At 38.0% G+C, this 72,089-nt stretch overlaps 2 long non-coding RNA genes across 3 annotated transcripts; one reads left to right on the plus strand and one right to left on the minus strand.

The window, feature by feature from the left end:
* Window positions 1-25,900: 25,900 nt before the first annotated feature.
* LOC144375412 (uncharacterized) lies at window positions 25,901-54,777 on the minus strand. The gene is made up of 3 exons (XR_013435235.1): window positions 54,682-54,777; window positions 27,365-27,500; window positions 25,901-26,209 (listed from the first exon to the last, which is right to left on the minus strand). It is a non-coding gene; the product is annotated as an uncharacterized LOC144375412 (long non-coding RNA).
* Window positions 27,276-48,290, plus strand: LOC144375411 (uncharacterized). 2 transcript variants are annotated; one of them, XR_013435234.1, is made up of 4 exons: window positions 27,276-27,350; window positions 27,663-28,812; window positions 35,937-36,097; window positions 46,805-48,290. It is a non-coding gene; the product is annotated as an uncharacterized LOC144375411 (long non-coding RNA). The 2 variants fall into 2 exon arrangements; XR_013435233.1 differs by lacking the exon at window positions 35,937-36,097.
* Window positions 54,778-72,089: the final 17,312 nt, after the last annotated feature.

The raw sequence follows: 72,089 nt of genomic DNA on the forward strand, positions 1-72,089 counted from the left end.
ATTCCCCTTTGTAATTTATTAAACTTGTATTGTCCCCCTGTCCCACCCGATGTTAGTATCCACATATCAGAGAGAACATTCAACCACTGTTTTATGGGGGTTGGCTTATTTTGGTTAGCGTCATAGCCTCTAGATCCATCCATTTTTTCAGCAAATGTCATAAAGTCATTCTTTCTTGCTCCTGAGTATATTTCCATTGTGTATATATACCACATTTTTTTAATTCATTCATCTCTTTTGGGCACCTAGGTTGGTTCCATAGCTTAGATACTGAGAATAAAGCTGCTATAAGCATTGATGTGGCTGCATTGTTGTAGTATGCTGCTCTTAAGTCCTTTGGGTATATACAAGGTGTAAGATAACTGGGTTAAATGATGGTTCCACTCCAAATTTTCTGAGGACTCTCCATACTGTTTTCCAGAGTGGTTGCACCAGTTTACACACCCACAGCAATGCATGAGTGTACCCTTTTCCCCACATACTCTACAACATTTATTTATTCTTATATTCCTAATTATTGCCATTATGACAGGAGTAAGATGGAATCTGAGTGTAGTTTTAACTTGAATTTAGCTAGAGATGTTGGACAATTTTTCATGTATTTGTTGACAATTTGTATTTCTTCTTCTGTGAAGTTCCTGCTCACTTACTTTGCCTATTTACTAATTAGGTTATTTGTTTTGTGGTGGTAAGATTTTTGAGTTCTTTATATATCCTGGAGATTAATCCTCTGTCTGAGGTGCAGATGGCTCTCTCTTCATACTCTTGATCGTTTCCCTTGTTGTGAAGAAGATTTTTAGTTTGATACTATCACATTTTTTGATTCTTGATTTTACTTCTTGTGCTGTAGGAGTCTTGTTGAGAAAGTTAGTTCCTAAGCTGAAATGATGGAGTGTTTGGCCTGTCTCTTCTTCGAGTAGATAAAGGTTTTCTGATATAATAACTAGATCGTTGATCCACTTTGAGTTGATTTTTGTGTTAGGTGAGAGATAGGGGTTAAATTTCATTCTGCTACATATGAATTTTCTCAGCACCAATTGTTGAAGAGGCTATCTTCTGCTTTTGGTGCCTTTGGCCAGTATGAGATAACTGTATTTATGTGGGTTTGTCTCTGTGTCTTCTATTCTGTTCCACTGGTTTTCATGTCTGTTTGCTGTTCTTGTTACTATGGCTCTGTAGTATAATTTAAGGTCTGGTATTGTGATGCCTCCTGCTTTGCTTTTCTCATTAAGGATTGCTTTGGCTATTCTAGGCCTCTTATTTTTCCAAATGAATTTCATGGTTGCTTTTTCTATTTCTATGAAGAACATCATTGGACTTTTGGAATTGCATTAAATCTGTATAGCACTTTTGATAGTATAGCCATTTTGACAATATTTATTCTGCTTATTCAAGAACATGGGAGATATTTCCATCTTCTAAGGTCTTCTTCAATATCTTTGTTTACTATTCTGTATTTTTCATTATAGAGGTCTTTCACCTCTTTTATTAGGTTGATTCCCAGATATTTTATTTATTTATTTATTTATTTTGAAGCTTATTGTGAATCAGTTTTCCTAATTTATCTTTCAGCTGATTCATCATTGGTGTATAGGAACACAATTGATTTATGGGTGTTAATTTTATATCCTGCTATTTTGCTGAATTTGTTTATGATTTCTAATAGTTTTCTGGTGGAGTTTCTTTGGGTCTTCTAAATATAGGATCTTGTCATATGTAAATAGGGTGAGTTGAAGCTCTTCTTTTCCTATTCATATCCCTTTCTTTCTTTTGCCTAATTGCTCTGGCTGGAGTTTCAAGGACTCTGTTGAATAGAAGTGGTGAAAGAGGGCATCCCATTCTTCTTGCAATTTTTAAAGGATGCTTTCAGTTTTTTTCCATTTAAAATGTTATTGGCCTTGAGTTTAGCATATATAGCTTTTACAATGTTGAGGTATGTTTCTAGTATCCCTAGTTTTTCTAGTGTTTTGAACATGAATGGATGCTGTATTTTGTCAAATGCTTTTTCTGCATCTATTGAGATAATCATGGGATTCTTGTCTTTAAGTCTATTGATGTGGTGAATTACATTTATTGATTTCTGTATGTCGAACCAAACTTGTATCTGTGGAATGAAACCGACTTGAATATGGTGCACTATCTTTTTAATATGTTTTTATATGCAGTTTGCCAATATTTTTATTAAGAATTTTGCATCTGTGTTTATTAGAGAAATTGGCCTGAAGTTTTCTTTTCTTGATGTGTCTTTATCTGGTTTGGGAATCAGGGTGAGACTAGCTCCATAGAATGAGTTTAGAATGGTTCCTTCCTTTTATATTTCATAGAATAATTTGAGGATTAGTGTTAGTTCTTCTTTGAGGTCTGGTAGAACTCAGCTGAGAACCCATCCAGTCCTGGCTTTTCTTTGTTGGTAGGCTTTTGATGGCATCTTCAATTTCATTCTTGAAATCAATCTGTCCAATTGATCTGGTTCAATTGGGGTAGCTCATATTTCTCTAGAAATTTGTTGGGGTCTTCAAAATTTTCTATTTTATTGGAGTAAAAGTTTTCAAAAATAGTTTCTGATTATCCTCTTTCAAGGGTGTCCATAGTGATATTTCCTTTGTTATCACAAATTTTAGTAATTTGAGTTTTTTCCCTTTTTATCTTGGTTAGATGGCTAAGGGTTTATCAATTTTATTGTTTCTTTCAAAGAATCATCTTTTATTTCATTGATTTTGTTTGATTTTTTTTGTTTCAACTTCATTGATTTCGGCTCTGATTTTAATTATTTCCTGTTTTCTGCTGCTTTTAGTGGTGAATTGTTCTTCTTTTTCCAGGGCCTTGAGATGTAAATGTTTCCTTTTAGAACTGCCTTCACAGTGTCCCAGAGATTTTGATATGTTGTGTCACTAGTCTCATTTACCTCTAAGTATTTTTTAAATTTCATCCCTGATTTCTTCTACTATCCATTGGTCATTCAGTACTGTGTTATTTAGTCTTCAGGTGTTAGAGTAGCTCCTATTTTTTTTATATTGTTGATTTCTAATTTTATTCCATTATGATCTGATAGAATGCAAAGTTTTATTTCTATTTTTTTTTTTTTTTGCATTCACTAAGTGATGCTTTGTGGCTTAAGACGTGGTCTATTTTAGAAAATGATCCATGTGCTATCATTGTGTGTTCAGTCATTGATGAATGAAATATTCTATATATGTCTGTTTAGTCTAAGTTATTAATTGTATTTCTTAGTTCTATTGATTCTTTGTTAAGTTTTTGTTTGGTGGATCTATCCAATGATGAGAGAGCATGTTAAGTTCATCCAGGGTTATTGTGTTGTGTTCTATTTGATTCTTGAAATTGAGAAGGGTTTGTTTGATGTATGTAGGTGCTCCATGGTTTGGGGCATAATTACAATTTTTATATCTTTTTGATATATAATTCCCTTAAGCAGTATGAAATGATCATCTTTGTCTCTTTGGATTAACTTTGATTTGAAGTTCACTTTATCTGATATGAGGGTAGAAACCCCTGCTTGCTTATGAGATCCATGTGAATGATATGATTTTTCCCATCCTTTTATCTTCAGTCTATGGATGTCTTTGCCTGTGAGGTGCATATCTTAGAGACAACTAATTGTTGGGTCATGTTTTTTAATCCAATTTGCCAGTCTGTGTCTTTTGATTGATGGGTTTAGACCATTTACATTCAACGTTATTATTGAGAAATGATTTTATACCCTGTTATTTTGATTTATTTCTGGTTTTAAATTTTAATTAGTTTCTCTTTTCATTAACAACATTTTTTTCTTGTGTAGTTTCTCCCTTTGCTGGTTTCCATTTTTATTTTTCATTCCTTCTTAATGAAATACTTATTTGAGTATGTTTTGTAGTGCAGACTTTCTAGTTGTGAATTTATTTAACTTTTGTTTACCTTGGGAGGTTTTTATTTCATCATCAAATATGAAGCCTAATTTTGCCAGTTACAGTATTCTTGATTGGCATTCATTTTCTTTCAGGGGTTGGTATATATCATTCCAAGACCTCCTAACTTTGAGGATCTGGGTTGAGAAATTAAATGAGATCCAGATTCATATTCCTCTAATTGTGACCTGTCATTTCTCTGGTAGCCTTTAAATTGTTACCCTTATTCTCTATGTAAGGGATTTTCATAATGATTTGCCTTGGTATAGGTCTGTTGTAATTTTGTATATTTGGAGTTCTGTAAGCCTCCTATATTTAAATTTCCATTTCATTCTTTTTTTTTTAGGAGAAAATTTTCACAAATCGTATATTTGATAAGGCCAGATACACTGAGTACGTAAAGACCTCTGCCTATTCCAGTTACCTCATATAGGTGGAATCATACAATCTGTTCTTTTGTGTCTGACTTCTTTCACTAAACACAATGTTTTCAATTTCATTCTTAAGGCTTGGGAAATTTTCTGATATTATTTCATTGAAAAGATTGTGCATTCCTTTGGTTTGTGTCTCCAAGTGTTCATCTATCCTGATAAATCTTAAATGTGGTCTTTTCATGTTATCCCATATTCTTGAAAGTTCTGTTCATGTTCTCTTAACATATTTTTCCATGGTCAACTTTATTTTTCAGATTATGTATTTTGTCTTCATTGCCTGAAACTCTTTCAATTGATTTAGTTTGCTAGTGATGCTTTACATTGAGGTTTTAAGTTGGTTTATTGATTCCTTCATTTTGAAAATTTTTGATTGATTTTTCTTCAAGATTTCTATCTCCTTTGAAGTGATCTTTTACTTCTTGGATATTCTCTCTGATTTCATTCCTTTCATCTTTTAACTTGCAGATAATTTTATGAACTTTCTAAAAAATTCCTTCTCTGACATTTCCTCCACTGTGATATCATTGGATTCTGTTAACAAAGGTATTTTGATTTGTTTGGAATGGTTTTTTCCCCTTGCCTTTTCATGTTGTTCATATGTCTACCTATTTATCAGTAAAAATCTGAGGTGGCAGAGCTTGTACTCTGTGAACTTACAGTGTTCCTAAAGATTTCTATTACCTCATGTGTTAGGGGAGACAAACAATAAAAACCAATGCAATCAATGTTCTTCATTAAATGAAATACTTATTTATTATCTTGGCACCTACAATGTTAATTGCCATTATAAACAGAAGTGGTACATCAGTCAATTGCCAACAGTAGATATGTTTACAAAAGAGTTTGCTATTTCAAAAAGGTAAAGAGGGAGAATGCAGAAAGACATAAGATGTAATAATTGAGAGGGAGGGTGAGAGAGAGTAGCAGTAAAGAGTTAAAGGAAGAGTGAAAGAACAATAGAATTTGGCAATTGGCAACAGAAAAGAGAGGAAGATAATCAAGAGAAATAGAAAAACAATACAAAACAAACAAAAAACCAATATAAAACACAACCAAGGTATACTAATCAAAAACCCTATTCCTCAAAAGACCGAGTCAAGAAAATAACTACCTTCAAGAAATGCTTTAAATAAGACAAGTGATAAAAATATGTGTATATTCAATATGTGAATATACAAATATATGAATATTCCAGGGACCATCTAGCATACAAAATTAAAAAAGAATGTTCTGAGTTGGCCATGGTGGCACATGCCTGTAATTCCAGCGATGGGAATTTGAGGCAGGAGGATTGTGATTTCGAAGCCAGCCTCAGCCACTTAGTGAGGTCCTCAGAAACTTAGCAAGACTCTGTCTCTAATTAAAATACAAAAAATAAAAAAGATTCTTAATGGAAGATTAAGATGCAATGGTGGAAAATTTGTCTTTAATATTATATGTTGGTTGTCAGTTCCCAACTGTCCTACAGTTTTTTCTTGGGGTATGTATTGTGTGCAACAGTGGTAGTTGGGGGGCTGTCAGTTCCTTCCTTTTGTGGAGCTCATCACTGTTGCCTGTTCTCAGCTTCTCTTCTCAGCAATATGAGGTAGGGTGGCTTGGAGGGTGTTGTCTACTCCTTTTACTGTGAGGGGTTACTGCAGAGTTCTGTGAAAGGGGTTCCCAAGGGTGAAGCTCCTAGAGACGGGGTATGGGTCTGCTAGAATTCCAGGTGCTTTGTGGAGTGATGTTTGGTGAAGCTTTTAAATCAGCACACCTCCAGAGCCTGGCTGACTCCAGTCCACAATGAGTGTCTTGAATCCCCCGAGTGGGTTCTGCTTGAGAGGAGCCAGTCCTTTGCCCCACTCTGCCTCCCACTGCTCCCATATCTTGGCCACCTGGGCTTTGGGCCCAGCCCCAAAGTGAACATTCAACCCCCTCCTCACACACACCCATGTGATCAAGTCCCTGGTTGTCCCAGGCAGTCCTGAGATCTGCAAGACTCAAAGTGTGAGAAACACCCAGGATCTCTCATGTATGAGTGTCTCAAGTGCCCCTGGGGACAACACTCTCCATGTCAGAATTTCACCTGGTTTTCTAGTCACATTCTGGCCCACATCAGGACAGGTTTTTAGACCCAGCTGAAATTACACAGGTCTGGGCACTTGGGGTTGGACCCACACCTGCCAGCACCTGTAGCACAGTGGAAAAAGATGGTAGCTGACCCTACTCTCCGCAGGTCACTCTAAGACTGGCAGCATCCCTCTCATAGGAAAGCAAAGTGCAGCTCACCCACTGGATCAGCTTGACAATGTTGCTATCCTTTCTTCTTCAAGACATACCTTGGTGCCACCTGAAATGCAGGCTTAGTCTGTCCCTCCAACCTGCTTGCAGTGGATATGCATTGGTAGCCACCAGTGATGGTGATTTTTTTTTAAATTTTATTTATTTTTAAAAAATTTATTCTATTAAACCTTTGTATCCTGCTGAGGGCCATTACCAAGTAGGAATGACACATCGAAATTTCCTTGCCAAGTGTCCCCATACTGCTTAGAGGACATTCAATGGGACATTGCATGCATGCTTTAATAAGGTGACCTTGCTCAAGGACCAAGGCAGATCCAGGTTTAGAGCTGATCAGGTTTGAGGAAGTAACCGGCTCCTTGAGTTTAAGGCATTGCCAGTTTAAGACAATGGGTTTTAGGGAAGTTGGAGGTTGAAGATTATTGCTGGGATTAGGGTGTTCCTGCTGCTTGTTCCCGTTGAGTTCTCGTGAGATTAAAATGGGATTTGGAGATAGCCTCGTGGAGTTGGTGAATTGTGTGGGGAGACGGCAGAACGCGATTGCCCCTGGACCTGTGTGGAGGAGGTGTGAGAGCGGGAATAAAGAATTGCTGTTTGAACCTACAAAGGTGTGTGGTGGCTCGTGATTCTGGTGCCAAGCCGAGACATTGGCATTTGGCAGTATCCCTAGGCTGTTCTGAGAGTCCAGTATTAAATCCCAGTAGAATTTCCTTTCTTTCTCTCTTTTTTTAAACTGACCTTAAAGAGAAACTGTTTGTCCTCTTTCCTGGTTTGAGGCCATGGAGCAGTTTGGAAAGTAACTTCTCTACTCCATTATCTTGACTCCTCAGCCTCCATATTGTTTTCATTGGATATCCTTGCTTTGGGGGTTTGCTTTCCATTTGAAAGCTCAATCTGTCTCATCATAAGACCAGAAAGCACAAAAATTAAGTGAAGTTTTATAGTAACGGTCATTATATTATTTTCATTAATGAATAATATGTAGGCATATATAATCCATAAACTGAAATGACCTTATATCCTAGGTTAAATGCAAATATTTCTGCTGGCTGGGCTAGATCCCTCTTCTGGGAAAAAATCTTGCCTTAAATTGTCTGCAACCTGAGGTTCTGGGGTGCAATTTCCAAACCTCAAAGGATAAAACCAAACAACAAAAAAAATTTCAACTAAGAACCTGTCATTCTGGCCTCATCCATTCCTGGACTGTTTATCACCTCACTGTCCTAATCATGTGGGATTAGGTGCCCCAACTTCCTTAATAAGACTCCTTTGGCATAAGAATTAAAATCAAGAATCAATAAATGGGATGGACTCACACTAAAAAGTTTTTCTCAGCAAAACAAACAATCCGTGAGGTGAATAGCGAGCCTACATCTTTGGGAGCAAATCTTTACCCCTCCCACATCAGATAGAGCACTAAACTCTAGGGTATATAAAGAACTCAAAAAGCTAAGCTCAAAAAAACCAAATAACCCAATCAATAAATGGGCCAAGGAGCTGAACAGACACTTTTCAGGAGATGATATACAATCAGTCAACAAATATATGAAAAAATGTTCATCATCACTAGGAATTAGAGAAATGCAAATCAAAACCACTCTAAGATTTTACCTCACTCCAGTCAGAATGGCAGCTATTAGGCATACAGACAACAATAAATTTTGGCGAGGATGTGGGGAAAAAGGCACACTCATACACCGCTGGTGGGACTGCAAATTGGTGCAGCCAACATGGAAAACAGTTTGGAGATTTCTTGGAAAATTGGGAATGGAACGACCATTTGATCCAACTATTCCTCTTCTTGGTCTAAACCCAAATGACTTAAAAATAGCATATACAGGGACACAGCCACATCAATGTTTATAGCAGCACAATTCTCAATAGCTAAACTGTGGAATCAACCTAGATGCCCTTCAACAGATGAATGGATAAAAAAAATGTCCCATATATATGCAATGGAATTTTACTCAGCAATAAAAGAGTAAATGGTTTTCTAGTCACATTCTGGCCCATATCAGGACAGGTTTTTAGACCCAGCTGAAATTACACAGGTCTGGGCACTTGGGGTTGGACCCACACCTGCCAGCAGCTGTGGCACAGTGGAAAAACATGGCAGCTGATTCTACTCTCTGCAGGTCACTCTAAGACCAGCAGCATCTGGATAAAATCATGGCATTTTCAGGTAAATGCATGGAGTTAGAGAAGACAATGCTAAATGAAGTTAGCCAATCACAAAAACCAAATGCCAAAAGTTTTCTCTGATATAAGGAGGCTGATTCATAGTGGGATAGGGAGGGGGAGCATGGGAGGAATAGATGAACTCTAGATAGGGCAGAGGGGTGGGAGAGGAAGGGAAGGGGTTTGGCGTTAGAAATGATGATGGAATGTGTACTTCATACAAAGTATATGTATGAAGACACAAATTGGTGTGAATATACTTTGTATACAACCAGAGATATGAAAAATTGTGCTCTATATGTGTAATAAGAATTGCAATACATTCTGCTGTCATATATAAATAAAAAATTAATTAAAAAAGGAAACCTCCATACTGCTTTCCATAGTGTCTATACTAATTTACATTCCCTCAAACAGTGTATAAAACTTCCTTGTTCTCCACATTCTCACCAGCATTTTGTTGTTGTTGTTGTTGTTAATAGTCATTCTAACTGGGGTGACATGGAATCTTATTGTTATTTTAATCATCATTTCCCTGATGGCTAGATATTGAGCATTTTTCATATGTTTATTGGCCAGTTGCATTTTAGTCTTTTGAGAAGAGTCTATTATGATTATTTGCTTATTTTAAAAATAGTTTACCTGTTTTTTGGTTTGGTTGTTAAGTTTTTTGAGTTCTTTATATATTGTGAATATTAATCCCCTATTAGATGATTATCTGGCAATGATTTTCTCCCATTTTGTATGTTTTCATTCCATTGATTGTTTCCTCTTTGTTGTGTTCTAATTTGATGTAATCCTTTTTGTAAATTCTTGTTTTTGTCTCTTGTGCTTTTGGAGTTCTATTGAGGAAACTGTTGGGTGTACCAATATCTTCCAACATTTCCCAAGTGTTCTCCTCTTGTTGTTTCATAGTTGCAAGTCTTATATTAAGATCTTTGATGCATTTTGAGTTGATTTTTGTTCAGGGTAAGAGACTGGGATTGATTTTCAAACTTCTACTTGTGATATACAGTTTTCCAAGTATCATTTGTTGAAGAGGCTATCTTTTTGCCAATATATATTTTTGGTAGCTTCGTGGAGAAACTATTGGCTGGAGATGTATGGATTTATTTCTGTGTCCTCTATTATGTTCCATTGGTATACATGACTGTTTCTATGCCAATGCCACGCTATTGCTGTTACCATGACTTTGTAGTATGCCTTGAAATCAGGTACAGTGATGCCTCAACTGTTGTATGGCTCAAGATTGCTTTGACTATTTAGGATCTTTTGTGCTCCCATACTAATTTTTTCCTAGTTCTAGGCAGAACATTATTGGTATTTTGGAGAGGTTTGCAATGAATTTGTAGTTTGCATTGGCCAGTATTGCCTATTTAATAATATTTATTCTTCTTTAGTGCTTCTATATCTTTAATATTTATTCTGTGAACATGGGTGGTCTTTTCATCTTTTAGTATCCTCTTCAATTTCTTTCTTCAATGGTTTGTAATTTTTATTATAGAAGTCTTTCATATTTCTCATTGGGTTTTTCCCTAATTGTGTGTGTGGATGAGAGAGAGAGAGAGAGAGAGAGAGAGAGAGAGAGAGAGAGAGAGAGAGAGAGAGATTGATATTGATTGATTTTGTGAATGTGTTTGCTTTCTAATTTCTTTCTCAGTGACTTCATTATTGGTGTATAGGAAAGCAACTTGTTTTATATGTTGTTTTTGTTTCCTGATACTTTATGAATTTGTTTTTCAGCTCTAAGAGTATTTTGGTAGATTTTTTAGGGCTTTCCATGTATAAAATCATATATTATGCAAACAGGAATAGTTTGAATTCCTCCTTTCCTATTTATAAGTCTTTTTCCTCACTTTTTTCTTTTTAGGGCTGAGGACCAAACCCAGGGCCTTGAGTATGCTTGGCAATTGCTCTGCCACTCAGCCAAATCTCCAACCTCTCTATTTGTATGTCTTTTCTTTCTCAAAGCTAATTTCTCTGCTAAACTTTCTAGTTTTCTATTGAATAAAAGCTGTGAGAATGTATACCCTTGTTTCGTTCCTGATCTTATAGGAAATGTTTTCATGTTTCCCCCATTCAGTATGATGTTGGCTGTGGGTTTGTCATATATATAGCGTTTATTACATTGAGGTATGATCCTTCTGTATCTAACTTACTCAGACCTTTTATCATGGAGGGATATTGAATTTTATTAAAAGCTTTTCTTTGGTCATCTACTGAGATGACAATGTGACTTTTAGATTATTCATTTGAGATCTCTCTTCTTTTTTGGTGTGGGTACTCAAGGCTATAAACTTATTTCTTACAACTGCCTTTGGTGTATCTCAGGCTGTGTTTCTATGTATCTGAGGTTTTCTAAAGAACTAACGGCTAAGAGAATTTTGCTTTAATTCTGCCAGTGGTTATTAAATTTATCTTTGGAGGAAGATAGCATTTTGATTTCAAGGGTAAAAGGATGATGGACTTTTGGATTATGCAAAGGAAAGGTAGGATATTTTGGAATAGAGAGACCCTGGTCTAAGATTTCTCAACTTAGGATCCATAGAACCCTATGATTCAATATGGCATCACTAAGAATTTAAGAGGTGATTTAAAAATTCAAACATCTATTTTTGAAATTTGCACACTAGAAGATAGGCAGTAATCAAACAGGCCCATTTGCAATTTTAAGTGTTTTAACCCTATATGACAAGGTGTGGTAGTACTGAGTTCATTTGGTTCAATCCAGTTTTGGGATTTATGCAACATATGAGAGGTAATTGGTAACTGAAGAGTACTATATTGTAGGGAGAGGAGAATGTTACACTTATCACAAGAGGGCTTCACTCTCTAATTATATCTTTCAAAATCCCCTTACACACTGCATGCTGTCTTAAAGGGATCAAACAAGCTATACTAGTGTAATAAAATATTTGGAGGAAATTTAAATTTTCATTTTAAAGACTGAGCTGCTTCTTACCTTCCCCTCCCTGTTTTGCTGTTATGAATGTTACAAAAATGTAGATCGCAAAGGCTAAAAGTGAATTGTAGACTTGATAATGAGTTTTTGGTGATTTCTTATTTTATTACAACCTTATGCCTTGTACTTAATTAGTTTTTACTATTTTACAAATACTTCTGATGATTCAATATGGTAGTTTATGAAGATAAGAGATGGAAAAGGGAGATTGTCGGTCTGGGGATAAGCATGATAAGGTTAATAATGAAGAATTGTAATTTTTCTGAGTTATTTTATTGTACCGTTAGAATATAAGATATAGAAAAAGTCCACCTCTGTGATGAAAGGCACTTATCAAGAGGTTTGCAGGGACTGCTTATCTAAATTGCTCTATTCCATTGAGAATCATACATGTGGGGGGGACAATAAACCTTTTCTGTAAAGAGCCATATATAGGCTGTGCAGGTCACTTAAGGCCTCTGAAACTTATTTGTTTTTGATTGTTCACAATTCCAAAATTATAAAAACCAATTTTAGTTCTGAGGGCTATCCAAACAAAAGTCTCCTGAGGGATTTGCCTTGTGGGCTGTAGTTTGCCAACTCCTGCTATGACAAATGACTTATTAATATGGCGATGCTTCCAATAAAAATGGGACAAACAAAACAACAAAAGCTTAAATATAAGTCACAACCATCCCAGAAGAAAAGGTGCTGTTGTTTTTAAACAGCTAATTCTCAAAACAAGCAGTAAAACTTAAAACAACAACAACAACAACAACATAACAAAAAACACATTCAATGAAAAGAACCAGGAAGAAAAGTCAGTGGTAGCAGAACTTATTGCCAAATGGAAAAAGTCATGCAGTTGAGAAGAGTCTAACAATGGGATCATATAAAATTGTTGAGAGCAAAATGCAGGGGAAAAAAAGGGAGTATAGGAAATTAAAAAGTTTCCACTCCCTCAAACAGTGTGACAAGTTGAAGTATTGATGGCATGGCATATGATCTTGAAAGGTTTTGTGAAATAAACTGAAAAACCACAGCTTTATTATTTAGAACAACATGTCCACAGATTTTACCAATAAATGCCATGAGCCATTTGCAAGATTTGCTTCTAATTGTGAAATTCAAGAGAACAAAGAATTGCTCATAAGGCAAATAGACCCAGACTAACTAATGTTTAGCCTTCCTATCTATAAACAAAAAGGTGTGTCTTGCAGAATCATATCAGCTTCCATTACTGGGAGCGCCTTGTCCATGGCTGCTTCTGAGAGCTTGTGCAGTTTATGAGGAAAAGTTGCTCATGTTGTCACAATACATTGCCTTCTTCACAGAAAGGCACTATCGTCACTCTTGGAGATGAAATGAAAGAAAGTTTTGGATAATGCTATGAAATGAATATAATATATAAAGACCAAGTGAGAATATTTTTAAATCTGTGGAAAAATGTGGACAAAGACTATGCAAATATCCTGCTGCCCATAGAAAATTTTGTGCCTTAGCTGAGAAAGAGATTTTATTAGAGTATTTCATCCAGAAGTACTTTCAAGATAACACGGGCCAGATTTTGCTAAGTCCTTTGTTGCTGAACAATGGCTGCAGACAGTAGCCTTCTTGGAGACCACTTTCATCATGGGAATTATGGAACAAGACTGTGCAAGGTCCTGGAGGAAATGTTTTGACTGTAAGTGACAAGAATCACACATTTAAAAGACAACTGAGAAGGAATTCTGATTCAGGTGATGATGGAATAAGACCTCCTAGAAAATTCTTCATCTGTAAATAAGAATAAAAACTGGACATAAAGCAAAAAGCAACTCCCCAAATAGAGGTAGACAGACCGTGTGACTTTTTAACATGTGGCAGTATGAGGTGGCATTAGTAGAAAAACCACTGACTTTGGATAATAATGATCATCACATTCAACCATTGTACATGTATGAAGACACGAATTGGTGTGAATATACTATGTATACAACCAGAGATATGAAAAATTGTGCTCTATATATGTAATAAGAATTGTAATGCATTCTGCTGTTATATGTAAATAAAAAAATTATGAGGGCTAGGGATGTGGCTCAAGCGGTAATGCACTCGCCTGGCATGCGTGGGGCACTGGGTTCGATTCTCAGCACCACATAAAATAAAAAAATAAAGATGCTGTGTCCACCGAAAACTGCAAACTAAATATTTAAAAATTCTCTCTCTCTCTTTAAAAAAATTATGAGTAAAAGAAGAAAAAGTTAATTTATGAGTGCATATGATGTAAAGAGCGGTGGGAAATTGTAGTACCAGTACTTACCATGTTAATAGAAATACAGTAATGTCCAGTAAGGTATAATTAAAACCTTGATCATAATCTAAATCAAATCTGTTGAAATCTAATATTTTCAGTAAAATACTTGTTGGGTTAAAAAAGAAAAAAGACAAACCACTGTCTTTTTGGTACAGGAATCCACAGCTGATGGAGAGAGCAGGAGAATCTTCAAAGGGAAATTGGGCATATCCAGATGTTTCCTACTAATTTCCTACTAATTTCTCTGACTGATACCTGAAACATCTATGCATGAAACAGACTCAAGGCAGCTCAACTAAAGACAAATGATTTGATCTGAGATTGGAGTTGCCATACCAGAAACAGAGGTGCATAAGCAAAAGAAAATCATTTGTTAGAGAAAAATAACAAAATCAAGAAAGTAAAAAGCTTATAATTAATAAATTCCAGAACAAATCCCAAAGTTCTAAACACAAAAGAGCGGTCAAAAATGGCACATATCTTCAAGAGTGATGAGTGAGACCTTGAGATAAACTAGGGGCTGCGTAAACAGTTGGTCTAGTGCTTGCCTAGCATGCACAAAGCAATGGGTTCAATCCCCAGCACAACTGAAAAAAAAATGTTGAGATAAACTAGATGTTAGATATCATAGATAAGAATTGTGAAATAATTAATGATTCTAATGATAACTAATGATTCTAAATAATATTCTAATGATTCCCGATGAAATAAATCAAAATGGTAGCTACATGAATAATAAATTAAAATTGAAAAAACTTAACAGAAAAATAAAAATCGAGAAAACTAAACTGAAATTCCAGGACTGAAAAATATAATGTCTGAAGTTAAAAAAAACAAAAAACAAAAAACAAAACAAAAAAAACTAGATGAACTTAGCAGCTAAGTAAAAATGACAGAAGAAAATGTAAGGGAACTCAAAGACTGATCAATCATAATTATCTATCATGAAGAAGACAGAAAAAGATGAGAGAAAATAACAGTTTCAGGGATCTGTTACATAAATATTAAGTGTTCTAAAACATGTAATTGGAATTAAAGAATAAGAGGAGAGGAAAAAAAGGAATAACAAATTTCAATAAAAATGGTTAAAAAAAATCTCCCAAATCTAAGAAAGATGGACAGCAGGTAAAATAAACAAACAATTTCATATCAAGGTAATCATGGTCCAACTGTTGAAAAACCAAAGACAGGGAACATGTCTTCAAACCTTCAGGAGAAATGCATCACATTGTACAGGAACAATGAATTCATTAATAGCTGAGTTTTAATCACACATCTTGAAAGATTGATTAAGACAATGGGAAAATATCTTTAAAATGCTGAAAGAGAATAATGCATCAACACAGATTCTACATATAAAGAAAATGCCCTTAAGAATGAAGACAAAATAAAGGTATTTTCAGATGAAAGATTTAAAGTATTAATCACCAGCACACCTGCACTACAATAAATGCTAAAGCAAATTAGACTAGGTGATTGTAGTATCACCAAAAAACAATGACTAATGCAAAAAATTGTCAATGCAAAAAGAATAATTTTTATATTTTCCTCTTAATATTTACATGAGTCCTATAACTCTAAAATTAGAGCAGTGTCTGTGTGACATAATAAATGTAAATGCAATATATATAGTAATTAGAACATGAATCATGGAGGGGCATAAGGAACAAACGACTTCAGAGTTTCCATATTTTACTTGTATGGCACAATATTAAATGTAAGTGGACCATGAAAAATTAAGGCTGTATATTGCATTCATAGAGCAATTACTAAAATAAATAAAGTATTGCTGCTTAACTAATTATCCCCATTATAAACTAATTTTTTGTTTCCCCTTAAAATTCATATGTTAAAATCCTAACCCCAATATAATGGCACTAGGGAGGTAATTAGTCATGAATGAGATTAGTGCCCTTGTTAAAGTGACTCCAGAGCTTTCTTGCTTTTGTTTTACCACATGAGGATATAATAAGAAGTTGTATTTTGTAATGAGGAAGAGGGTTCTCACTAGAACTCCACCATGTTGGCACCGTGATCTGACTTCCAGCCTCCAGAACTGTGTGAAATAAATTTTCGTTACTTATTAAGATGTAAGTCTTTTGTTTGTTCTTATAGCAGCTCAAATTGACTAAGGCAGTACCTTAAGATACTATTTGTCATCTTATAGTTCTGTAGATCAGAAGGCCAAACAAGCCTGAGTTAGCATCTCTGCTTAGGGTCTCATGAAACTATAATCTCATTTGAGGTTTAGGGTTCTTTTATAAGTTCATGTGATTTTGGGCAACTGTAGTACTCTTGGAGCTTGTGTCTTCTTTGAAGCCATGAGGAACACATTTCTCCGATTTCCATCATCTCATCCTCTAGCCTCCTTGTTAAAAAGTTATCTGACACAAGGATGATTTCCCACTGTTAATTTGAAACTTTAATTTCATCTGCAAAATTTTGCCAACCACCCTAGATAGCTATAGAAGCAGAGATATATGATCTGTATTTTGGGGATATGATAAGAAATGAGGACAAAAACAATTGGATAGAAATCAACCTAGAAATGATACCAGTGATAGAATTGGTAAATAGGGACATAAAAATTATTATTATAGCTGTATTCTGCGATTTAAAAAACTAGCGAAAAGATCAAGTATATTAAATAGGGACTGGGAAGTCATAAAAAGATTTATGTTTGAAGTGATGCAAATCATAATACCTGAGTTAAAAAATTCACTGGATGAAATTAATGGTAGATTAGATGATGCAGAAGAGAAGACTAGTGAAGTTGAAGACAATTTTATATAAATTATCCAAAATAAAACAGAGAAGAAAGAATAAGCAGTGAAATAGGAAACTCTAAGAGGCCTAAAATTCAATTTGGAGTTTCAAATTTGGTGGTTATGATGATTAGATAAAATATTTAAGGAAATAAGGCTATTTATTTTAAAAATCGGATAAAAACTATAAATCCATGGATTCAAGGATGCTCCATGATCCTCAAGCTTAAGAAACAAGAAAAAATTAAACCAAGACACTTCAAAATGAAACTATTAAATTCAGTGATATATAGAGAAAATCTTAAAAGCACCTAGAACAAAAGACATATCAGGAGAACAAGGATATCATCCTTCTTATTGGAAATAATGCAAAGGAGAAGATAGTGAAGAGATATTTTTAAAGTACTAAAAGGAAAATATTCTAATAAGCTAAACTTTTACACTCAGCAAAAATACCTTTCAAAAATGAAAGCAAAATAAAGACTTCTTCAGACATATAAGAGTGAAATAATTTATCTCCAGTAGTATTTTACAAGACGATATTTCAAGAAAAAAAATAAAGCAAATGGAAAATCTGAATCTACACTAAAGAATTATAAACACCACAAAACCACACTAATACTATAAGTCCTTAAATAACAACAGCAGAAATTAATATGATGAATAATTATAGTCACCTAAAATGGAGATAAATGGATTAATAAAATTTTCAATTAAAAACAATACAGAAAAACTGGGAAAAGAGACAAATAACCCAAGGTAAAATTTTATAGTTCTGTGTATAGTTCTATAGGATACAATTTAGAAATGGAATTTCTAGTTAAATTAGAAAATAGCAAGATGACACATTTGAAACCAATCATATCAACAATCAAATTAAATGTAAATGGTCCAAACATTCTAATTAAAAGGCTGAAATGGTCAAATTGGATTAAGCAAAAAAAGTGAGGTCTATCTCTAGGCTGCCTAAAGGAAACTGCTTTTAAGTAAAAGCAAAAATAGATTAGAAGGATAAAGAAAGGATTAGATAAACCATTGATGAATGCTCACATGAATTAAATTTAAGCTGAAGTGTCTATATTAACATCATATAAAGTTGATGTCCAAAGAAAAGATTAGTGCTAGGATAAAAGAGTCATTTCATGACAAAGATTTTAGTTCATTAAGAAGACCTAACAGTAGTTAATTCTTATGTTCCCAAATATTAAGCTCCAAAAGTACAAAACTAAAACGGGTAGAACTAGGAGTACCATAGACAAACCTACAAACATAGTAAGATATTTTAACATTCCCATTTTTAAAAAAACCTGATCGAACATTAACACCCTATTTACCTCATATAAATGTCCTTTACACAACATGTCACCCAACATCAATAGATTGCACATCACTTTCAAGTTCACACAGGATATTCATCAAAGTAGAACATATTCTATACCATTAAAAAGTCCCCATAAGTTTAAAATGATTAAAATCCTACTAAATATGTACTTTGACCATACTGGAAATAGATTAGAAATTAACAGAAATGTCTTTGGAAAATACCCAAATATTTGAAAACTAAATAAACAACACACTCAGATAACTTGTGGGACAAAAGAGAAATCAAAAGAGAAATTACAAAGTATATTGAGCTCACTAAAAATGAAAATACAACATGCATATATTTTGAATGAATGAATGATTGTCCTCTAAGTTCACAGAGTGAAGATTTGTTGAGTTTGAGCTCATCATCCAACAGTTGTTTTCCCTGTGCTTCACATGTGTCTCCCTGCTGCAGGGAGTGTTCAGAGCTGACCTCTGAGCTAGAGGTACTGGTGGGAATAGGAACAGAAAATTGTGTTGAAATATAATTGAGAACTCTTAAGATGGTTCTTGAAAATTATTCCAAAAGCAATACACATTTATTATAAGAGTTCAAAATCATAAAACTTTATATGGTAAGAGGTTAAAGGTGGTGGTGTAGTAAAGTTCCCTTTTGAAATTATTGTGAAAGTAATACACACTTGTAAGAATTCAGATGTCATGGAAATAGATAAGAGTAATAAAGTGAAAGGCTCCTTTCTCCCTTTTTAAATCTATTCCCTTGAGAAATCACTGTTTCTGGCTTGGAATGTATTGTAGGTTTTTCATGAGAGTATGTGTAGACCGAATGCATTACTTTAATGGGTGGTTATTAATCTATCATGTAAATAGTTCATAATTTATTAAACTATTTCTGTTGATGGGCATTTTGATAGTCTTTCCCCCCCTCTTATTAACTGTGCTTCAATGAAACATTCTTGTACATACCTATTCTTGTAGTTCTCTGTGTACTTCTGTATGATAAAATTTAAAACAAGTTAAGCCCTTAAGCAAAAGGCAGAGAGCCCCCAAGTGCTGACCATTTCCTAGAGGTGTCCGGGTTCCTGGTAGCAGCTGCACAAGATTCACTATCCCGAAGGAGAGATCTTTGGGCAGAAGCAGGGCAATGAGCACCAAAGAGAAGCACAGACAAGTCAGCTCAGGTGAGAGGTGACTTGTTATAAAGAGCACACCTGGCTGCTTTCCTATCTTTCTAGAGCATCAGTTGCAGTTTTCTGGAAAGAGCCTGAGCCAAGTACTGAAGTGTGGGAGATTTTTCTGCTCTTTATCAGCCCAATAACAAACGCTTTTGCTGAAAGACTTCGGGATTACCTGGGTTTTCTTGCTTATGTAAGAATTCTGGAATTCTGGCAAGTGTAAGAGAATAAAGATGAAGTTAGTCAAACCACTGAATCCAAGCTGGTCACCCAATCTATCAGTGGCAAAAATAATACTAGAGGTCTGACTGTGGTTAGGTACCATGCTAGGTACTTTTTGTACATGAATATGTTTAACTCTGATCATACTTCTGGAAGGAAGTATCATTATGCCTATATTACAGATGAGGAACCAGAGGAATGGAAAAATCAAGTAATCTGCAGCTAAGAAATGGTCAATCTGGACCTCAAATCCAGACCTGGAACACAAAGGTACCTATCAGTTCTGAATGAGAAGTTGAGACTTTCAGATTAGGGGAGCCAGGATTCAGATTAGAATAGGGATTTTTGACAGTATGAGGGCTTTGGAGTACAATATAGCAACCTGGAAAGAGCAGAAGTCTAAGATTCTCTTCCAGCATTCACAGAATAAGAACAGGTGTCCATGTCTGACGTGCCTAGGTAATTGAAGTATGAAAAGGTGCCATATAAACCACATTACTGCTCGGGAGGCAGGAATTGAAGGAATGGTAGAGAGGGTTTATTTCCATCAATAAAAAGAGGGTTGACCTTATCTCTGCTGCCCTGCTCACGTGGAACCTGAAGGACGTTCTCTCTGAAGAGCTCATGACCAGACCATCACCTTCTTCAAGCAAACCCTCTGTGTGCAACCATGGACAGACCCATTTCCTTTTGATTTGTTTCAGCCCCCATTGTTGATTTCCTAAAAGTCATGGATATGATGAATCATTCTGAGATATTTTACTAAGTGCTTACAATTCCCAAAGAGGAGACAACTACAGAAGGATGAATCTCTGCTTTCACCACACAATAAACTATTTCCACATCCCCAGATTCTTTTTTTCTGTCTTGAAGATACCTGTGATAGGACTGGAAGAGTCACTGATTTTTAATGTCACTGAAGGAAAAATAGGCAGTGTGTGATCGTACCAGCCATTACTTATTTGCTGCTTTGCTAATTTAAAAGGATGCTAACATAAATTCTTTCATTTTTTTCCTTCCACATTTTTATTGGTACATAATAGTTGTATATAACCATGAGATTTATTGTTACATATTTGTATATGCACACAATATAATAATATAATTTGGCCAATATCACTCCTCAGCACTTCCTCCATATAAATTATTTTAATTTGATGATTTACTCATTCATTGCACAAAGATTCATTGGGTGAAAGCCAGGTTCTTTGCAGTTGTAAAAATGAAACTTGATGCCCTAAATTTTACAGAAGAGTAAGGCATGGTTGTGAATTCGACTGGCAAGGTAATTTGGTAGTCTACAGGATCAAGTTAACTGCTTTTAGTTTTTGGTTCCCCATGTACTGTAGTTACAAGATAGAATTCTTTTTTTTTTTTTTTGCAGTCATAGAAAGTCTTTGGTTTCAGTATAAGTCATAAACCCAATATTAAGTCAATTAAGATTGTCATTTCCTTTTATATATATATATATATATATATGTTGTTGATGGGCCTTTAGTTTACTTATTTGTATATGGTGCTGAGAATTGAACCCGCTGCCTCAGGCATGCTAGGCAAGTGCGTGATCACTGAGCCACAACCCCAGCTGTACGGTACTTCAAGAAATAATTCCACCACCCTCAAATTTCACGTCCTTCAAACCATTTTATGGCAGTAGCAATCCAGTTTTCCGAAAGCTGTGCCTTCAATGGACACTTATGCATGGTGTCTACACATAATGCTTCAACTAGCAGCTCCTCCCCTGCATGACACAGGCTGCAAGCTATCCATCTCTGATTAGGGATGAGATTTGAAATTGTCTTCAACAACTAAGACAGACAACCAGTTTCAGATTTATTTATTTATTTTGTAGTACTGGGGGTTCACTCCAAAGTCTTGTGCACGCTAGGCAAGTGTTCTACACCTTAGTTCTAGAACTCATGAAAAAACTAGTGAACAAGGTTCAGCAAATGGATAGAAATAGAAGTTGTGCAGTTTAGATAAGCAGAATCTATTTCTAATGCCAACACAAGTAGATCTCACCCCTCTTAGATCCTGGCTCCCAATGTCACCACAGGTACACATCCTTACTTCACCTGTTTCTTCATATAATGGAGACTGAAAAACCCCAAGAAGCAGCAGCTGACTGGCCAAATCCAGGTCTGGTATCAATAGTAACATTTATTATAACTTAGTGGTACCAGGCATCATTCTAAGCGCTTTACATGTATACATTCATTCAACCTGACAACCACTCCCTCCAAGCCTTAGCTTCTAGGGAGCCAAGAGAAAAAGTGAATGGACTCTTCAGCAGGACTCACAATAGGAATTTCTTCAACATAGAAAGGAGTTTAGATAGAGGGGTGTGGGGAGACAAGTATTCTCTACAGTAAACACAGGAAGTAACATGATCCCTGTGCATCTTAGTAAGCAGCTCAAATGATGAATTCTAAAAGGTGAAAAGAGATGAATTCTAAAAGGTGAAAAGACCCAAAGTCTCATTTGAACCCAGAGAGCTTGATGAGTTATTGGACTGAGGAATGGAAGGGAGGGAGGGAGGGAAATCTAGAAGTACTCTCATATTTCTGGCTTTGCTGTTGATCCTCATAAAAATATCATGAGAGAGCATAAGTCATGTTAATATCTCCCTTAACCTTGTCCTTTAGTCAATGGGAGGACAGGGGCTGGATCCTAAGTCTCTTAACTCTGGGAGAAGAGGTCTGGTAGAAGATATTCTGGATACAGTCTTCTTGGGTTTAATGCCTACTTAACTACATCTCAGCTGGGTGGACTTAACGATTCCATGTTTCTGTTTCCACAACTATAAAACAGGGGTAGTAATAATATCTATCTCAAAGGGTGGTTGTCAGGTTGAATGAATGTATACATGTAAAGCGCTTAGAATGATGCCTGGCACCACTAAGTTATAATAAATGTTACTATTGTTAGCTATTATTACTGCAATGAATTGAATGAGACTGATCTAAGAAACCAGAATGATCTGTAGCAGTGAGGGCCTATTGGTCATATTCTCCATAGTGGAGAAATATAAACCAATCCAAATACAGTTACTTAAAACCACTCCTAAGGTGAGATAATATAGCATTGAGTTGAAGACAATGTTCTAGGCATGTTGACCAGAAATTAAGAAAATTATTTCTGCAGATCTGACGGAGAGTATGTTTTCTGCATATTATGGTTTTAACTTTCAGAAACTGTGAAATCACAAGTCACTTCCATCGGAGGAATGACACAGCAAAATGAAACTTCCACTCCAGGATGAGCAAGTCAGACAGGTTCCTTACATAACAAGGGCTTTGGCACCCCACCCAGGGCTTGGTTCCTTGACAAACCTTCACACCCCCAGAAAAAGGCATCAAGATATTTAGAAACTTTGGCCATGGGACAAAGTGCAGACCAATGCAATGGAAGGTCGACTCTATACTGACTCAGAGGAAACCCTGAAAGACGTGGGGTTGGATCCAAGTCAAGACTAGAGACCTCTGGTGTTTCCAATTCTGTCACAGCATGCTGGGGGGAATCTTGAGTACAGAACCATCTGGATCTGGTGGAACCCATAATACCCACAAATCTTCCAGAGGTTCTGAATGGCCTTCAGTGAAATGTCATGTTATAAGAATGAAGCTTCCCCCCCAGAGCCTTTCCCAGTGCATGCAGTACTTTCACCTACAAAGAACAGTTTGCGAAACAAAGAAGCTCTAAATTTCCTAAAGGAAAGAATAACCCAAGCCAAGAAAAGATAAAGATCAACTTTCTAGCTGGAGAAGAAATATCTTTCTATGCCTGACGAAACTAAACATTTACCAATGCTTTTGGCATAAACATTACATTCATTTTTCATTCTGAAGTTCAGGAGGTAATCACAGGACTCTCACACCACTCACTGTATCTGGAGGAAAAAGACTAATCAGTTCTATAACATTTAGGATTTCTGTTTTTCTGAGGCCTCTTGCTCAGATGACACTGGCTTTGGGACTGGATGAGTCGATGTTCAAAAATTCTAGGTGTTTTTATGTTAGGGAATTTATCAGGATAAATGCTATTTTTTAAACCTCACATTGAAAAAGAGAGACTGGATTTAAGACATACCAAAGACAAATAAAAACTCCATTTTTGCTTTTGCAATTTTAATGGAAGAAGCCTGTTGAACAGGTAGATTTCTACCTTAATGAGAATCATTTTTGTTCATGTCAGGTATTGTCCCTGGCATTGATAATTTCCACAATAGTCTTTCAAGATAGCCGTTATTGTTTCACTACAGGGATGAGGAAACCTGGGTTCAGAGAGGTTATATTGGCTAGAAGGGGAGTATGGGAGGGAAGAAGCACCAACTATTCAATTTTTCTTATTGTATCATGATGTTTGTCCCTAAAGAAAGGAGATTGCCCTAGAGTGAGGGTGTTTTCTGATTTACATCATTTAACTCAACCCTTTGCCAAAGGGTAGGTGTTTTTGTGATGAAGTCACACTTTCTTTAAGGGCCAATGTTTCATGTTTTTAGATGTTTGAGTTTTTTGCTCTCTTGCTGCAGTGCAATCAATCTAAGCAGCTCAGGTATAGAAGCACCTGCCATTTGTGAGGAAGTCTTAGGCAAATGCTGTTGAGAGTAGTACCCAGTTCACTCATTTCACATGCCCTTAAGGGTCTGGTGGGTAAAAGTTCCATAGGGTGGGTCCTCTTTTTCAGGGGTATCTCCTCCTTCTACATAGTCTTACTCCTTCACCTTGTATAAAAACAGCTAACTCATCCAACAACCAGCCCCCCCCCCCCTTACTGCCCCAGTATACTAACAGGTAAATTCCTGGAGGACACTCTACGTTTGATTTATTTTTGTATCTTCCATGCAACACTTGCCCAAGCCCTGCTGGCAGCTGGGGCTCTATTGATCCTACAAGAGAATACAAAGCAAGATGCCACATGCCAGGAGTAGATGAGGGCACCAAATAATTCAAAGCCCTTTTTTCAAGAATGTGATATTCTAATGGGGTGATGTGCATCAAAACTCCTTCAAACCCCAGCTATGGTTGGAATCTGAGGATATAAATGTATGGCAAAGACCACAATGCAGCAGGGAGCATTGTGGGCTGGAATCTTCAGGACACTTCACAGAGGAGAAACTTGGTGGGATGGCATGGTGGATGAGGGCAGCAAACATGGGGAGTGGAGGGTAGAAGAAAGCACAGTGGGTAGAGAAGATGGCATCTCTTTAAGCTTTACCACATGCTTCCTCCTCCAGGCACTCCATAGTTGCAACCTTTCCAGTTGGACCTCTACATAAGCTATCTGCCTATTTTCCTGTCATGGTACAGGGGGCTTAATGTTGTGGTGGCAAGGTGTAGAGGGACAGAGAGCATTCTGTGGCCCTGTGATTAAGGGCTGTGCCCTTTACAAGTACCTCTCAATTTTTTTTCCCCATTGGGTGGGACAGGAAGGTGATAGTGGGCTGGAGTTGGTTAGGTTCTGGAAAATAGCAGGTCTTATGAAGAAGATCAGAATGCTATGGCATATTTCAAAAGGCTACTTTCTCCTTAAAACTCAAAGGGGTTTTGCTTCCATCTTCATTGTGAGAACCTGGTAGGGTCCTTGAGGTAATGCTCATAAAAGTGCAGGGACCTCTTGAAGACCAGCTCCCCTGGAATTCTCCTGTCTCAAATGTGTCCACACTGAGCCTCTGTAGTGCATGTGTTACAGCACAGGACGGTACTACTTCCCACAGAGGTTTTGCTCCTGAAAAATGTGACTCCTTCTGTCCCTTTGTCTTCTTCTAATTTGGGGAGCAGTGTTTGCCTGTGGCTGCAATTCTCTGTTGCATCTAAAATTTGTTGATGATGGGTTTGTTTGGCTTTTCTGTAGTTGCCGCAAGTACTCAAGTGATGATGCCCAAGCTCTCTGTGCGCTGGATGGGACCACATATTTCAAATGCATTTTCTTACACTGTGTTCTGCAAAGCATGTTCTCTAGATGTTACTAGTATTCAACAACAGAGGTTCCTGTGTTCAAGTAGCTTTGAGAAGTTCCATGTTTATTAGCAGCAGGTCATTTTAGCATCTCTTTGATACATTTACTTACTAGGACTACGGATTGCCTTGTGGCCCTACTTAATTTCATCACAGAATTCTTCTAAGAGTAATTCATGAAATGATCTTCCTTAAAATATGGGAAATGCTGTTTTATGGGCAGTCTTTCTTAATAACTTATTGCCTATGATTGTTTCACCTTTGTGGACATGGCTGATGTTATTGGTCTTATTTATGTTCATTCATTTTGCAGATATTATTAAGTCTCTCCTAGGTGTTAGGAAGTGTAATAGTTCAGAGAAGGGAATACAAAGTGTTTTGGACATGGCACCTTTTTTGAACTTAGAGTCTGGTATGAAAGACATGCACAGAATTAACTTTAGTTTTACCGACTTTAAGAAATCTCTCCCCCCACATTTCTGCTGTTTACAAAAATGAATCAAATTAAATCTAGAGATCCAAAACTACAAATAAAAAAAGAAATGAAAGCTGTTCCCTTCCCACATTTCATTGAGGGGTCAAGTTGGCTTCACAAGGGAAAAAGTCTTGTGGATCAGGTTTCTGGGCAAAATATCAATCCATATGACACTGTCCGTGATTTGCCATCTCGTTTGCTGATATGTACCCATTGCAACATCTCTTCACTGTTTCCAGGAGTCTCTGCGGACAGCATCTGCAGGCAGAAAGTGAAGAACTGGGTGGACTCACTTCAACTGGTTATTCTCAGTTGGTGTTAAGGCTTTGCAGAGGATAAGGACCCTTATACACATAATGCTTCTAAGCACCTGGTGCAGTGGTATAGGGCACTTTGTGTAAGTGTGGAAAGGGCTTTGGGTGATAAGAACACTGGAGCAAATACTTCAGTCTACTGAGTATACTCAGCACCCTTTGGAAAAGCCAGCCTTCAACAAGAGGAAGCATGTACTTACTCAGGATTCAAAAGAATCTCACAGACAGATGCTAGCAATTTCAGGGAAGGCCTGGCACAGATAAAGAGGCTCCAGATCATTATCAAAACAAATAAAACCCTTCAGCATCTTGAAAGACACAACTAATGCTTATCATCTCTCAGCTTCCTACACCTAATGGAATCAGTTCTCGGAATCTTTCTACTTCTTGCGGGTGGAGAAACCACATTGTGTCCTATTTTATTCTCCTCCAAAACTGTATTTATCTCAAGCTTAGGAAAATAAGATTTCAATCAAGTATCACTTATAACAAGCACATGCATTATGATGCATTTTATAGAACAAAGTTAAAATGCTACAGCATTCTATGTTAGATTCTCAGGGAAGCACAATTCAAATAATCATGAGTTCTTTAGGCCTTACTTATATTTCATGCAGAAACTCATTCTATAGCCTGTATTAAAAGCAAATATTGTTTTCTTATTTTATCTTATAGATGGCCTCCTTTGTGTTGATTTTGGTAGCATTTGCCAAGTAAAATCTCAAAGTGTTTGTGAGTTGACTTGGAAGCTTATAACACCACAAAGGGACCCTACATCACATACTCAGTGGCATGTGGACTGCACTATGGGACCTGAGTGTGGAAATATCTGGGTATGGTGAGTTCTGTCTCTTGTTAGAAATCATCCCCCAGCTTAATTCTTTGTTAATGGATCCTACATTTTTAAAAGTGTCTGATAATCATTCCTTTATGGGGAGGGCAGACCATTATTTAGGATAGGGAAGTGAATTTTAACAGGTCAACAATCCAAACTCCATCTCTTTTGTCAGTGTTAGGTTCAGGAATGGATAAGCAACATAATCCTGCCCATGACACCCATAGGAAGTTATCTCTGGACTTTTGGGGTAAGTATTCTTACTTTTAAGTGGGTACCCAAGGGGAGGGTATTCTTCATTCTTATCTTTTGTCATTTGGTTGACTTCTGGTAGCAAGGGTGTGAGCCTTGGAGCTATCACCTTGGAGGGAAGGGAGTCAGTCCAAGGGGAAAAATCAGCCTGGTAAATAGAGCAGAGAGAGAAAACAGCCTGCAGCTTCCACTGCATTATCGAGATGCTGAATCGACCTACCTTGGAACTCTCCTAACTGGTCATCTTGTTTTGTGAAAGAATACATTTTTTCTCCTTGTAAGCTACTCTTAGTTGTGTTTTCTTTTATAGTGTCCTGATACAATCATTAAGAATAAGAAATAACAAATTATTCCTTGTGTACTAGAGGACAATGAATCACCCTTGGCATTGGGAAAGCAAGGCATTACAAGCTTTTGGATAGATTACAGGAACTAGCGTGAGGCTGTGAGTTACCTTTGAGGGGGTTCGTGCAGATTTGAAGAGCAAAGGGAAGACCCTGAACACCTGAACTGATCTCGATTTGAAAAACCCAAACTAAGAAGTAAGAGCAAGATGCCAGTGTTGGGCATCATTTCTCCAACGCTTCATTAGCCCACAAGGAAAATGTAGTGTGGAAAACGTCTGAAAACCTAGGTGAAGTTGCCACATCACCTGGGGAGACATGTGTGAGCCTCAGCAAGGATGCAATACAGTAAGGAAAATAGGTTTTTCCTCACTCTAGCACTTTGTCATGACGAGGCAGTGTGCGCCTTTACCACAGCTCATCATCTCTACAACAGCTCTGCAAGGCAGACAGAGCTGTCCAGCTCCAGCTGGCTGCCCCCACAGAATTGTCACATGCCATAGGTCTCTTGGATCTGTATCAACAACTGGCTTGTGTCTGAGACACGCTCTGCCATCGCTCCTTTGACAACTCCCAGAGTGATGAAAACCCTCCACGCTTAAGAACTGAGCGTTTTTAATTCATTTGTCACAAGATAAATGTGTTGCCTGTGTGCTCTGAACCAAATCCTGATGTGTTTCTTGGGATGAAGAAAACATACATTTAAAAAATCTGATTGACAATAACAACTTCTTAATAAGTAGAGGGGAAAAAAAGGTGAAAATGGAAGATTAACCATTTCTCACCACCCCCAGAAGGCAATCTGTGTGTGCTAGAGGGCTTTAGTTGACTTCTCTTAGAAGCTCCTGCGGGAGAAGGCAGCCCTTGACATCCGGAGCTGGCCTGGCATTTCTGGCTGGACCTTGGTGTTCTTCTGTTGAACAATTTCCTGCATCAACATGAGGCAAGGCCACTCTGTGACCATGATGGATCAAAAGAGAAGCAAGACTATGTCATAATCACTTCTGAACACTGATAAAATATGAACAATATCCAAGCCACAGAATACCAAGCATTGCTTCATCCTGGCTAGTAGGACTGATGGCTTCAGCCTCGCCCAGCTTGCTCTCCCTCCAGGTAAGGGCTGTGGAGATGCTGTAAGTACAGTTGGGTTACTATAACATAGCATCACAAACTAGGGCATTTTACAGATAATAATTTTCTCATAGTTCTGGGGGACCAGAATTCTAAAATTCATGTGTCAATAGGAGGCTCTGAGGGAGATTCTGCTCTGAGCTTGTCTCCCAGCTTCTGTTGGCTACTAGAATCCTTGTCTTATAGACCAATCACTCCACTCTTTGCTTCTCTCTTCACATCACTGTCTCCTCTGCTCCTCTGTTTTGTCTCTGTGTCTTCTCTTATAAGGGCATTGTCAATGGATTTAGGGTCCACCTGTTTAACTCAGGACAAACTTATTTCAAGATCCTTCATTTACTTATATTTACAAAGACCCTTTCCCCAAATATCATATTGGGGTTTAGGGCTTGAACATCTTTTTTTAACATATATTTTTTGATTATAGGTGGACACAATACCTTTATTTTATTCTTATGTGATGCTGAGGATTGAACCCAGTGCCTCATGCATGCCAGGCAAGTGCTGTACCACAGAGCCACCACCCCAGCCCTGTACATCTTTTTTGAGAGCAACAATTCAACCCAGGAAAGAGAAGGAAACACAGAGTTGTCCCAGTTTCGACAAAATTTAATCCAAAGCAAAGTCTCACTTTCTTAAATCCTCTTCAAAATACTCAACACAAACCTCAATCCTATAATCAGTCTTTTCTAATACCTGAGATGGCCCACCATGATGTGCATTTTCCTTCAGTGCAGTGAGTCACGAATCCAACTTGTTCAACTCTCCGAGTGTCTGTAGTGATCTTTGGCTACGGGGTGATTATGAACATTTTTGAACACGCTAATGTGTCAAGCGCTCATCTGCAGGAATTCACTGAATTTGCAGTAATTCTATAGTAAATACTATTAACCCTGATTTTACAGGTGAAAAAAGTTGAGGCTTAGAAATGGTAGTGCCCAGGGCTGGGGTATAGCTTAGTGGTAGAGTGCTTGCCTAGTATGCATGAGGCTATGAGTTCATTCCCCAGCATGCTCCCCCTGCCAAAACAAAAACAAAACAAAACAAAAACAATGAATAAATAAATGAATTCTAGCTTCCAGTTTCCACATTAGGGTTCTTCAGAGAAACAGAATAAATTTTTTTTGTGTGTGTGTTTATGTGTATTTGTGTGTTTATACATATATAAAAAGAGGTTTATTATAAGGATTTGGTTCACGTGGTTATGGAGTCTGGCAAGTCCCAAGATCTACAGGGTGAGTTTGCAATCGGGAGACTCAGGACAGCCCATGGTTTAATGGAAATTCTGGTAAGCCTGAGAACCAGAAGAACTGACAGTGTAGTGTGAGTCTGAAGGCTGGAAGTCTCAGAGAACTGATGTTTTAATTTGAGTCTGACGGTCCCCTCCCCCGAAAAAAAGTCAATATTATAGCACATAGGCAGAGAGCATGAATTCTCCTTTAATCAACCCTTTTATGCCAGTGTGGCCTTCATCTGAATTAGATATGACTTACCCGTATCAGGGAGGGCAATCTTCTTTATGCTGTTTACAAGTTTAAGTGTTAGTCTCATCCTAAAACACCCAGACTAATGTTTGACCAAATATCAGTGCATCCCATTGCCCAGTCAAAATGACACATTAAATTAACCATTGCAGCATTTTTCCTCAAGATCCCATAGCTGGTCACTGGTGGAGACAAAATTCAAACCCTGGGCAATTGACTCTTAAATCCACTCTCCTACAAAAGCTCTGCACCATCTCCATTTTTACAGGTGGGCTTTATCCAGAGATGATAGAAGATAGAGTCTGTGTTAATTATCACTGATCTTAAAGAGTTTGAACCACACAGTTTGGAACCAAGTTGCACATTGTCTTATGCTTTGCTATTGTTTCATGTGTGATTACTTTTCACCTCTTTTATTAGATTGTAAGGAATTTGGGAACCAAGTGCTATGTCTTATGGTATAATAACATCTAACATTAATAAATACTTATTATGGACTGTGTACTCCACAGGCATTTATCCACACCAAGTTGGCTGCCTCTATTATTGCCACCTTGTGCATGAGGAGACTATAACCCAGATACTCATCATCTTGCACAAAGTCAGAGGGGCACTAAGTAGAGACAGGCAATCTGGCTCCAGAGTCTGTGTCCTAACCCCACATTCTTAATGTCACTGTAATATGCTTCTTGAATCCTCTTCCCCCACTTGTCCCTCATTCTCAGAACCCATCTCAGTAGGCACCCAGGGTCTCTCTCTGAGCAATTGCTTTCAGAGATGAAAAGTTCTTTAGGAGGCCAAATGGTTTTGAGATTGGCTGACCAGGTATGAGGATTGGGTAGAGTCCCTTCTGTAGGGTGCACCTGGCTTGTGGTCTGGCCTGTGTCTTTCTCTGTGCCTCCACTGCTCAGTTTCCTGTGTCTCCACTTGCCTCACTAAAGGGTGTAACTCAGGGGCCCTCCCTCTGCACAGACGCTCAGGTTGTCCTCACTTGCCTGAGTCCTGGTGCCAAGGCTGGGCTTTGAAAATGCAATGTCACCTTACTAAGCACTGGATGGCTGCTGCTAATATGAGATGCTGCCCCACCAGAGCTGCACAAACAGGTTCTTTGCAGACGGGGAGATCTGCAGGCTTATCCTTAGGCTGGGCACAGTGCCTGGGTGTGGGTCACCAGGCTTTGGCACACCTAGCCCTCTCTCTGTAGCTGCTGGGATGCCTGCTAATGCAACACTCCAGGGAGTCAGAGTAGAGGGCCCCATTCCCCAACTCCCAGAACACTTTCTTCCATCTTACCAGAACCAGCAGGCAATATATCCTAAAGCAAGAGACTCCTTCCTTCAAGAAGGATATCTGGATCAGGTTTAGAAAGAACAGTTTTCAACTTGGGAAGGTACCTCTCCTTGGTGTCCCTTAAGTACTCAGATGTCTTGTCAGAGCCCTTTATTATTAAGTCATCGTCTTCTTTTTTCAAAGGCTAGACTGTTAGCTCTTTCAAGGCAGAACTATGTTTTAAGGTTCTAAACACCTAGTACAGGGCCTGAAGTATAGGCATCATTTAGGAACTACTTTCTGAATGATAAAGTCTATAGGACTTCCTCTTGATCTTCTATCATATTGTCTTGTTATAGGGAATGGATCACTGATAGGGCACAGGAGCCTCATTGGTACATCTCAGCTCTGAGAAAACCAGCTATGCTACTTGAGCAATGCAAATTTACTTCTGGACCTCTTTTTTTTTTTTTTTTTTTGATACTGAGGACTGAACCCAGAGGCCCTTTACAATTGAGCTACAACCTCATTCCTTTTTATTTTTTATTTTGAGACAGGATTTTGCTAATTTGCTGATACTGGCCTTGAATTCTCCTGACTCAGCTGCCTGAGTTGTTTGGATTATAGGTGCGCACCATTGCACACACTTTAGACCTTTATTTTATTTACTTGAATGAATGACAAGGTTGAATCAGAGACACTCTAAGGTCCTTTCTGGGTTTAACATTCTAGGTCTCTGTATATGTTCTGCAGAGAGTTATAGGGCATGTTTCCTGCCTTATATGAATCTATGAAGGTAAAAGTGATAACATGGACACAGTCACACTGTCATGGATCTCTTCTGCTCTGAAGTAGCAGCTTTAAGGACTGATGGAGAAGAAAGTGGGGACTGGAAGGGGTGAGACTTTTTCAGAGCTCTCAGGGTGGTAGCCTCTGCCTTAAGTAATATAATAGTACCTGCCTTCATGCCAAGGCCATACTGTTACCAGAATGCCTGTGCGAGAGACCTTTCTGAGAGTTCCCCTTGCCTCCTCCAACACTGATCTCTGTAATCCTGCTGCAAAAACCCAACAAAGACTGCCCACTTCAGACCATATGCTCAGGATAAAATCCTTCTTGCAGGGACTCCTGGGGGAAAGGAAAGACATAACTCTTTGATCTTGATCCCTAACAAAGAATTTGTCTTGGGATCTTTGAAATCTTGGAGGAAAAAAAATAAAAATAAAAAAGACCTGGACTTTGAAATCCTTCCTTGTTTGATGTATTATCGCCAAGGTGACAAATATTTTCCTCTGAAGGCAAATTTTTTGTTGTTGTTCTGGGAAAATACTACAATGGCTATTTGGTTATTAAAGAAAAAGCAAATATTCCTGAACACAGAAATTTAGATCCTGCCTTTCCAAGGGGTTCTGGTGTCGGATATAATCACATAACAAGCTGTTTTCATCATGGATGGTGTGGCAGCTTTGTAAATTATTTTCTAGGGAAATGCTTCATTTTTAAGGAAGGTTTATTCTGCAAAGTATGAAAATTGTTTCTTGTTCTTAGAAAATATGTGGATGTTCTTGTGGGAGGGGAGGCTGGTAGTTCCTGGGTGTGAGGGTATTGGAGACCTGTCCTCACTTAAGCTCGTGAATGATCACCAGGGGTCTGGGTTGGTGGCTCAAAGCCCATCTGGGTAGGTTTGCTTGGAGCCTAGTCTTTGCAATACTCTAGATTTCCTAATCTAGACTTTGGAAATGGACTGCTGTCTACTTAATTGCCTTTTAAGTATCTAAGGTGAGATCTAAGGTAAGACCAACCCTCCCTGAATGGTGAGGACATTCAATTATTAATCATGCTAGGACATCCGAGTGGGGGAAAGACACAGAGAGGATTGGGGAACATTGAGACAGGGCTTACAGGGTAGGACTACATGGGAAGAAGGAGAACCAGAGGCCTCTTTCTCTCCCTCTGTTTGGTAGAGGAAATGCAGAGTTCAGGACAGGTGAAGGGGCTGTGATCTGGCTAGGTGGGGCCCAGTCGAGGGTGTACATGGAAAGGTTTGACTGTGAGCTTCACCATTCCTCATTTCCAGTACCAGTTTAAACTTTCCAAGTTATAATTCCTGTCTCTGTTGTTTCTAAGTCTTTATTAAATTTTTATTAGTCACTAAAGCTTGGGTTTAGCAATGCTGTTGGGGGAATTAAAGACCAGGATTATCCCAACATCAGTTCACGTGACAGCTCCAGGAGGGGACTGGCAGCAAGGGGAATGGGGTCTTAGTGGGAGCTGAGGTTAAAGATATGGGTGGAGTGAATGTTGGAGGCACAACTGGGATTTCAGGCCAATGAAGCATCTGTCATGAGATAACCCCATCCCCAAATACACTAGAGGAGAGAAGATCTTCAAACAGGGAGGCCAGGACCTACTATATTTATGCTAGTGGGGCACAATGAGTCAGCCAACAAGTGGGTTATTTTTAGTAAGGTTTATCCAACACCTGTGTGGGACCTAGAATGACGAAGGGCAAAGGCTTGCAGGGCCCTGTGTTGGTTGGAAGAAAGGGTTCTAAGAGCAGTGATATGCACTCAGAGAACAAGATGGTACTGCAAAGAAGATGAGAATGAGTGTCTGGGCAGAGGAAATAAAAGATATTATTAGTGCTATAATCAGTAAAGTATAGGATAGAGAATATCAGAGACAAACATCTTAACTTTGCCACAAAGCGGGTGCAGCCCCTTATGTTTTCCTAGACTGCAGTTTTCCAACAGTGAGTGGTTTGTTTACTTGGGATGCTTCTAGTGTCTCCCTCTGTGTTCCCTCCCTGAGCAAATGTGCTACCACCACGCAGCAGGTTGACATTCCTCCACTCTGGTCTTTGCTTCCCACTCAGATCTTTCCAGGGACTTGACTCTGAGCAAGTCCTCTGATTATAGCATCTGATAGTCAAAATTGGCAAGTGTCACTGTGGAGCTATGCTTTTTCGTCTGGTTACCCAAATGCAGGTTTGATGTCTTAGGGGAAAAGGAGCTCAAAGAGCTTCCTGAGGATGACATGGGAATGGTGACTGCAGATGCCTTTTCCAATGTTGAGCACTGGAACTTCAGTTAGAGGCTGTGGTCATATGTACTAATTTATGGGTCCTGGGCCCTGTTCGCCCTGTGTCCTCGGCAAGAGGGGTAGCCTCATACACGAAGACTCCTCATCTTTGTGTGTTAGATAAATGAGTTGACGGCAATTATGCATTTTTATAAGAATCATATTTTCAAAGCTAACTGTCAGTTCATGCTGCCCACAGAGGGCTCTGTGCTGCTTCCAGATGTGAGAGGAAGTTTGGGAGATATCATTTCGATGCTGAAATATTGGAATTTGGGGACCATTTTGTAGATTTCTGGAGTCTGGGTAAAATTTTACAAATCAAGAGCATCCTTTAAAAAAAACCAAAGATGTGTAATCACCCCATGGTACTTTAACATTCTCTCTGCCCCATAAACATCTTCTGACCATCTTTAAAGCCAGGTCCAGGAAAAAATCTGAAGCAGGTGGAAATTATCCTCAGGGTTCTCAGTTCTCCTTCCCTGAAATTGGTCTTTACTCTCCCCAGGCTGTCCAGGACACTCTGCTGGTCACTCTGCTTTCCTGGTGCTGACCTAGACCCTGGACTTTCCTGACACTCCTCCTTTCTTTTTTCTCTTAATGTATCTGAAAGGTATTCTTGTGCTGCAGATGGTTCTCTTCAAGTGTCTGCAGTCTTTCTTGGAAGGAGGAGAAGTCCCTTCACTCTATCATCCTGATCTGGAACCCCACTAATGTCCTCTGGATACATTGGAAGTTAAATGTTTAATCCTGGCCAGAAAACTAATGGCGTATTTTGACACAGCATTGAGCCCAAACTCATTTTGTTTCTTTGCCTATTTTATTTAATGGGCACATGTATGTTTCCAGAGAAGTTTGGAGAATCTGCTGAAGATAAATACATATTTCCTGAGACTAGTAATACAGGAATCTACAAGAGTATTTGGAGGCATTTGAGGGCTAGAGAGCTGACATGGCAAATGTTTGGGACCTGCTGAACAGGTCCTGAAGTGGGGCATCTCAACTTCCCATTACATTCTCTATATATTAGTTGGCATTCTGCAGTAGGGTTTTTGGGTGGATGCAAATAGGCTTGGTAAGGTAAGATTTGTGGAGAGAGAGAGTACTGTGTCTTGGTTAAAAGAATAGAGTAGGAAGTTTACTGGCTTCAAATTTTGCCCCCCCCCCCACAAAAGCAAGGTGCTCTTAGGCAGGTTGCAAATGTGCTACCTTAACCTTAAACCTTGGTTTTCTCATCTTAAACCTTTTTATTTTCTCATAAAATACCTACTTCAGCCGGAGCCCAGGCCCAGGTCAGGCCTAGGACTACTTCTGCCAACCCATGCCAGAGGCCAGGCCCAGGCTCAGGACACCTGGCAGATCCTTGTGTTTTTGAGCTCAGGCCTATGTCAGGCCCCGGAGTGCCCCCACTGACCCACCCAGGAGCTCAAGTCTAGGTAAGGCCCAGGACTGGCCCCCTACCTGCTGACCCACACTGGAGCCCAGGCCCAGGTCAGTCCCAGGACTGCCCCTACTTACCTGTGTGACAGCCCAGGTCTAGGACTGCCCCCACACAGAGCAGAGGACAACACTGGGGTGCCCCATTTACCAACGCACTGCTCCCCCAGCCTGCCTCCATCTTGGGACACTGCAGCCATTGCCATAGCCCTCCACACCTAGTAGCCTCCACCTTGGGACAACAGACAGGGCCTAGAGGCAGCTGCATCAGCAAATAGGCAGCCCAAAGACATTGTAAGGCCCACTCCTTCAGCCCCATCTCTGAAAGTGGTTGCATTCATCTTGGGGCACTTCCACTTCTATCTTGAGTTACCTCCACTATTGCCACCACCACCTTTGGTTGCAGTAGCTTCCATCTTGGGACAATGGCCAGGGATCAGAAGCCCAATACCAAGGTAAGGTACAGGTAATCTGCAGGGACACTACAAGATTATAAGGTAGAAATTGTAATAATCCACATGTAAGAAAGAAAGACACATAGACAACATGAAAAAACAAGGAAAGAAAGTGCCCCAAACAAACCAAAATACTAAAATAATAGAATCCATTGACAGTACAGTTGATGAAATGTCAGAGAAGGAGTTTAGAATGTACTTCATTAAAATGGTCTGTGAATTAAAGAATGACATAAGAGAACAAATACAGGCAAAAAATTGATCACACCAACAAAAAGATAAGGGAGCAAATACAGGTAGCAAAAGATTACTTCAAGAAAGAGAGATTCTGGAAAAAAAATCAGAAATCCTTGAAATGAAGGAAACAATAAACCAAATGAAAACCTCAATAGAAAGCAGCACCAATAGACTAGATCATTTGGAAGACAGAATGTTAGATAATAAAAACAAAATATACAATCTGGAAAATAAAGTTGACTACACAGTGAAGATGGTAAGAAACCATGAACAGAATATCCAAGAATTATGTTATAGCATCAAAAGACCAAATCTAAGATTTATTGGGTTAGAGGAAGGCACAGAGATTCAAACCAAAGGAATGCAAAATTTCTTCAATGAAACTGTATCAGAAAAATTCCCAAACATGAAGAATGAATTGGAAAATCAAATACAAGAAGCTTACAGGATATCATATATACAAAATTACAACAGATCTATTCCAAAGCACGCCTAACATACAGAATAAGGATAGAATCTTAAAGGCCACAAGAGAGAGTAATCAGATTAAATTTAAGGGGAGATCTATTTGGATCTCAGCAGATTTTTCAACCCAGATACTCAAAGCCAGGAGATCCTGGAACAATATATACCAAGCTCTGAAAGAAAATGGATGCCAACCAAGAAACTTATATTCAGCAAAATTAAGCTTCAGATTTGATGATGAAATAAAAACCTTTCATGATAAACAAAAGTTAAAAGATTTTATAGCAAGAAAGCCTGCACTACAGAGCATTCTTAGCAAAATATTTCAGGAGGAGGAAATTAAAAACAACAATAAAAATCAGCAAAGGCAGAAATTACACCAAAGGAAAGTCCAATGAAAGGTGAAAACAAGTCAAGTTAAAAACCAAAAAATAATCCAAAATATCCAGAAACACAAATCGTATTTTAATAATAACCCTGAATGTGAATGGTCTATACTCATCAATTAGAAGACATAGACTGACTGATTGAAAGAAAAGACCCAATGATATGCTGCCTTCAAGAGACTCACAAACTGAAGGTAAAAGGGTGAGAAAAAAATGTACCACTCACATGCACCATGTAAACAAGCAGGGGTTTCCATCCTCATATCAGATAAAGTGGACTTCAAACCAAAGCTAGTGAAAAGGGATAAAGAAAGACATTTCATACTGCTTAAGGGATTCATATATCAATAAGACATATCAATTATAAACATCTATGCCCCAAACGATGGGCAACTACGTATGTCAAACAAACCCTTCTCAAATATAAGAACCAAATAGACCATAGCACAATAATACTGGGTAACTTTAAAGCCCCTCTCTCACCACTGGATAGATTTTCCAGACAAAAAACTAAACAAAGAAACTATAGAACTCAATAATACAATCAATAATTTAGAGGTAACAGACATATATAGAATATTCCATCCATCAATGAGTGAATGACATTCTTCTCAGCTGCACATGAATCCTTCTCTAAAATAGATCATGTGTTATGCCACAAAGCAAATCTTAGCAAGTACAAAAGAATAGAGATACTACCCTGTGTTCTATCTGATCATAAAGGAATGAAATTAGAAATCAATGATAAAATAAAAAATAGAAGCTACTCCAACACCTGGAGACTAAATAATATGCTATGGAATGACATATGGATAACAGAAGACATTAGGGAAGAGATTTAAAAAAAAACTCTTAGAGGTAAATGAGAACTCTGTTACAACTTATCAGAATCTCTGGGCACTCTAAAGGCAGTGCTAAGAGATAAGTATATTGTATTAAGCTCATTTCTTAAAAGAATAAAAAGTCAACAAATAAACAACCTGACATTACAGCTCAAAGCCTTAGAAAAAGAAGAAAAAACGAACACCAAAAGTAGTGAAAGACAGGAAATAATTAAAATCAGGGCCAAAATCAATGAAATCGGAACAAAAGAAACAATTTAACAAATTGACAAAAGGCTGGTTTATGAAAAGTAAATAAAATTGACAAACCCTTAGCCACTCTAACAAAAAGAAGAGAGAAAATTCAAATTACTAAAATTCATGATGAAAATGAAAATATCAGGACAGACACTATTCAAATACAGAATACAATTAGAAACTATTTTGAAAAATTGGACTCCAGTAAAATAGAAAACCTCAAAGACACTGACAAATTTCTAGAGGCATATGATCAACCCAAACTGAGTCAAGAGGACATATTCAAAAACAGATCAATTTCAAAGGAAATAGAAGATGCTATCAAAAGCCTAACAACCAAGAAAAGCCTGGGACCACATGGATTCACAGCTGAGTTCTACAAAACCTACCAAGAATTAATACCAATACTCCTTAAATTATTCCATGAAATAGAAAAGGAAGAAACTCTTCCAAACTCATTCTATAAAGTTAGTATTATCCTGATACCAAAACCAGTCAGAGACATATCAAGGAAAGAAAATTTCAGACCAATATCTCTGATGAACATTGATACAAAAATTCTGACAAATTTACATACAAAATCATATTAAAAAATAGTACACCATGATCAAGGGGGGTTCATTCTTGGGATGCAAGGTTGGTTCAACATATAGAAATCAATAAATATAATTCATCACATCAATAGACTTAAAGATAAGAATCATATAATTATATCAATTGATGCAGAGAAAGCATTTGACAAAATACAGCACCCTTTCATGTTCAAAATACTAGAATAACTAGGGATAGTAGGAACATATCTCAACATTGTAAAAGATATCCATGCTAAACCCAAGGCCAACATCATTCTGAATGGGGAAAAATTGGAAGCATTCCCTCTAAAAACTGGGAATAAGACAAGGATGTCCTCTTTCACCACTTCTTTTCAGCATAGTCCTTATAATCTAGTCAAAGAAATTAGACAGATGAAAGAAATTAAAGGGATACGAATAGGAAAAGAAGAACTCAAACTATCATTATTTGCTGATGCCATGATTTTATACTTACAGGTACCAAAACACTCCACCAGAAAACAACTAGAATTAATAAATGAATTCAGCATAGTAGCAGGATATAAAATCAATAAATTTATAAATGAAATGCATTTCTATAAATCACTGATGAATCCTCTGAAAGAGAAATTAGAAAAATCACTCCATTCACAATAGCCTTAAAAAAATACTTGGGAATCAACTTAACAAAACAGGTGAAAATTCTCTACAATAAAAACTGCAGAACACTAAAGAAAGAAATTGAAGAACACCTTAGAAGATGGAAAGATCTCCCATACACTTGGATGGGCAAAATTAATATTGTTAAAATGGCCATACTACCCAAAGCACTATACAGATTCAATGCAATTCCAATTAAAATCCCAATGTCATTCCTTATAGAAATAGAAAAGGCAATGATGAAATTCATTTGGAAAAATAAGAGACCCAGAGTAGCCAAAGCAATCCATAGCAAGAGTGAAACAGGAAGTATCACAAAGCCAGACTCTAAACTATACTACAAAGCTATAGTAACAAAAGCAGCATGGTATTGGCACCAAAATAGGCATGTAGACCAATGGTAAAGAATAAAAGACACAGAGACAAACCCATATAAATACAGTTATCTCATACTAGACAAAGGTGCCAAAAACATGCAGCGGAGAAAAGATAGCCTCTTCAACAAATGGTGCTGGGTAAATGGGAAAATCCATATGCAGCAAAATGAAACTAAACCCCTATTTCTCACCATGCACAAAACTCAACTCAAAGTGGATCAAGGATCTAAGAACTACTCCAGAAATGCTGTATGTAATAGAGGAAAAAGTAGGCTCAAATCTTCATCACGTTGCATTAGGTTCTGACTTCCTTAACAAGACTCCTAAAGTGCAAGAAATAAAATCAAGAATCAATTAATGGGATGAATTCAAACTAGAAAGCTTCTTTTCATCAAAAGAAACAATGAGGTGAACAGAGAGACTACATTTGGGGAGCAAATTTTGCCACACACAAAAAAAGACACACTCATATTTTGCTGGTGGGACTGCAAATTGGTGCAACCAATCTGGAAAGCAGGATGGAGATTCTTTAGAAAACTTGAAATGGAATTGTCGTTTGACCCAGCTATCCCACTCCTTGGTCTATATCCAAAGGACTTAAGATCAACACACTATAGTAACACAGCCACATCAATGTTTATAGCAGCTCAATTCATAATAGCTGAACTATGGAAGCAACCTACATGCCCTTCAATAAATGAATGGATAAAGAAACTATGGCATATATACTCAATGGAATATTACTCAGCATTAAAAGAGAATAAAATTATGGCATTTGCAGGTAAATGGATGGAGTTGGAGAATATCATGCTAAACAAAGTAAGCCAATCCCCCCAAAAACCAAAGGCCAAATGTTCTCTCTGATACGTGCATGCTGATCCACAATGGGAGGGCATGTAAAACATGGAGGAGCTTTGGGCAAAGGGGAGGGAGGGAAGGGGAGGGGGCATGGGAGCAGGAAAGGTGGTGGAATGAGATGATCAACATAACCCCAGGTACATGTATGACTGCACATATGGTGTGACACTACATCATGCACAACCAGAGAAAAGAAAAGTTGTGCTGCAATTGTACAATGAATCAAAATGCATTCTGCGGTCATATATACCTAATTAGAATGAACGAATGAATGAATGAATAAATAAATAAATAGAATACTCACTTCACAGAGTCATTTGACTCTCAGGAAATATTTAAAGTAGTTTGTATGTATCATGTTTAAATATCTGCTATTATTGTTCTGGGCAATCCTTGGATCTGTGCTTTCCCAGAATATTCTCATGATCCTAGGAGACAAGATCTCCCAGTGGGTCCCAGAAAGTGCCTGAAGGCTAATGGGGAGAAAAGAAAATAGATTGCTGTTCTCCAGAAACCTAAAAAATGTAGGCTTTGTTCTTAAAGTTACTTATACCCCATCAAGAAGTTTAGCCATAGACTTAAGGTCTATTAGCATGCAAGGTGGTGCTGTGTGGGACCAGGGAGACTAGTACCCTATTCACTGTTTTGTTACCCCCAATCTGATATCCTCCCTTCCCAATAAGAGTTTCATATGTGGCTACCACTGTAGTTGCACTCTTCTAGGTCCAAGGGCTGTGATTCCTCTCACTCTCATATGAAAGTGAAATCTACAGACCTTTGTTCTAGAGCTTAAATCGATAAGTCAGTTGTGCAGCCTGAGGGATGCTTCTCCCAACTTAGGAAGGCCGTGCTGAACAACGTTACTAAGAACTCCTGATTGTTTTGGCATCATGTGCTCTCCCACAGCACCTCAAATTCATATGGAGAAAATAACTCCTTTCTTATAAGTTGGACACCAGATGGAGATGAGCCATTAAGAACCTGAGCTGAAATCCTTCCTAGTCTCACACATCCAGAGATTAAAAAGCAATTTCCTTCAAATAATGATGAGATCACCCAATTGGCAGTTCTACTTCAGTTTCTTGTTTTAGAAGGCTTATTTCATTATAAAGCAAAAATAGAAATTACTAAAAGTCAAAGGCAAAATTTCACATTAAGTTCATCCCTAATATAAAAGTCAGTATCTTATCAAATGAATTATCTAATGATGTCATTAAGGATGTCTTTGGTTAAATAAGCAAAGCTGTCTTACACCAATATGCTTGGAATCAGATTTTAAAAAAAGCTAGAAAAAGCTGGCAGCATGACTCAGGCCTTGAGTCTTCAAAAGGGCAGCACAGGACATGTGTGTCCGCACAATCACAGCTGGTTGGTAGAGGGCATAGAACTCAGGCCTGCAAGAGCCTGAGCCAGGGAGAGGAAACAGCTTACACTGACTTAGAAGTTCCTGTTTTCCCAAAGAATACTCAGGAAATGCAAAAGGCAAACCTCATGACCCTTAGTCTGTTCATTCCACAGCCTCCCAATTTCCACACCTCAAATTAAACAATAAATGAAGCAAATGACTTTAAAAGTATGTACTGTCCACAAATGCAGCCGCCACACTGCATGGCTCTGAACAGACCAGACCCCATGTGGTTTTTAGCAGTTTAATCTTCATACCAACCCTGTGGCTTATAAGTGGATTGATGCAGTTTTGATTTCGCTTTCACTGATGAGGAAAATCACCGTTGGTTTCATTTAACACATTGTTATCATTCACATTTTACCTGTCAAGTAGAGGGCAAGGCTAGAATTCACAACTGTGGGGAAGTTGGGGAAGACTTTACCCTCATGGTACAGTCTTATGGCGGAGGAAGACAGCAGGAGCAATGCAGTGTGCTGGGCCTTATGATAAGAGCAGTACAAGGGTCTTGACACACATGGAGGAAAATATACTCAGGTGTGGGGCACCAGGGCAGCCCTGAAGAAAAAGTAAAGGATGAGGAGCAGAGGGACAGCAAGCCGAGGTGGGAAGTGGGGAGAGAACTCCAGGTAGAGGAAGCAGATGCCAAGGGTTGGAGATGAGAGAATGACCATCTGGGGAGACAAGGAACTACACGAGTGTGGCACCATTGGTGGTTAAGGGTAGAGGTGAGTCTTTTCAAGCTTTTGATCGCATTTGGAGTTGAGGCTTGCAAAAAAAAGTTGTGAAAAACTTGATTTAGCTCAAGCTTACTATAAACAAGTGTTGCAGGGAGAGTGCAAATATAAAGAGCTATATTAAATTCTAGAAGCTGCAGTATGGTTTTTATATAATTTAAAACCAAAGGAATAGACTCTGGGCAAGAAAGAGCTGCCTAACTCTTTCATATATGTGAATAATTTATACATATTTATATTGCATGTAATTTCATATCTTATATGTAATTATACATTTTATAATTAATATTTATATGTTACATAAATATATATTATATAAATATTATATAAATATGATATAATATATAATTACATACTGATATAACATATATTTAATGATTTAATGAAATTAACAATATCCTGTGATTCAATTGAAAATTCCTTTATTTCTGAAGTAATTGATAATATAGCTTATAAATTTTTATCATTTCCTTCACTACACTTTGTTTTTACTTTTTAAAATTATGTAAAGCATATTTTTCCAAATTTTTACATTTTTTAGATAAAGATAGCCTCTGTAATAAAATTTTTTAAGCATTTTTTCTGTTTATATTGAATGTCGATAAAAATAAGTTTTTCACAAGTATTTTTCAGGACTTACCTGTGTAACAGGCTATATTCTAGGCATTGGAGTTACAGCAGTGACCAAACTCAAGCAGTGTCTGCTGTCAAGAAGCTTATGAACTTGTTTATGAGAGTTGGGATGATGGTGATGATGTGAGATTCCTAGGCTGTTTCTGGTGACTGAAGTAATCTGGACGTTTCACATGACAGATGATTCCTGATGGCCCCCAGGGCAGGTTGTGATGACAAGGCTGATAAGTGATGGTGGAAGGATGGGGCAAAACTGGAGCAAGCCAAGTCGATGGTAGCTACTGGCATCAGTGCTATTCTTCCAGGCAAATAGATTACTCTAGTCCCTATCAATATCAGCAAGTTTAAAAATTTTAATGAGGTATATATGACATCAGAATGCATTTTGATTCATTGTACACAATTGCAGCACAACTTTTCATTTCAGTGGTTGTACACGATGTAGCGTCGCACCATATGTGCAGTCATACAGGTACCTAGGGTAATGATGTCTATCTCATTCTACCACCTTTCCTGCCTGCATACACCCTCCCCTCCTTTCCCTCCCCTTTTCCCAATCAAAGTTCTCCATTTTTCACATGCCTCCCCCATTATAGATCAGCATCCACTTATCAGAGAAAACCTTCAGCTTTTGGTTTTTTGGTATTGGCTTACTTCGCTTAGCATGATATTCTCCAGCTCCATCCATTTACCAGCAAGTGCCATAATTTTATTCTCTTTTAATGCTGAGTAATATTCCACTGTGTATATATGCCACAGTTTCTTTCTCCATTCATCTATTGAAGGGCATGTAAGTTGCTTCCACAGTTTAGCTATTGTGAATTGAGCTGCTATAAATATTGATGTGGCTGTGTTACTATAGTATGCTGATTTTAAGTCCTTTGGGTATAGACCAGGAAGTGGTATAGCTGAGTTAAATGGTGGTTTTATTTCAAGTTTTCTAAGGAATCTCCATCCTGCTTTCCAGATTGGTTGCACCAATTTGCAGTCCCACCAGCAGTGTATGAGTGTGTCTTTTCCCCCACATCCTCACCAACACTTATTGTTGTTTGTACTCCTAATATCAGCAATTTGACTTAAAATGTCCACAAAATTAATAGGTCCATGGAAGGTATAATGATATATTAATAAGATTTTAAAATAATGGGAAGAGAAGTACTACTTAATAATTTTAGTATTTTAATGATTCTTCATTATGTCTGGGAACTTTCTCTTTCTGTTCAGTTCTAGTGTTATTCTTCTAGGATGTACCCTTTTTGGCTAATTTCATATACCTACCACCATGAGAACAAGGTAACCATACTGTTATTAGTCACAATGCCAGGACCTCTTTTTCAGAAACCTGTTTGCATTCAAAGAGCATGATCCATTTGACTCTGCAGTTCAGTAATGCCATCCATTTAATTTTGGCTACATCAAAATTTGTGATATTGTACCCATGTATACTGGTTCTCAGTTATTCTCATCATTGATGATGATGATCCAAAATGCAAATCTTAACCAGATAGTTCAGAAAACTGAATGATAATTTGCTTTTGGGACATGTTGAATTTATTGTTTGGAATAGTGTAATGTAAACACAGAAAAGCACATATTGTGTAAATTCTCTTGAACTCTTTAGACCACAATCACTGTGTTCCTAGAATGTGATCTTTTAGTGTTGGCTGAACCCTACTTCCACATGGTGATCAGTGACCCATGAGCAGAGAAACCAGAGTAGTTCTATTAGCCAATGCAAGGAATATCTTACCTCTTGTCATGCTTAAAAGAGATCTTGGAGATCATGAAGTCTTGTTATCAGTTGGGGACAAGAGAGGTCTTGAATTAGAAGGGCATGTTGCCTCTGCCAGGCAATAGTTTCAAAGGCCCTTGGGGAGAAAGGTGTGGTCACCTCCAGAGTAGTGCTGCCACTTATGGGCATTTAGTCTCCAGAGTCTATGGGGTGATCTTGGGTGCTGATGACAGAGGGGACATAGCATAAAGGTTGACTACCCTATTATTTGGGTACTATAGACTGAAAGCAGCACTGTGGTCAGAACATAAGTGGGCAAGATCTGATGCATGGACTCACATGGGTAGCTCAAGCCTATGGATCCGATACTGGCAGCGAGTAGCCAGAACCCAGAACTTGTCTTCTATCCAACATGAAGAATGAAACCCACCCCAAATCAGCATAGCAATACCAACACAGAAGACCCATCTCAGAAGAAATCCTGTTGGGTCATTGGGAGCGATCAGTTTATTTTTCTCCCATTCTGGGACAAACTAGGAGGTCTGAGACCCCAGATGACATCACAGACACAAGTTCTGGAGTTATTCAAAGCATCTGGTCAACCCCAAAGAGAAGGGTTTTAGAGGGTTGGGGAGCAACAGAAGAGGAAAACAAACACTGGGTCACTGTTCTTATTTGGGGTCCAGGCACCTCACCTGGATGGCAAAGATGGAGGGGGACTTATATTCCAAAGTCTACCTTCTCTTTTCCTTCCTGTTCACTCTCTCTACTTTGTCCTTACCCTGGTGGTACCCAAAAGGCACCAGAAATGTCTGGCATCACAATTCAGAACCTAGTAAAATAAAATTATTTTTACTTTGGAACTTTGCATAAAATTTATTGGTCACCAAATAAAATCTTTGTTTAATTAATGGATTATAAATAATCTATATCTTCCCATGTTGTTATTAGCATAGAGAAGGTATTTATAGCAAAGTACCTAGCTAAGCAAAGGGTTTTTAAATCCAAGTGATATACTTCTGATTTTCTTTTTAATTACAGCCAGTTCCCTTTTTAAAGGAAACCTTGCATTTCTGGGACCATATTTTCCTTTCCCAAAGTAAGATCTTCCTTGTTCTGTTTTTTTCAAAGGGTTCGGAATGAGGCCATGGGTCACCTGTCACACAGAGAACACACTGTGTACTCCTGTCAGTGTGAGAAGCCATGAGAAAGGAGGTAGAGTGAATTCAAGGCTTGCTTCACCCATGCCACATCCAATTCTGGAGGGTTCTCTCTGACCAGTCTCTCTACTGGGGAGCAGCTCAACTGGGAGCCACACCTGCATTTATAAACTTGGGGTTTATATCGTGTCCTGTTGGAGATATTTTACTCTTCTCCCACTTTCACTCCACTCAAATTTTTCTTGCAACTTAATGTGCAAGTGTATAGTTTTATGGAAAGTTTTGTAAAAAAATAATTTTCTTAATATAAGTATTTCCCCATGAATTAAAGCAAGAATTTCTGCAATTTTTTTTGGTTAATCTTGATATCAGCAGTACTTATTCCTCAAAGAGAGTTAGGCAGTCCTTGACTTTTGCAGAATTTTTCGAGGCCTCCCCACTATTAAATATCAGATCTCCTGACCTCTGCTGATTAGGACATTTATACTCCAGCCAACAAAGGAATGTTAAGCTATTTTTTGGTGATTCTGTCTGACTCCCACATTCCATTGTTGGCAGTGTGCATTCAAGTACTGTTTTCCAATTATTTGAATACCTATAACATTTTGCCATTATCATCTTAGAAAAAGTGAACAGAGGGCAGAAAAAAGGAAAATGCTAATATTAGTGATAACCCAGACAAGTATGTCAAAGGCAAGTAGTTAGTAGTCAGATGTTTCATGGACATCAAATGCTTAGTTGTGAGTTTAGTTGCAGAGGAAGAGACCCAGCCAGGGACCACAGATGATATTCTGAAATATCATCATTGGCAAAGCATGTCAATAGAGGATATAAGTATAAATGGAGAATTAACAACCAAATTGGGGGAGATGTGCACTAGACATAAAGGCACAACTTCTCACGGACCCCTTCTCACAGGAGAAGACACTTGGCATCCAAAATTCTCTTGAGAACAATTTTAAAAAAACTCATCTGATACTAATTAAATAGAATTGCTGTCAGTTAGTCTTTTCCCCAGATTTAAATAAGTTCCTTCCCCAAGCTGAGATAACTGACAGTTGAAATAATAAAAAATTATTTCAAAACATCTATTTTAGCTACCTACCTTTAATGTTTATTGTTTTTAGTGAATTAAATTATCATGCACACATTGTAAATTCAAGCAAAAAGTTATGTCTTTAATCACAGTTATGGATTTTATAATGTTTTTGAGCTCTCTGGAAGCAGAAACCTCTGTATCTCTACCGTTTGACTTTCAGGCACTTGACTTTCCAATGTACTTTCAGAAACTCATTATACACAAATGTAAAGGACTTTATGATTTATTGGGACATGATCTATCTCTCTTTTTAAGAACACTGTGCTGTTCTTTTGAAAAAAAGATGTTATACAATGCAAATGTTGAATCTGTTTTTTGCACATTTTTATAAATAAACAAAGCAGAAGTGCCTTCTGTATCAAGGTCAGTCACTTGCTCATGGGCTTTCAGGCTGCTGATAGCTGTCTACAAGCATTAAAAGGTGACAAATAATATTCTGAAGACACTGATAGTTATGAGCTGGTGATACTGTCACTATGATGCAAGTAGAACTCACCATTTTATGTTGAAGAAACCAAGAATCTAGAGGATGTTGTTTAATATTCTCAGGGGAAAAAATGGAGAGAGAGAGCCTATTCCTATTCCAATGGCCATGTTTTCTCTGGACTGTTAGATTTGAAAAAAAATTAAAACTTACAAAATTAAAATTGTAGGTCTTCAAGCATAGACTTCTTTGCCAATACAGCTGTTTTTACTTTTCTCAAATGTTTTACAGTAGAATCCTTGAGATCATTGTGCTCAGAATAGTCTGGAACTTAGAGTGACCTATTTTTTGAACGGTTCTAAAAATACATATTTCTAAGTATGTTTTCTTAAATAGCTTATATTTTGAAGTTATAATCTCTAGTCTATGACTGAATGTTCAGAGATATCAAAGTAAAACTCTGGCATAAAGCTCTATCTTATTTGGATTTTGAAGAAGTTTAAAGCATATATATATATATATAAACTGAAGATTCAATTCAGGGGTACTTTAACACTGAGCCATATCCACAGCTCTTTTTAACAAAGATATTTTTAAAATATATTTTTAAAAAATTTGAGACAGGATCTCATTATGTTGCTTAGGGCTTCACTAAGTTGCTGAGGCCAACCTTGAACTTGAAATCCTCCTGTCTCAGCCTCCCAAACTGCTGGGATTACAGGCAAGTGTCACCACTCCTGGCTTAAAGCATAAATTTTAAAATAAAAATATTTAATAATTGCCTCCACTAGATATTCTGATTTTGTTTGGGCTTGAAATGGTTTGAGTTCTATTGGACCAGATTCCCATGAAAAGTTTAAGGTATTCCCATTGGAGACAATGCAGTTGGAACATTACCTAAGGTGAAGATAGAGTGCAGATTTATGTAAAGGCTCAGAAATGTGAGAAGGTACAACAAAGCATGTAATATGTGAAACCAAAGTTGAAAATATATAAATTCACAGGAAATAAGCCTCAATGTAAATACATTAAATCATTAATAGTGATTATACCAAAGTGATGAACTTGGATTTTATTTCAATTTTTTGTCTTTTCCAAAATTCTATAATAAAAATGTATTTGTAAGTAAAAACAAAAATAGCTTTGGAATATAGCAAGGAAAAACTTTGGAGTGGGGAAGTCCTCCTTACTCTTTAGCTCTCAGTTCTTGAATTCAAACAGGCTTAAGGAACAAAGGATTTTGAACTTCGAATAATTCCATCAACAATAGAATAATCCCACTTAGTATTTCATCTGTGAAGCTTTAGTGTTTTCTTTACACCTGATAGACTGCTTAAAAGTCACTCAATAGCTCAAGTCCCCAAACTTGAATAAGGCCTTTCTAAACTCAAAAATTTTAAAATTCATTTGCAAAACTTCACAGCCAACACAAAGATGGAAGTGCTTTTGTTCAGGCATAATGAGATATATGTAGAAATTTATTGCAGATAAAACACACACTGAAGCGAAGACTCAATCTTAAAAAGTATTCATGAATTGATAAACTAATTAACTGAGGAAATGATTCCGACCTAAGGCAGAAGTTTGATAGTATTTTCCAGAAGAGATGAGCTGGTTCTTTCTGCATTGTTTTCTCTCTCCCTGTGAACACAGGAGTTATTTTTAAGCCCAGTTGTGTTCAGTTTACTTTTCCATAATGCAAGCCTGCTCTTCTGGTGGAAGCCCATGGAAAAGAGCTTGGCAGTGAATGCAAACTTCACCTGCATCCAGGACTCTTGGGGCTGTTTTTAAACTATCCTGCTAGCTTTAAAAAGTTTATGAAAAATTTGGCTGCCCTCCTCTTACCTTTTTTCATGCTGGCCATCTCAGCCTATCTTGCTCTGACAAAGGTGAAACAGCTCAAGTGTCTATCTACTCTCTTGTAGGGCATTGCTCAGTGGAATTGTTTACTTGGTTGTCTTATGATCTCGGTTTTGGTGGACTCAAGGACATTTATGATTTTTTAAATTAGCCAGCTTTTTCTAATTAGTGTGAGAGCAAAGTTCTGCCACTTGCTTTATTTTAATTAGAAGCAGGTCTAATTGTTTTATGCCTGTTGCTTACACTGGTAGTCTGAAAGAAACTGTATTTTCCAGTTCTGGATTCTGAACACCTCTTGTTCCTATGCATTTTTCCAGAAATTCCTCCCTTGAGCTCATGTCTTCTTACAATATTTTGCTAAAGGAAGCCAATATATGCTATAGGCTGAGTATCCCTTATCCAACCAGAAATGCTCCAGATTTTGGATATTTTTAGATTTTGGAGAATTTGCATATATTTGCATAAATGAGATGTTTTGGTGTATGGGACCCAAATCTAAACACAAAATTCATTTATGTTTCATATATGCCTTATATAATATAAACTGAAGGTAATTTTATACAGTATTTTTAGTGCACCTGTGTTTTGACTGTGAGCTCATGTGTGGAATTTTTTCATCTGTGGCATCATGTTGGTGCTTGAAGTTTCCAAGTTTGGAGCATTTTGAATCTGAGGTTTTTAGATTAGGGATGCTCCACCTGTGTTTATTCTGTTTTCTAATATCTTCCTTCAGAGCGGCTGCCATGTCTATGCTTATGCTTATGTTCTATTTCCCCAAGTTACTACAGATGGAAGCTTTAGGGAATGTTTTGTTAGGTATCATAGAGATCCAATATCTGTGTCTTCACTGTTTTCCAGTAAAGACAATGATATGAAAATGCCTTGGATGTTTGTTATGCAATATCCACAAGGGATCAGCTTCTGGTAAGTATATGTTATGCTGTGCTGTGTAAACCTCAGTGATTTAACACAAAAGGTTTCTCTCTCATGTAAAGTTTGGCACAAAATGAACACCTGTTATCTATTTTATAGCCACAGCATTTGGGACACATGGCTTCAAAGGTTATTTCAGGAAAAATGGCAAAAGAAGTCTGAAAGAAGCATACTGATTTTGACCTCCTGTGTCTAGAAGCAACTCACGTCACTCTGCTTACAGTTCATTGGTCAGAATTACTTACATAGTCCCTACCTAAATATAAGGATGCTAGGAAATTTAGGGAAGATGGACCTTTGATGAGGGATTGCTTTCAGGTATAGTACTCTGTCATTCTATTATACTATCAAAAAAGGAACAAGATTGCCTATTTTCTTATTCTCCTATTTGAAATAGAGTTGGCAGGTATTTTTCATATAGTAACATTGTCCAGTAATGCTCAGGTAGGGGTTAGCCTACCTGAAACTCCTCTTTTGCTCCTGCCCTGACTTCTCCCCCAACATTTTCTCATGAGGTTGTAATGGTACTAACAGTGGAGGAAATTTGAGCTTAGGCCATTCCTCTATGCCTATAAATTTCTACAAATCACTTTCAGACTAGATAGCCCTGATAAGCAGAGGTGACTTTAGGGAGACATATTTTGATGTGGTACACTGCTGTTCATAGCTGATAGCCATTCTGACTGGTTGAGGATCCATTCTACTGGTCCAGTGCCCATGCTTCATGATTATTATTTTTATAACTCCCACCCTTGCTTATAATTCACATATACTAAATCGCCACCAGAGCCTGCTGCTGCTTAGTGTGTGTTTCTTTTTTATTTCTTTTATTATTATTATTGAAAGAAACCCCAGGCCAAGCCAAAAACACTGAAAAATAATGTCAATATTTATTCAAGGTTTCCTTGAAAAGGCAACTTAGCAGTCTCACCTCACAAATTACTTGGACTTTTTAATGCCTCCTTTTAAAAATCTTTTCTCATTCTCATTGCCATGATAATTTTTCACTCATGATAATGCCAAAATTTCTTCTTTCACAGTCCCTGCACAGTCCCCTTTCTAGGAGGTGGCTCTTTTAGTTCATACTCTTTTTCTACCTTACCTCTCCTCTCTTTGTACACTTTACATGTGGCTCTTCCTGCCACATACGGTCCTTTGAAAAATGAACACTTGTCTTCCTTGAATTGCTTTAACAGTGCCCGGACATCTGGTGAACATATTCATTACTCATTATTTTATCTAGGACCATGCCAGCTCCTCTATTGATGATACTCAGATTTTGCCACAATAGAAAATGAGAAGATACTACTCTTAAGATATTTAAAAATTTTGCTTTAAGCAAAAGCTGAATAGCCAGCTCACCATATTGTACCAAGTGGGGTTTCAGAAGCCAAGCATTTCCATGTCACTCTCTGCTGGTGAGACCCTCCTTAGAAACTGCCAATTTCATCACAAATGTGTGTGAATGGCAGATTTTCCCTGCCTCAGACATGCATGAACTGCAGATGGTAAATAGTTCTTCCTTTTAAAACAGGGATTTATTTCTCAGGCTATTAAAATGCAAATACTCTAAAAAAGAACACAGGCACAACTCCCGGCCACTGCAGGTTTGCCAAAGTCTTTGTTCTTAAACAATTTTAAACATAACTGCCTGTTGGGAAGTTACAGATACTCTTGGCAAAAGAAAAATTAAATGCTCAGGGAAGTAAACTGATTTTTTCCATGATGCTGGCGTTGTAGTTTCTAAGAGAAAGATAGCATGAGTTCATTGGGAAGTAAGTATCCTTCCCAAAGAGGTGGTTTAGAGCTTGTTGCAATTTGGATCCGGATTGTTCCCCAGAAGGTCATGTGTTGAAGACTTGATCCCTGATGTGGCAATGTCTAGAGGAGGGTGTTTGGATCATGAAGGCTCTATCCTCATTAGTGGATAAATCCATTTGATTAATAATTTAATGGACCACTGGGAGGAGGTGGAAATGGTAAGCAGGAGAGGCATGGGTGGAGGAAGTAGGTCAATGGAGGCTTGTCCTTGAGGACTCTGTCTTCCCTGGCCCTTTCTCTCTCCTTCTCTCTGTTTCCTGGTTACCACAAACTGAGCATTTTCCCTCTGCCATATCCTTCTGCTTTGATACTCTGCCCCACCTCAAGCCCAAAGTGATAGAACCATCCAAGTATGCACTGAGATCTCTGAAGTCATGATCTGAAATACATCTTTCCTCCTTTAAGCTGTTTATGTCAAGTATTTCATCAGAGTAATGAAAAGCTAACACAGAGTGGCAATCATTTTGCCCCTAAAAGATAGACAAATAGATTCCAAAGTATATAAATGGATATAAAAGGATATAAAAGTGTAAATAGAGCAGAAAGTGACATCACTCAGAACTCTACCGGGAAGGCAAGTGGGGCTTGATGCACCTGTGTGACAGAGAAAAATTAAAGAGAGAAATAGTAATTAAATTGCTCAGAAGTGCTGGAAAGGACAGCTTGATGAAGTTGGCTTACTTAATAAAAGGCAGACAAGCTGTGGTAAGGAAAGAGATAAACCAGCCTATAGGGCTGAAAATTTCAAAAGAAACAGGTTCAGCCTGATTTCCAGGACTAAGCCTGGAAAGGATTTTGTTTCCTTGAGGATCTATTATGGTAGAAATTCTTGCCCACAGTCACAAAGCTGGAAAGTGGAGTTCTGGAACTGAACTGAGGTCCTTCAGCTCCCAGGGCTGCCTGTCATACACCAGATGTGTACAAAGTTGAGTCATGAGCTCTCAAGAGACCAAGACGACAGGAAGGACTACAGGAGGAGGTAGAAGGGATCAAAAGAAGGAAAGAAAGGGAGTGAGGAGGAGGAAGAAAGGAGGTGAGGGAGGGAGGGAGGAAAGAAAGGAACAAAGAGGACAGAATGAAGGGTAAAAATGGAGGGATTCCAAAAGATAATACAAAAAGAGACAAATTCTAAATTTAAACTGATGGCTTTTAGTACAGATTTAAGATAGATTCAGAAATAGATACCCATGTATTTGTGAGCACATATAGGTAGAATCAATGATATCCCAATGCAGATGAGTATATCTCATATTCAAATCTTGATATGTAAATACCATTTACAAAAAAAAAACAGCCCTTTTTTGGGAATATAGATAATTCTGCACTAGGTAGGGAAAGTGCAAGATGAGCCAAGGACATCCTGTGGTTCCAAATCGTAAGAAAGTGATTGAAAAAAGAAAAAAAATGATGCAGACATGTGAGAGGATGCAGAAGCCAGCTCAAATGGACAATTTGGGTAAACCAAAGGAAAGAAAGAAAAAGTAACAGGTTATAACTCATAGCATTAAAAAAAGAACTCACAAATCAATACTCCTATAAATAATTTTAAAAAGATAAATAAATGGTGGAGATGAGAAAGTTCTTCCTTTCAGCACAACTCCAACTGATAAATGTAAAAGGAATGATGGAAATTGAAAACAACTAGTGGGTGAAAAATATGATGAAATACAGCGTATCTACAGTCTCAAAATGCCCTCCCAAACATACTTACTTCATCACAAAGGGGAAAGCAGTGCTGGAAGATACCACCTTAACCAAGAAGCCACAGTGAATACCATTAGCAAGGGCTAAACTCAAATCTTATGCCTCTCAATATAAATGTAGAATGCCCTGAGAAGGTCATGATGTCACTTCCATGATGTTCTTGCCCCAAATTTACCACTTGAATTTAATCACGAAGAAATATCAGATGGAACCAAATTGAGGGACATTCTACAAGGCAACTGGCTAATATGCTTAGAATGTTTCAAGGTAATGAAAGATAAAGGCTGAGGAATTGCTCTAGATCAAAGGAACTGTTGAGACATGAGAACTAAATCCAATCCATGATGCTGAATTGGATCACAGATCAGAAAAGGGACATTAGTGGGGCAACAGGCAAAGCTGGAATAAAATATGTAGGTATTAGTTAATAGAATTCTATCAATATTAATTTATAATTAAGATCATTGGAATAGAGGATAAATAAGATTTGATGTGGGGAATCTCAGTGAACAATAGGGAAGAATTCTTTGCACTCTTTTTGCAACATTTTTGTAAGCCTAAAATTATTTCACAAGCTTAAAATTTAAAAAAAAATTATTTTAAATGAAGTAACTTTTCCTCTATAGTGACTCTAGCCTTCCAGGGTAGGAGAAACCAGTGGGTCTTCAGGCAGAGGTTGAGGTAGATGGTGTTATCTACATCTTAGACACAGAGTGCACAGCTATGGGGATTGTAGACATCATCTAAGCCCTTGCTGTCAAAGCACAATCCATGGATCTGCAGCAATGATATCACCCAGAACTCATTAGGAGGCTCTCAGACTCATGTAACTGGTATTACTACTATTATGAGTCAACCAGAAGCTGCATTTTAATAGAATCTCCAGATGACTTGTATGTATGTCAACCTTTAAAAACCCCTGATTTATCTCAGTGGTTTCTTGCCACAGTCTGGCTGGGCACAATTCAGGAACCACTTGTCAAAAGAAACGAACTTTATTTTTAGAACCACACACGCCAAACAAAACAGCTCCTCAGGAAAACCTTCAGAGCCCAACTACCACCACTGGCTTCCCACAAGCCTCTCAACCTCCCCCACTCCTCCTGCTCTTGAAGGCAATTGGCTGGGTCGTGTGGGTGGAGCCAAAAAAGTCCCCCAGTGAGCAGCTCCGTGGTCTGAAAGGGCAGGGAAACAGCCCAATGAGCATCACCGCAGAGGAGCCAATCAGTAGGCAGCTAGATGTTGTTGGGGCCACTGTGAGCCAATCATCAGCTGGCAGCTGGAAGTTTGCTGGCAGCTGGAAGTTTGCTGGGGCCTCTTCGGCTGTGGCTCTCAACATCTCCCCCTCTCTGTTTAAACAACGAGCATGTGGCTTAGGGACCGTGCCTGCCTTAGGTTGTCCAATAGTACATATGGTCCTTACCCATTATCAGATGAGCTGACCTCAAGGTGTCAGCCTCCTGTCTTAGATTGGTACCACTGCAATTGGATCTTACCTGTCACTGACTATCGGTCCAGTATACAGCCACACCTGTGGATAGGTCTTTGTACCAGCGGGGGGGGGGGTGAGGTTCTTTGCCTCACCTCTGCTGGTCCCCAAATTTTAGCTGAATGACCATGATAAGCAGAAGGGAGGAAGATACACCAAGCCAATTGACGGCTCCTTTTGGAAAAATTGTACCACCGATGACATCATCAGCAAAAATACCCCAATACTACGCCCACAAGTCGCTGCACCAACAGATAGTTCACAATGCATACAGGTGAGTTCACAATGCATACAAGTGATTCATAGTCCAGGAAAGTTCTGCAAGCAGTTCAGAGATGGTTCCTTTTGGAAAAATTGTACCACCGATGACACCATCAGCATAAATACCCCAACACTACCACAAGTCGCTGCACCAACAGATAGTTCACAATGCATACAAGTGAGTTCACAATGCATACAAGTGATACATAGTCTAGGCAAGTTTTGCAAGCAGTTCAGTGATGGCTATTGCAGAAGCTGTAGATTGGTTTTATTTTTGTCTTCACTGGCACTGGGATGAAGATAGGAATTCTGGCAATAATGGCTAAAGAAAAAATTATATAACATTCCAGAAGGCACTAAAAGAAAACAATTTTCTTTTTTTTTAGAAAACAATTTTCTTAACAATGTACCTTATCTTCAACAGAATTATTAAATATAATGAAAAGGAAAGGTGAAAGTAAACAAACAGATCTGTTAACCTTTTTTGTTCATATATTAAAACAATCCTCAACAGCTGTTTACCCAATTTAAATTAAACCATTTAAATCACGTGAAAAAAAAATTGGATCCCTTTTTACATGAGCGCTCATCATATATGATATATGGACATACGTACATTCAAACATATAACACAAAACCCAAGTGTGCACACATAATATAATACATACAACACATAACATAATTAAAGGCCTTATAACTTTTTACAGGTGAAATTTCCATTGCAATGTTTAAAAACTATAGTCAAAAAAATAGAACTGATCAGCAAAACATTAACCTAGGTCTGTATGAGCTCAAAAAACAAAATAGAACTTCATGATGTGGGAAAGGGCAATAATAAAATAGATATTGAAAAAAGCATCCTGGTTCTGTCGCAGATGTAAGAATAGCCAAACTGGAGTTTTGGATATCAGTTGTTATGGATTTGAGCCAAATCATCTTCTTTTTGGTCCGTAGAAATCGCTTTAGTTAATCTTTCTGGAATCCAAATCGGCTGCTGTTCTCCCTGTGGAAACACACAAACAGACCCCCGACTCCAGATAATTACTGGGTCAGGACCTTTCCATTGTCCTGTTAGAATATCCTTTCAAAGTACTTTGGGCTTGTGTACATTTTTTGGACACATATGCCTTTCTGCAGCCCTAAGTCCTGATGAATCCAAATTTAAAAAGTTTAGAGTAAAAAGGGTTATTTTAAGTTTATCTCTGGGGAATATATACCCCTTCCCAATTCCCTCTTTTTGCTTTAATAAGTACATTTTAATAGTTTGATGAGCTCTTTCAACTATGCCTTGTCCCTGTGGATTGTATGGGATTCCTGTTATATGAGTAATGCCAAATGATGAGCAAAATTGTTTAAAAGAGGTAGAAATATAACCAGGAGCATTATCTGTTTTTAACTGTTTTGGAACGCCCACAGTGGCAAAATTTTGTAAGCAATGAGCTATAATATCTTTAGTTTTTTCTCCGGCATGAAAGGAGCCCATCAAAAATCCATAAGAAGTATCAACTGTAACATGCAAATATTTTAATTTTCCAAATTCTGGCAAGTGTGTGATGTCTATCTGCCAAATATGGTTAGGTATCAGTCGTCTAGGATTGACTCCAAGTTTAACTTGTGGTAAAAAGGTCACACAATTTTGACATTGTTTTATTATTTGTCTAGCTTGTTCCTTAGTTATTTTAAAATGCTTTTGTAAAGTATTAGCATTGACATGGAACTTTTAATGAAAATTTATAGCTTCTTCTAGTATAGAGAAAATATTTATGTCATGTGTAGTTTTATCTGCTAAATCATTGCCCAAACTAAGGGCTCCAGGCAATCCTGTATGTGCCCTGATATATCCTATAAAGAATTGATCTTTTCTGTCCCAGATTAGACTTTGTATAGTGGAAAGCAAAGAGAAAACATTAGAGGAAGGGGAAATCCTACTAGCATCTTTAAGGGATACTATAGCATTTACTATATTCTGACTATCGGAAAATAAATTAAATATAGAATCTTTAAACATCACAAAAGCTTGTAATACTGCAATAAGCTCTACCTTTTGAGCTGATTGTTTGGGTACTAAAAATGTAAAAGTTTGATCAGGTGTAACTATTGCTGCTGTACCATTATTTGACCCATCAGTGAATATATTTGGAGCATTCATGATAGGTGTCTTTCTTGTCATTTTTAGAAAAATTACAGGATGCAATGACCAAAAAGACAATAAAGGATTAGATGGTAAGTGGTTATCAAATGAAACATTAGATTTGCCCATGATTATTGCCCAAGTACTTAACTCATTAGCTAACTCATCAATTTGATTCATAGTATATGGAGTAATAATTTTATTGGGAGAAATTCCAAACACTCCCTTTGCTGCTTTTATTCCTTTGAGTATTAATTGTGCTACAGCCTCAGGATACCTAGTAAGAATAGTGTTAGGAGAATAAGATAAATGTATCCATAATAATGGATCTTCTTGCCAAAATACTCCTGTGGGAATATTTTTTGTTGGTAGTACAATAAATAATAAAGGCAAACTTATATCAATTCTATCCAAATGCATATTTTCCATATATGTTTCAATGATTTTTTAATGCCTTTCTTGCTCCAGGCGTTAACATTCTGGGTGAATTTGGGTTTGATGGACCTTTTAGGATATCAAATAAATGTTCCAACTCTCCTGTTGGTATATGTAGATAAGGCCTTATCCAATTTATGTCTCCTAATAACTTTTGAAAGTCATTAAGTGATTTGAGTTGATCTACTCGTATTTGAAATTTTGGTGGACGGACCATGATTGAGGATAATAGAACTCCTAAATAATTAATTGGAAAATTTAATTGTACTTTATCTATTGCTATCTCTAGATTATAATTTTTTAATAAGTTTGTAAGTGTGGCATAACATTCTAGCAATGTGTTTTTATCTTTGTGTGCTAATAATACATCATCCATATAGTGAAATATTTGTAGTTCAGGATTTTGATTTCTAAGTGGCTGGATTACCTTGTTAACATAAATTTGACACATAGTTGGGCTGTTAGCCATCCCTTGAGGGAGTACATTCCATTCATATCTCTGATCAGGACCTTCATGATTCAGTGCAGGGATAGCAAATGCAAAACGTGGACTATCCTCAGGATGAATTGGAATTGAAAAAAAAAACAATTTTTAATATCTATAACTAAAACATACAAGGTTTTTGGCAAAGCAGACAATTGAGGAATCCCCGATTGAGTAGGTCCCATAATAACCATTTCATTATTAATGGCTCTTAAATCTTGCAGTAATCTCCATTTACCAGATTTTCTTTTTGATGACAAAAATGGGAGTATTATGGGGAGATACAGAAGTTTGTATATGTCCTTCCACTAATTGTCGTTTGACCAGGTCATGGGCTGCTTGTATCTTTTCTTTAGTCAGGGGCCATTGAGGAACCCATACTGGTCTTTCTGATTTCCAAGTAATTTGTATTGTCTCAGTGGCCCTTTCTGAAAATCCAACCCATGTCTGTCTGTTCCTTGATCTATTTGTATTGGTGCTGCTATACCTTGTTCTTGTTTTTCTAATCTTTTTCCTTTCCTAAAACATTGTCTAGCCATAATAGTGGGTGCATTTTGATTGATGTTATTTGTTAATGTCAAACCTAATTGATCTAGGACATCTCGTCCCCATAAATTTACGGGAAGATGATCCAATACATATGGCTGTATAGTTCCTTCACATCCTTCAGGATCCTTCCAATCGAATACCATTGCACTTCTATGGGGATTAGTCGCCATTCCTAAGCCTCGAAGCATTTGAGTGGCTTGTTGTAATGGCCAATGTTTTGGCCATTCTTGACGAGAGATGATGCTAAGGTCTGCACCTGTATCCAGTAGCCTATTAAATTCATGTCCTTGAATATTTAGTTTTAGCATGGGGTGAGAATCTAAATTTAAAGAAAGCATAGCCCAATCTACACCTGTGGAGCCTAATCCCTTGAAACCTCTTTCTACAGTACGACTGGAAAATTTACCATATAGGCTGGGTATTATTAGTAACTGTGCTATTCTGTCTCCTGGTGAAATTACTGATATACCCTTTGGAGAACTGGCTATAATTTTTATTTCACCTTCATAATCGGGATCAATTACCCCAGGACTTATCATAAGTCCTTTTAGAGTAGAAGAGCTGTGTCCCAATAATAAGCCTACTGTTCCTTTGGGAAGAGGTCCTTTTACCCCTGTGGGAATGATTTGATCTCTCATCTCTGGAGTTAGTACTGCTCTGGCGGAGGCGCAGATGTCCAACCCTGCACTCCCTCTGGTTTGTCTGATGAGGGATCTGATGGACAATGTGTCCTGGACACTACCCTAATGGGGTTGCTGGGTTCCTCTAGTGCTCCGTATATTTGTGGTTTGGGGCCCTGGAACATTGAGCCCCCCTGTCCATTTTTTGGCAACGGAGCCCAATGCCTTTCTCCACGATATCATGGATAAATACCTGGTCCTTGTTCATTTTTTGATAATGGAGTACCCTCTATGGTGGTTTGAGAACGGCATTCATTAGCCCAATGTCTCCCTCTACGGCATCATGGGCAAATACCCAGTATTCTACTCCTTTGATACCTAGTTTTGTTAAACCCTCCTCCTATGGGGCAATTCCTTTTAAAATGTCCTGTTTGTTCACAATTGTAGCATGTTCTTGGCCTGGCATCTAAAGCCTGTTTTACTGCAGCTGCCATGACTTGCCCTTGTTCTAAAGCCTATTTTACTGAAGCTGCCACAACTTACTCTTGTTCATTAATATCTCTACATAATTTAATATATGTGTTTAAATCTTCATGTTTCCATGGTCTAATGACTTCTCTGCACCAACGATTCACTTGCTCATAAGTCAATTGTTTTAGTAATGGCATTGCTTGTTCTGTATTCCCAAAAACTCTGGTAGCTGTTTTAATAAGCCTACCTCCCCCACTCCTTCTGCTCTTGAGGCCAATTGGCTGGGTCACATGGGCGGAGCTCCGTGGTCTGAAAGGGCAGGGAAACAGCCCAATGAGCATCACCGCAGAGGAGCCAGTCAGTTGGCAGCTAGATGTTGCTGGGGCCGCTGTGAGCCAATAATCAGCTGGCAGCTGGAAGTTTGCTGGGGCCTCTTCGACTGTGGCTCTCAACAGTTTCTGAGATAAATGTTATCATGGGTGCCCCTTGGAATCACCTGAGTAGTGAGTTTTAGAAACTCTTGAAACCTGAGCCCCTGCCCCCATCCTGAGACTCTAACTTAATTGAAGAAATGGAGGCTCAAAGATTAGGTGTGGTGAATGATGAAGTACAAGAAGTCTTTTTAGGGTACAATTTATTCATCCTTTCATTTGATAGCTTTTTTATTTTTTTATTTTTTGGTATCAGGGATTAAACCCAGGGATGCTTAACTACTGACTCACATCCAAGCCCTTTAAAAAAATATTTTATTTAGAGACAGGGTCTCTCTAAATTGCTAAAGCCTTGCTAAGTTGCTAAAGCTGGTTTTGAACTTGCAATCCTCCTGCCCCAGCCTCCTGAGTCACTGGGATTACAGGCGTGCGACACTGTGATCAGTTGACAGTTATTTTTGAGCTCTGATCACATCTGAGTGAAGGGAAGGGGGTGAGAATATTTGAGACAGAGGGCATATTGAGAGGGATGGCAACAAGCCTGGAAGTTGGATAAGATGGCAAGAAGGCCAAAGTGTGTCCAGAGTAAATTGTGAAGGAAGTAGAGTGACAGAAACTTTCTGAAATCTCACTGCAGGGCCTTGAGGATGGGCAAAGGAATTTAATTATTACATGTACAATGGGATACTAGTCAAAGGTTTTGAATGGAGGAATAAAATTTTATGACACATGTTTCAAAGTTTGCTCTGGAATCCGGGTGAAAATGAACAAATGGACCACAGAGACACCAGAGCACAGATGGGAAACTCAAAGAGGCTGAGGGTTAGGTGAGAAGTGACAGTGGAGATGGCAGGGGCAGTTAGGTTTGGAGTCAATTCTAAAGGTAGAGCTGATAGAAATTGATGCTATGTTAGATCTGGGGCATGAGAGAAAGAGAAAAGTCACATGGGCCTCACAGACTCTGACCTTGGCCTCAGGGTGAATGGTCACACCAATAACTAAGACAGCATGACCTAGCATCACTTCAACCCAAGGGTTAAATTTATTTGTGAAGAGAAAAGATAAAACACCAAAAATGCTGCCCTTAGCTATTTCCAACTGAATCTTGAGTTTTTCCAACTAGTGTAATCCCTACCTCCTCTTGCCCCGACGGAATGCTAGTCCTTTACCCTCTTCTCCAGTAAGGGTGAGTGACAGAGCTGGCAGGACTTGTGAAGAGAAGGCATCTCTGGGTAGGAGGGACCTGAAGATTTATTCCTCTTCCTCTTTTCAGACAGCTAAGGGCAGGGACTGACTAGTATTTTCTTTTATCCAAAATGTTGTAAGCAATAAATGATGAATAATGAGCACATGTGAACTGAGATTTGTTGGATGATCAAATGACATTTCCTCCTCCAAATTCTAATACATTTTGTGCTATGCATAATTATTGTGCAAAATGGTGAGTTAGCATGCATGTCCTAAAGTTCTGTAGTTAGGACTTTTCAGTCAAGCTCATTGATTATCGAATCTTTCCTAGCCTGATATTTGAGATATCTCACGTGAAATCTTAGGAGAAGCTCCCAGTTTAACGAAGGAATACATCTTTCTCCCTTATTTTTCTTCAGGGGGTAGGTGAGTATTTAAAGGAGGCGTAATTTCAGAGAAGGGATGCAAGTTGAAAATATATTAAGTCAAAGCTGCAAGTGATACACCTAACCTACAGGAAATTAGGTTACTTAGCAACACAGAAATTAGTGTACTTAGCAACACAGTACACTTAGAGTCTGGGTTGTTTTTCTTTGTGATCACATGGTAGACAGGGAGTTGCTACTCACGCCTCTACCCAGCACCATTAGAGTTCCATACTGCCTATTACTAGCCTGGGAAAAGATCAACATTCCAAATTCAAAGTAACGGCTTCTACTGAATGTATCATCATGAAGTTAAAAAAATCATAGGTCAAGTCAACAGGAGTCAAGAACAATTTGTATAAGGAAACTGAGGCTTAGATAAAATCAGTATTATTTCCTGAAGGCAGGTGACCTCATTTGAGGTAATTCTGAGCTGCTCTGAACAGGTCAGAGTCCATTGGAATGTAGAGGGACAAGAACAGAAGGTGTACATAGGAAGCAGAAGAGATGTGCACACAGGCAATTGTCACATAGTACTTTCATGCTGGGGACTCTGCATGGGCAGAACTGGCTAATCTTATTTCTCAAGTCTCCGACTATGCCCTTTCCTTTCTTCCATGGGATCAGAAATTTTCTTGGCCTACCAGTCCATAACTTCTTTAGCCCTAAACCCTCCACTCAAAGATCTGATAAGACCATTTACACACACACACACAAAAAAAAAATAAAATAAAATAAAAAATAAATAAAATAATAATAATCTAGGTGTCCTGATCTTTAAGGAGAGGAAGAAAGGTCTTTAGGTTTAATCATGGGTTGTTACTCCCTCAGAGCATTGGAAGAACTCCTATGACTCTAAATACCAAGTGGGTGGGAAGCCATGGTTATGTCCCAACAAAGGGCACTGGAAAATCTTTCCAACCACCTTCAACATTGATGTATCAAAAGGAAAGTTTGAGCATTGAGCGTGACTCATGTCTGTGGGAAGGGGACATGATGGAGGAACAGTTTCCACCAGTCATGAAGGATACTAGTAGGCTGGAACCAGATGATAGAAATTGCAAACATCAGGTTGGTTAAGGGAGAGTCCAGGAACATGGCACTTAAGCTCTAGGTCCTTCCTCTTTGTCATGGATTGAATTGTGCTCCCCCAAGATAGGCTAATATTCCTGGCCTTAAATTTTTGTAAGAAGATATGTAAATACATGGATATAGATATATAAGCTGACATGAGGAGCCTAGTCAACAGGGGGAAAGCAATCACTTTTTAATTGCTGATGTCTAGTTAGTGAATCAAAACTTGAGTCTCAGCTGATTTCAAGTCTTTAGTCCATATTGAGTTGGTTTTTGTGCATGGTGTAAGATAAGGGTCCAATTTTATTGTTTTGTATGTAGATATCCAATTTTCCTCACATTGTTCTGGGTATCTATACAAGAGAATTGAAATCAGGATCTTAAAGAGATATCTGCACTACCATGTTCACTGCAGGTTTATTCACAAGAGCCAAGACGTGAAAACAACTTAAATATCCATTAGTGGAAGAATGAAAAAAGAAAATGTGGTCTATTCATGCAATGAGATATTATTCAGCAATAAAAAGAATCCTGCCTTATGTGACATGGATAGACTTGGAGGACATTATGTTAAGTGAATAAAGCAGTAACAGAAGGGCACATACTTCATAATACTACTACTGAGAGGTATATAAAATGGTCAAGCATAGAGAAGCAGAGAGTAAAATGGTGGTTTCCAGGGGCTGGGGAAGAGGGTTACATGTATCAAATTTCAGTTTTGCAAGATGATTAAGTTTCCGAGCTCTGCTTTACAACTTTGTACCTGTGGTTAACAGAACATTATTTCATCCTTAAATTTTTGTAAGGAGATATGAAAATACATGTATATAGATATATAAGCTGACCTAGGGAGCCTAGTCAACAGGGGAAAACAATCACTTTTTATTGCTGATGTCTAGTTAGTGAATCAAAACTGGAGTCTCAGCTGAAATTTCAGAAGAAGGTGCAAGGAGGACAGTAACTGATGCTCAAAAATTAGGAGAGTTGAACTACATCTTAATGAGATCAGCAGGACCCTGCAGAGAAGGACCAACAGAGGACAAGAAGGCCCTCTCCCTGTTACCTTGAAAATGTGTAAGCTCTTTTGGTGTTCCCATGCCATCTAGAGAAAAGGAGGTAAGGAGGAGGCAGGTAGCCTGAAAAACTGAGCAATTATCCAAACAGGATTAAATCGACTGGAAATGAATTCTAAAGCTAGAACATACCTAGTTACCTTGTATAGGCAAGCCTAATCTATCCACCACCACTGCCTGCCAGAGAGACATGGAACAACCCATTCTCTGAGCTCATAGGCTTTGCTCAGCTGCTAGGAGTTTTCAGAATTCTAGATCAGTTCAAGAAAATAGAGAAAGGTACGTTATTTTTCATGCTTGAATTGTAATGCATACATTTATACCCTGCTATACCTAGTAAACCAACCCAGAATTATCTCCCTCCTATCCTTGAGGAACAGGTTGATCTGAGCTGGTCGTGGGCGCATACTAAGTGAGAGCAGTTTTTTTGGTATTCAGCTATGGGCATGTATCATTTCATACATAACTGTAGAATGTTTACCCTGTTCAAAGCATCACAGTAAGGAGAGTGCAGAGGAACACAGGCAAAATGGAGGAGAGTAGGACAGGACCATGGTAGCAGAGCACCTTGCCCCACAGTTCCCATATTTTGAAACAGGCCTTCATAAGTACTTAAAATTTTTAAAAAATTTCTTCTAATTAGATATATACAACAGCAGAATGCATTTCAACTCATTGTTCACAAATGGAGCACAACTTCTCTTTTCTCTGGCTGTACACAATGCAGAGTCACATCATTTGCACAAATCATACATGTACATAGTCTATCTCATTCCATCATCCTTCCTACCTCTACACCCTTTCTCATCCCCTCACTCCTCTCTGCCCAATCCAAAGTTCCTCCATTCTTTCCTAGCCCCACCTCCTATATGGATCAGCATCTGCATATCATAGAAAACATCTGGCTTTTGATTTTTGGGGATTGGCTTATTTTTCTTAGCATTATATTGTCTAACTCCATCCATTTACCTGAAAATGCCATAATTTCATTCTTCTTTAAGACTGAGTAATATTCCATTGTGTATATGTACCACATTTTCTTTAACCATTCATTTGTTGAAGGGCATCTAGGTTGATTCCATCGTGAATTGTGCTCCCATAAACATTGATGTGGCAATCAACTTAACAAAGGAGGTAAGAGACCTCTATAATGAAAACTACAGAACACTAAAGAAAGAAATTGGAAAAGCCCTTACTTAGAAGGTGGAAAGATCTCCCATGGTCTAGGCAGAATTAATATTGTCAAAATGGCATATTTCTAAAAGCATTGCACAGATTTAATGGTATTCCATTAAAATACCAATATAATTCTTCATAGAAATAGAAAAAGCAATTATGAAATTCATTTGGAAAAATAAGATACCCAGGATAGCCAAAGCAATCTTTAGCAAGAAGAATGAAGCAGGAAGCATCACAATACCAGGACTTAGACTATACTACAGAGCTATAGTAATAAAAAGAGCATGGTATTGGCACCAAAATAGACATGTAGACCAATGGTAGAGAATAGAAAACACAGAGAAAAACCCACATAAACACAGTTATCTCATACTAGACAAAGGTGCCCAAAACATACATTGAAGAAAAGGTATTCTCTTTAACAAATGGTGCTGGAAAAATTGGAAATCCACATGTAACAAAATGGAAATTAGATTCCTAGCTCTCACCCTGCCCAAAACAACTCAAAGTGGATCAAGGACCTAGGAATTAGACCAGAGACCTTGCACCTAATAGGCCCAAATCTTCATCATATTGGATTAGGCTCTGGCTTCCTTAACAAGACCCCTAAAGCACAAGAAATAAAATCAAGAATCAATATGTGGGATGGATTCAACTAAAAATCTTCTTCTCAGTAAATAATGAGAAGAGAAAGCCTACAGAATGGGAGAAAATCTTTACCACACGCACATCACATCAATTCTCTTAAATCTCAACTGAGTGCTAGGAGAAGGAAATAGAAGTCTGGAACTAATTTTTGGTGGCTTTGAAGGAAAGATACAAACTAAATCAGCCTAGGGTTCCCTCCATGTCTCCCTCTGACGTACTCTGGATCTTTCCTTCAAAAAAAAAAAAAAGTGAATTAATATTTCAAAACAGCTTTTCATCCATCACAAATCTGATGGGATTAAAATAATTGAAATGAGAATGATCAATGGATAACATTAAATGTTGTGGGAAAGAAAGAGACAGACTGCAAAGGAGAGGGAAGGGACAGAGCTGACTTCAGACACAAAAGAATAAAGGAGCCAGGTGGGGTGGTGCACGCCTATAATCCCAGCAGCTCGGGAGGCTGAGGAAGGAGAATCATGAGTTCAAAGTCACTCTCACTAACTTAGTGAGGTTCTCAGCAACTCAGCAAGACCATGTTTCTAATAAAAGGAAAGGACTGGAGATGTGGCTCAGTGGTTAAGCACCCCTTGGTTCAATCCCCAGTTCAGGAAAAAAATAAAAAAAACCAAACCCAAACAACAACAACAAACCAAACCCAAACAACAACAACAACAAAAGAAAAAGGAAATATTTCTTGCTTCTCCCTAGGGACATTTTGACAAGCCCTAAACCTTCCTGAGTTGACAGTTGTCAAGCCTCAAGTTGGCCCGTCAGTCTTGCTGAAGCCAGTCCCACTATCAGAACTGTTTGCATAGCTAAGAGAAAAAACACTGCAAAGAGCAGCTCAAAATGAGTGAAGAATCACACAATCAAGTGAAAATGACATGGGACAAAAGCCAAAGCATAATCGCAAATGGGTTTTTAGCATCCTAAAGTTAACCAGATGACATTCTTTTATAAAGCATCATTTTATTCAAATTTTTGATTGAAGATTGTGTCTCTAAAAGGGAAATGTGCATTTCATCAAAAGGATTGAACCCAATATTTTGGCTTGCTTAAGAAAATATGTTCCTCAGCTTATGTGATAAATACAGATTATGACAAGTCTATTTTAGGCATGGCAACTATAAGAATTTTGTACCTACAGCACAAGAATGAGGCATGCAATCTTTTTGACTGTACTGATGGCTATACTATGGAAAGAATATGAGCCCACATTTCAAATCCTACCCCATCAACCACAGATCTGATGGGATTAAAATAACCAAAGTAAGCATAAGCAATGAGAACATTAAATATTGTGGAGGAGCTGGGTGCAGTGGTACATGCCTTTAATCCCAGCAGATTGGGAGGCTGAGACAGGAGGATCGTGAGTTCAAAGCCAGCCTCAGCAAAAGTGAGGTGCTAAGCAACTCAGTGAGACCTTGACTCTAAATAAAATACAAAATAGGGCTGGGGATGTGGCTCAGTGGTTGGGTGTCCCTGAGTTCAATCCCGGGTACCAAAGGAAAAAAAATGTTTTGGGGAAGAAAGAGCTAGATTGCAAGTGGCATTTCTTGGATCCCCGTTTTAGTAATCATGTAATAAAACCCAAGGAAGGCCTTGACTTGAGCTGAGGAGATACGCTGGGTTCAAAGGAGCTGGCTGCAACATTAAACTAAGAAAATGGTGATGAAATCATGCAACACACAGACATGAGTTTCTCAGATAGAGAGTGGGACTGCTCTGCAACCTTAAGGATTAGCTTCCACTCTGGAAAGCACTGAAAAAGAGAGCATGCACCCAGAATCTATTTTTATAGGGGGGACACACAATGGAGTTTCCATAGAATGTTCTTCACCAAGTAAGGCAGGGGATAAGGTTTCAAAGGGGGGTTGTCCAATCCCGTTGGGTAACACTGAAGTCCACGGCTAGAGCAAACTTCTTTGCTGAGTGAAGGTGAAGGCCACTTGCATTGCACAGCACATGATGTGTGATGCGGACCAAACAGCTCCCTTACTCAGGCTGAGAGGGGTTGCTCAGTACATGGGCAGGGCAGCCTCCTACAACCTTGATCCTCATTTCTAGAGATGATATAACAGAAGGAGATTTTTCCCCAAAATGGTATAGTATAAAATGGTATTGGTATTTCAGAGAAATATATATATATATATATATATATATTTTTTTTTTTTTTAAAAACCCAGGGGTGCTTTACCACTAAGCCGCATCCCCAGACCTTTTTATTATTTGAGGCAAGGTCTCATTAAGTTGCTCAGGTCCTCATGTAGTTGCTGAGGCTGATCTCAAACTTGTGATTCTCCTGTCTCAGCCTCCTGAACCTCTGGGAATACAGGTATGAACTACCATGCCTGGACAGGAGAACTGTAAAATAAGCATTAGCAATAGCAACAGCATTGTAACAAAGTTTACTAATAAGAAAGAGAAAACTGACATCTTTAAATTTACAGGTATTGTATTTAGGTAAACTAGGTTGCCTTGAAGGTCTTGTCATGTTCTAGATAGCTACAGGGTTTTTTCAGATTTACTAGGATTTTTTAATGTGCATGAAAAATTGCTCTGATCATATATAAGATGGATTAAATTCATTCAATATTACTCCAGAAATCAGAATAGGATCCAAAGGGTCAATAAAAAATACTGAGCTGGTTAAGCCAGCTCACAATGCAGTACGTGGCTTTGTAGTGAGCTTCATGTTCCATGGAGTCTTTAGATACACCTCTGTGTGAAATGTGTAAGTTGCCTTTTGGCCAAACATACCTGTGGCAAAGCTTTGATTATTTCTCAGAAGTAGCATCTTCTGTCCAGATAACTGTGTGATCTTCTGTGCAAGGTATTGCACCAAAGCAACAGGACTATTTTTGTCAAGTAGTGGATTCTGCACAGGATCTGGTCATTTAAATGTGTCAGATTTTGCCTTTTCTCTTTAGACAATATTTCAAAGGTTCCTGTTTCAGTGGCAGGATTGATTACAGTTCACCGTATGGTTCACTGTAAAAGGCAGCCTGGCGTGACATTTACCAGTTTTGAACGCTCCAGCTAATAACCAGGTGAGACGACAATCATCTTGTTAGTGTCTATGTCAAGTTTTATTCCATGATGGAATCATTGAACTCAGTCACTCTCTTGGAAAAGAAACAGGAACTCTGTGAGTAGAACAATGAGAGGCAGGAACCTGGAAGGAAAGGAGACATTTGGTCTTTAGAAAACATAGACACAGTAGAGAAGAGACACTTTAAAGCTTTGTTCTATTAAAAAAAAAATGACCCAAAGCAAGCTGCAGAATGATTCTTATTTATTTATTTATTTATTTTTTGGTTTTGGAGATTGAACTTAGGGTACTTTATTACTGAGCCTCATCCCTAGCCCTTTTTAATCTTATTTTGGGATAGAGTCTCACTGAGTTGCTCAGGGTCTTGCTAAGTTGCTGAGACTGGCTTTGAACTTGCGATCTTCCTGCCTCAGTTTCCTGAGTTACTAGGATTACAGGCATGTGCCATTGTGCCTAGCCTGCAAAATAATTCTTGCAATATATCTTTTAATTTAGAAAAAAAAACAAAAACAAACAAAAAACCAGCCAGGCATGGTAGAGCACTTTTATATTCCCAGTTACTCAGGATGCTGAGGTGAGAAAATCTCAATTTTGAGGTCAGTCTAGGCAACATGATGAGACCTCATTTAAGAAAAAAATAATAAAATAAAGCTAAATATCTTTTATAGGCATGTATATTTGTAGCCAGTGCAAAACATTTTGGAAGGATTTAATAAAGCTGATACTAGATTGTTAACTGGTATAGTTGGGAAGAGACTGGAATTAGAGAAATGGTCAGAGGGGATGGAAGCCTACCCTGTTTATTTTAATAAGAAAATAATATTTATGCATTGCTTATATAAGTAAAAAATCAATGTAAATAATGTGTCTTTTCATGTATGTGTATGTGTGTGTGTATATACACATAAATTGGTGTATATATAAAATATCTCTGAAAGAATATCTATGAAGGTAAGAACTTTTTACTCTGGGAAGAAAAATCCTATGGCTAGAAGGTAGGGCTGGGAGGGAGACTTACTTTTACCTACAAGCCCTTTTGGGTCCTTTGAGTTTTGCAATTATATAAAACAAATCAATACAATTTAAAATAAATTTGAATTTGAGAAATTATTTTTAAATATTAATGACAATGAAATCTGAAGTGAGCTTAAATTCTATTGTAAGGATTTGGCACATTGTTAAAGGATTGTAGTTAAAGGATTGAGTTTTGTAGGAGAGAATGTGGTAAGATAGAAGGGCCCCTGAAGCTAAGCTAGGTCAGGGTCAAATAGCATGTAAAAGTCCAAGTTCAAGAGCAGGATCCTTGAAGCTGGGTGCCAAAAAATGCTTGGTATCTACACCAATCCCCAAGTGCCTAAGGCTAAGAAGTAGAATAGTTTAAGATAAAGACCTTGGGCTGGGTGCTTGCCCAGTATGTGGGAGACCCTGAGTCTGATTTGCAGCAGTGTAAAACAAAACAAATAAACAAAAATCTCATAGACTTGAGCCAGAAAAAAAAAACATCAGAGAAAGAAAAGAAAAAAGAAATGGGGTGAAGGAGAGAAAGAGAGGGGATTCTTTTTTATTAGAATAAGAAATTCTTGATTGTAAATGCACAATTTGTTTCTGTTTTTTAGTTCGTTATTACCTATTAGCACCCCTCCCCCCAACTGGGGCTTGAACCCAGGGTCTTACCTATGGGAGGCAAGCTCTCTACTGCTGACCTGTATGGCCCCAAACTAATTACCTAGTAGCTTTTAATGGATTTCCTCACACCAAAGTCCTAATAGATAGAGGTTCATACATCAAGAGGGCTCTCTCTCCCTGGTCTGGCAGTTGTTACAGAATGTGTGTGCTGGAACATAGCTGATAGATTTGAGATGGGTAAAAAGTGAAAAAAAAATATAAATAACCTCCAACAGT

This window comes from Ictidomys tridecemlineatus, chromosome 2, assembly GCF_052094955.1.
Source record: "Ictidomys tridecemlineatus isolate mIctTri1 chromosome 2, mIctTri1.hap1, whole genome shotgun sequence".
Classification (NCBI taxonomy): Eukaryota; Metazoa; Chordata; class Mammalia; order Rodentia; family Sciuridae; genus Ictidomys; species Ictidomys tridecemlineatus.